This window comes from Salmo salar, chromosome ssa10, assembly GCF_905237065.1.
Source record: "Salmo salar chromosome ssa10, Ssal_v3.1, whole genome shotgun sequence".
In the NCBI taxonomy this organism is placed as follows: domain Eukaryota; kingdom Metazoa; phylum Chordata; class Actinopteri; order Salmoniformes; family Salmonidae; genus Salmo; species Salmo salar.
Window position 1 is genome coordinate 73,553,713 of NC_059451.1, and position 72,089 is coordinate 73,625,801.

General features: G+C 42.5%; 4 protein-coding genes across 5 annotated transcripts; 1 reads left to right on the plus strand and 3 right to left on the minus strand.

Annotated features, from left to right (window-relative positions):
* Positions 1–3,007: 3,007 nt before the first annotated feature.
* isg20 (interferon stimulated exonuclease gene) lies at positions 3,008–7,383 on the minus strand. Of its 2 annotated transcripts, none has more exons than XM_014124075.2 (4): positions 5,867–7,383; positions 4,781–5,538; positions 4,226–4,426; positions 3,008–4,023 (listed from the first exon to the last, which is right to left on the minus strand). In XM_014124075.2, the coding sequence occupies exons 2-4, from the start codon at positions 5,513–5,515 to the stop codon at positions 3,823–3,825; spliced, it is 1,137 nt and encodes a 378-aa protein (XP_013979550.1). In that variant the 5' UTR covers positions 5,516–5,538; positions 5,867–7,383; the 3' UTR covers positions 3,008–3,822.
* Positions 7,384–8,024: 641 nt separating this feature from the next.
* On the minus strand, positions 8,025–16,258 carry pdia3 (protein disulfide isomerase family A, member 3). The gene is given in 13 exon segments (NM_001168519.1): positions 8,025–8,129; positions 8,269–8,326; positions 8,447–8,526; positions 8,623–8,751; positions 8,987–9,095; positions 11,900–12,082; positions 12,377–12,502; positions 12,816–12,932; positions 14,188–14,317; positions 14,451–14,558; positions 14,682–14,799; positions 14,991–15,069; positions 16,104–16,258. Coding segments are annotated over 13 exon segments (1,476 nt in total). The 5' UTR covers positions 16,238–16,258.
* Positions 16,259–16,805: 547 nt separating this feature from the next.
* Positions 16,806–35,294, plus strand: LOC106561095 (cation channel sperm-associated protein 2). The gene is made up of 13 exons (XM_014124719.2): positions 16,806–17,035; positions 17,184–17,367; positions 17,835–18,008; positions 18,384–18,452; positions 20,478–20,650; positions 23,899–24,060; positions 29,794–29,918; positions 30,224–30,402; positions 30,712–30,811; positions 31,306–31,332; positions 31,492–31,577; positions 33,543–33,701; positions 34,136–35,294. Exons 1-13 carry the CDS (start codon positions 17,024–17,026, stop codon positions 34,165–34,167), a joined length of 1,482 nt encoding a protein of 493 aa, XP_013980194.2. The 5' UTR covers positions 16,806–17,023; the 3' UTR covers positions 34,168–35,294.
* Positions 35,295–42,370: 7,076 nt separating this feature from the next.
* LOC106561094 (creatine kinase U-type, mitochondrial) lies at positions 42,371–58,289 on the minus strand. The gene is made up of 9 exons (XM_045688079.1): positions 57,904–58,289; positions 56,686–56,884; positions 55,512–55,607; positions 54,259–54,480; positions 54,022–54,107; positions 50,095–50,218; positions 46,067–46,201; positions 44,571–44,696; positions 42,371–43,152 (listed from the first exon to the last, which is right to left on the minus strand). The coding sequence occupies exons 1-9, from the start codon at positions 58,050–58,052 to the stop codon at positions 43,045–43,047; spliced, it is 1,245 nt and encodes a 414-aa protein (XP_045544035.1). The 5' UTR covers positions 58,053–58,289; the 3' UTR covers positions 42,371–43,044.
* Positions 58,290–72,089: the final 13,800 nt, after the last annotated feature.

A 72,089-nucleotide genomic window follows, 5' to 3' on the forward strand; every position in this document is an offset into this window, starting at 1 on the left:
CCCTGTATATAGTCACGCTATTGTTATTTTACTGCTGCTCTTTAATTACTTGTTACTTTTATTTCTTATTCTTATCCATATTTTTTTTAACTGCATTGTTGGTTAGGGGCACGTGTGTAAGCATTTCACTGTAAGGTGAACACCTGTGACTAATAAAATTCGATTTGTCATCTAAAATATAGGTAACACCAGTGACAAAAAGGTAGCACTTGCACTTTATGTAATTTATAAAAAATATTCAAATTAAGGTGGCATGTTGATTTATAATGGTAAAGGCTAATCTATAATCTAAGTTTTGGTTAAAAAAATATATTTGAATTGTTGGCTCTTCAGAGTCCACCACTGCCGTAGAATTGGAACGCCGACTGCGAGCCAGGCCTAATCGCCCAACATCAGTGCCCAACCTCACTAATGCTCTGGTGGCTGAATGGAAGCAAGTCTCCGCAGCAATGTTCCAACATCTAGTGGAAGGCTTTCCCAGAAGAGTTTAGGCTGTTATAGTAGCAAAGAAGGGACCAAATCCACATTAATGCCCATGATTTTGGAATGAGATGTTTGACGAGCAGGTGTCCACATACACTACATGACCCAAAGTATCTTGTAGTATAAATCATGTATAGAGGTGCCAGAGAAAAGCTGATTATATGGAAGACTAGAGGACTTGCTGTACATTTGACATCACAGACGGCTCTGAAACGAGATCGAAAGCTAAACTGAGTTTGTTCCAAGATTGCACTCCCACCTAGTGGAGAAAACGAACAAGTTGCTCATATTCAAGGCAACAAAAAAAAGATGGATTCAGATCATATTGTAACGACCCTGGGTTTATAAGCGCAGAAATCGACTGCCGCACGAGGATGCTTTTGCGGCACAGTCGATAGCGCGCTGGACCTCGGGCGAGGAGGTCGAGGGTTCGAGACCTGCTCCTTGCTGTTTCATTACAATATTAACACTGCGTTTGATCTGAAACATTTAGAAAAAAAGTGAAATTCCATGTTCGTGCAATGCATCAGCACATCTATTTTGAAGTCCAGTTAAGACTAGAGGTCGACCGATTAATCGGAACAGCCGATTAATTAGGGCCGACATCCAAGTTTTCATAACAATCGGTAATCGGCATTTTTGGACACCGATTGTGGCCCAAAGAAATTTGTTACACCTTTATTTAACTAGGCAAGTCATTTAAGAACACATTCTTATTTTCAATGACGGCCTGGGAACGGTGGGTTAACTGCCTCGTTCAGGAGCAGAACGACAGATTTTTACCTTGTCAGCTCGGGGATTCGATCTTGCAACCTTCTGGTTACTAGTCCAAGAGCTCTAACCACCTGCCTTACATTGCCCTCCACAAGGAGCCTGAGTAAATGTAAATAATTATGTATAATTCTGCCTGCCTGTTATGCGAGTGCAGCAAGAAGCCATGGTAAATTGCTAGCTAGCATTAAACTTATCTTATAAAAAAAACAATCAATCTTAACATAATCACTAGTTAACTACACATGGTTGATGATATTACTAGTTTATCTAGCGTGTCCTGCGTTGCATATAATTGATGTGGTGCCTGTTATAATTTCTCATCGAATCACAACCTACTTCGCCAAACGGGTGATGATTTAACAAACGCATTCGCGAAAAAAGCACTGTCGTTGCACGAATGTACCTAACCATAAACATCAATGCCTTTCTTTAAAATCAATACACAAGTATATATTTTTTAACCTGCATATTTAATTAATACATGAATTTCTTTTAACTAGGGAAATTGTGTCACTTCTCTTGCGTTCCGTGCAAGCAGTCAGGGTATATGCAGCAGTTTTGGCCGCCTGGCTCGTTGTGAACTGTGTGAAGACCATTTATTCCTAACAAAGACCGTAATTAATTTGGCAGAATTATACATAATTTTTTACATTTACATTTAAGTCATTTAGCAGACGCTCTTATCCAGAGCGACTTACAAATTGGTGCATTCACCTTATGATAATTATGACATAACATTGAAGGTTGTGCAATGTAACAGCAATATGTAGACTTAGGGATGCAACCCGTTAGATAAAATACGGAACAGTTCCGTATTTCACTGAAAGAATAAACGTTTTGTTTTCAAAATGATAGGTCATTAGTATGGTCAAATCCGGAAACTAAGGCTCGTATTTCTGTGTGTTATGTTATAATTAAGTCTATGATTTGATATTTGATAGAGCAGTCTGACTGACTGAGCGGCAGCAGCAGGCTCATACGCATTCATTCAAACAGCACTTTTGTGCGTTTGCCAGCAGCTCTTCGCTGTGCTCAACTCCCGAGATTAGGCTGGTGTAACCGATGTGAAATGGCTAGCTAGTTAGCGGGGTGCGCGCTAATAGCGTTTCAATCGGTGACGTCACTCGCTCTGAGACCTTGAAGTAGCTGTTCCCCTTGCTCTGCAAGGGCCGCGGCTTTTGTGGAGCGATGGGTACCGATGCTTCGAGGGTGGCTGTTGTCGATGTGTGCCTTGGGCGAGGAGAGGGACGGAAGCTATACTGTTACACTGGCAATACTAAAGTGCCTATAAGAACATCCAATAGTGAAAGGTATATTAAATACAAATGGTATAGAGAGAGAAATAGTCCTAATAACTACAACCTAAAACTTCTTACCTGGGAATATTGAAGACTCATGTTAAAAGGAACCACCAGCTTTCATATGTTCTCATGTTCTGAGCAAGGAACTTAAACGTTTGCTTTTTTTTTTTTTTACATGTCAGATATTGCAGTTTTACTTTCTTCTCCAACACTTTGTTTTTGCATTATTTAAACCAAATTGAACATGTTTCATTATTTGAGGCTAAATAGATTTTATTGATGTATTAAGTTAAAATAAGTGTTCATTCAGTATTGTTGTAATTGTCATTATTACAAATAAATAAAAGCAGCAGATTAATCGGTATCGGCTTTTTTTGGGGTCCTCCAATAAACGGTATAAAAAAAATTAAAAATCATAATCGGTCGACCTCTAGTTAAGACAGTACATATTTTCGTAAATTATTTTATTCCAACATATTGACATCCAATTAGGGCACAGGCACAGCAGGGTCTTCATAGAACAGCAGCATAAAACATCAAGTTGGCAGTCTGGTTCACTATTAGGTGACTGAAGGGGCAAAGGACCACTCACCGGGAGATACTGGTGTAATTTCGTGCAAGACAGCTTAAATGGTGCGTTAAAGGGATACTTCAGGATTTTGCCGCAGAGGCCCATTATCTACTTCCAGAGTTCGATGAACTCGTGGATAAAAAATTGTGTCTGTCTAGTATGAAGGAAGTTAACATTGGTTTGCAAAACTACCTCTTAACTAGTGTTATCACAAGGGCTGCTAGCAGATGCCCATAGACTTCCTGCCATTGTTCTAATTATCCGAGTAGTAAGTTAAGCATGTGTTTCGTATCCGATTACCACTTTATCTTCATGTTAAGTCAAACATGCTCTACATACAAAGACATACGGCTGAAATGCATTCAAATAAATCCCTCGTCATTGCATTTACCCTCCCCTCCTTTCCCAGTTCACTCCCTTTCTTGACACCATTCTTGACATTGAGCGACTTGACGTGTTGCCATGACCTTATCCCCTGTGGAAACTGTGGCTCCCAGCATGGATGTGTGCAACATCAGCTAATCAGATTCATCTAATATCACCCCTTTTTCCATGAACTTCAGTTAATAGCCAGTCAGAAGAGCAGCTTGATATTGACTAAACCATACTGCCATGCTTGCCAAACTTGGATCACTTGACTTAAAACGCCCCTGGCCTACCTCTACCCCATCAACCCTCCTATACAGGCTTCTCTCAATGGCCATCATCGGTCAAGTCCTCTGGCCAGTACTGGTCCTGCATGTAGTGGTTTGAGGTAGCGGGGTCTGGGAGAGTGCCTGTGTCTCGGTCCGTCATTCTCTCTCGCATGTCCTGTTCCCACTCCCCCTCCACCAGTTTATACAGGTCCAAGGAAGCCAGAGCATCCTCCACTGAACTGTGGCCCCTCCTTCCAACCTGTCAGGGACAAGACAAAGACCACGTGACATCAGACTCAAAATGACAAACGCTAAACGCCAATGACCAACCCAACACAGTCAAAGACTATTAAGATATCCATCGATCTATTCAGATCCCTAACCTCAGACGCTTTTAAAAACATGGTCACCAAAACGCACCTAGCCATCTCTGGTTCGAGATGGCAGAGAGGAGCGCTCACCTGTATTTTCCTGTTTAGGAGGCTGTTGGCCAGGATCTTGAGTGAGACGCAGCGCTTTGTGGGGAAGCCAGCCAGTCGCCTGAGCAGACGCATACCACTTGTGTCCCTGATCATGTGACCTGGGTGGTTGAAATCCAAGGCCTGGAAGTCATTGTACAGAGCGTGGCCGATCACCACTTTCCCATCCAGTATTCCTAGTATCTGGACCAGGAAAGCAGACATAGTATTGGTGGCCATTATCAACAGGAACACACATACAAGACAAATAGGAATAATCAAAGTATTAAACAAATCATAAACAGCTTCAATTGCACATCTACTTTCCTTTGAGACCCTTGCTAAGTCCAGTTGGGCATTTTAGCATATTTCCAGGCAATATGTGATTCTACCGCTTGAATTGTTTTGTTTATTGGTAACTTTTTAGTGTACATGCAAACACATGTCTACATGTGTTTGTAATCTTTGGTCCAGAAGTCACAAACGAAATAATATTATTAAAAAGGCCAAAGAGTACCAGACAATCCTGTGATGATTAGGAGCTAGTTCTCTTCTTACCTCTGTCCTAGCCTTGGGGAAGGGCAGAGCGTTCTGTAAGTGGTGCCTCTGGATGCCACTCCAACGGGTCCTGTAGTCGGTCACAGCCTGGCACGGACGGATGTACTTGTCGTACAGGACATTGCCATGGTAATCTACCAAGCTGCAGCGTGCCAATTCACTAGTGCGCCCGGCGAGCCCTGTACCAACCATCTCGCAGTCCATTGCCACCACCGTGGTCGGGCACATGGTGAGGCAGGGAGAACTGCGTCCGCTAGCAGGAGGGCTGGCCTCAGACGAGAATCCACTGTCCACCTCCCATAGCTCACTCAGAGCGGCCCCAACCAGCTTTTTGCCTGCTGAAGTCTGCTGGTTGGAGACACGGTTGTCCCCAGAAGCAGCTATCGGTAAACCCTCTACTGTAGGGAGCAATGGCGGTCCAAATTTAGCAACATGAGTCCATGAGTCTGTGGTTTTTAGAGTGCCATCAACTTCTAGACACGTGTGTCTCGCAGGTAATTTGATATGTTTCACTCTTTGGAGAGTGTCCCGCGTTTTATTGTTTTCCTCTATCCTTTTTCTCTTATTGGAGATGTTATTCTTCTTTTGATGCTTCTTCCGTTCTCTGGCGTTCTCCACTGCACTGAGGAACATGGCTTTCCGGGATAAATATCTGTAGTTGTTGATAAGTCCCCAAGAATTGCTTTGGGTTTTGCTTCCAATTGAAGTCCATGCTTCAGACATTGCTCTTTCCATGTAGTATCACATCTGCAACATACCTTTTATTTATTTCATTGGCAAAAACGAACGAAAAGACAAAAGACTATAAGTTTAGTTATGTCACAATGGCTAGAACTAGCTACCTCAATTGAGAAAGCTCAACAAATTCATAACCAAAGAGTAGAAATGATGCCAAAGATAATGTGTCTAAATGTCACATCTGTCCGTGTTCCGGACCGCGTGTCACCAACGTGGCAAAAATCAAATGAACAATCAAAATGTCGAAAAAAATAACATACAGTAATTGCTTAGCTGTATGACATTGAGTAACCAAAACATTATGCTAACGAATTAATACATAAATGACCTAAAACATGCATACAGTACCTCTGCTGACACGTCCACCCATCCCGAACACTCGACTGAACAAGCCCAGGCAAGTTTTACTAACTTGGCACTGATTGGCTGGAACGCAAGTAAGCCCCGCCTTCGGCATTCGTTCTCAACTTTGATTGGACCATATAGTTAAACCAATCAGAGAAAAATATCAACTCGTGGCCTGATGTCATTTCACAGAATAACTTCCAGGTTAACAAAATGTGCTGAAAAAGTCCAAAAGATGTTGCCCTCATCTGGAGAGGAAGATCAGTTAATTCCAGCGTTCAAGTCTGATTCAAACCGATTGGAACACAGAGACATAGCCGCAGGAAGTAGGGGTACTGGGGATGCTGCAGCACCCCCCAAAAAAACAAACAAAAAACCCAATATTAATACAAAATATATATTTTAGGGCAAAAATATTGTTTCCCAATAGTAGTGCACTGGGCCTTTACAAGTCCTGTATTTTTATTAACCAGGCAAGTCAGTTATGAACAAATTCTTATTTACAATGACGGCCTAGTTTGCGCGAGTGGGTTAACTGCCTTGTTCAGGTACAGAACGACAGATTTTTACCTTGTCACCTCGGGGATTCGATTTAACAACCTTTCGGTTACTGGCCGAACGCTCTACCCACTTGGCTACCTGCCACCCCAAACTGTATTAGCAGTTCGATATAGCTGTCTGTAGAGGTTGAGTAGTACATTATACACACACACACACCATTCCACAAATCTTTAAAACGAATAACCTAATATTGAGATTATTTGTTTTTGCTGTTCTGCAAATAGGCTCCCGAGTGGCAAGTCAGGGTTTGGCTTGGGTAGGCAGTCATTGTAAAAACGAATTTGTTCTTAACTGACTTGTCTAGTTAAATGAAGATAAAATAAAAAAAATAGCATTTCAAAGTTTTAAAATGGTATATAAGTACAGTAAATGAGCTTCAACTGGTGGGTGTATTTCACCTTGTACTTTTCCATACCCTAAAACCACAGCCCCCCAACTAATTCCTGTGGCTATGCTCAAAGAATATTTCAAAATCTTATTTTTGGGGGTACTTAGTCAGGCCTCAACCCCTGGTACCATATGAACAAGACATGACAAAATGAGTAGAATTACAGGATATGAGCATTAAAACTGCAACATTTTCTCTTTGCTATCAAGAGTAGTGAACAGTCTGAGGTCACGACTTGCGAGATGGGGGTTTGTTACACCAATAAATGACAATATTAATCCAGACCTTTGCCACCTAGGAAATGTGTGACAGGACCTTCTCATATAGTGCTCAAGTACCCCTGCTCTTAACCATTCAGGTGCTCAATTTAGGAATCAGTGGTCACAGCAGAACTTCACACCTCTGCTCGAAAATCAATGACATTGCACTGCAACATCTGCAAAGCACAAACTGTTTTCACAAGAGGAAAATAAACCATTACACTTGACTTTGTTGCAAAAGACTGCACACGTCATCTCTGGAAATTGCCTCTCACAATCAAGGCCGGTTTCCTGGAAACAGAATAAGCCTATTCCTGGACTAAAACACCCTTTCAATAGAGTATCTCCATGGAGCATGCTTTTAGGTCAAGGAGTAAGCTATAAAAACACTCCCATTAAAAGTGCAACATTTTTCTATAGAATGGTCCCCTGTGGTTTTGAAGAATATGTTTTAGATCCTAATTACCATAAAATTCCTCAAGGAATTATATATTTTTTCTATTCTACTACTAGGGTCATACACAGCTTGATAATGTTCTATACACCCGACTCAAAACATATACATTTCTCCATAAATTCAAATAAAAACATGCATTTTGTTTTTGTGGGCCTTTTATTCCCAATCCTTCCAAAATGTAGTTAAAAAAAAATAAAAAATACCATAACCACCCCGCTTTCAGAAAAAACTAAACAATAGACTGGAAATTGGTCTCAAACCAAAGTGCAGAGGTACAGACCAGGGGAAATAATCTCAATTTCAAAACTGTCCCTCTTTCCACACATAAAAAAAAAAAGAAAATCAGGCAGACCCTGGCCACCACCACCTTCCAGTGTTCCCAGAGCAGCAGGACCCAAGGGAGGGTTCAGAGCATTCTGTAGTTCACTAAAGATTGGAATAGAATGTAGTTCTGTCAGTGATTCCCGCCTCGGAATGTTGGCTCCAGTTGAGCTTCTATAGCTCGATCTGAATATTCTTGGACTTCTCTTCTTGAGCCACCAGAGGGTTGGTGGCCTCCCTCTTCAGGTAGGAGATAAAGTCACTGACCTCGCGAGCACCCTGAAAAAAAACACATCATGCCAGGTAAGCTGCTGCATCAACGTGAGACAATGAGGTTTAAGTGGGAGTACCCTTTGAGTCTTACATGAGCCAGATATTATAACCCAAGCCGTATATGTTATGTATACTCGGGACGAACCTCATATTTCTTTGGGCTCATTTTCTGTCCAGCTGGAGCAAAGAAGATGGTGGGGAATCTGAAACAGTGGGGAGGGGGGGGACATGAAGATCAGGGTGTAACACAGACAGGACTTGTTTGACATGTAGGTCCTGTGTGTGTCAAGCACTTTCCAAATAGTTATGGACTTATCACTCACCCCCTGACTTCGTATTGAGATGGGACATCATTAGCTGTGGCATCCATCTTTGCGATGACAATGTTGGGATCACTGGACAGCTGTGAGGTAGGGGAGGGAAAGGGTTAGTTTCACGTGCCAATGTAGAATGGCCATGACATAGTCAAGAAGATTTTAAAAAAATCAGTAGCCCTTACCTTCTCTCCCAGCTCTTTCCACTTGGGCTCCAGGCTCTTGCAGTGGCCGCACCACGGGGCGTAGAACTCAATCAGCACGTCCTTTTCCTCGTTGTTCACAATGGCGTCAAAGTTCTCAGCCACCACAGTCTGGAGAACAACAGAGGAGGATTTTATATATATATATATATTTTTTTTTTTAAAAAGGTTGGCCTTGGTGAGAATGGTTTACACAGACAAACCTTGAGAATACGCCATTTAAAAAAAACCTAGGCCCTCCCCCAACACACTCCTCTCATTGGAAATCATTGAGTTGCTGTGTTTTCCCCCCCGGTTTGGGAGCACCCTTAACCACTTGCAATTTCAGTCTCAAGTGCTGACTCACCTTGACGGGGCCATCGTTGTTCTCAGGGCTGGGCTCAGACTTAAGGTAACGCTTCAGCTTGCCGTCAAAGTAGTCCTGCAGGAAACGCTCCAGGGCCTTGCCGTCACGTCTGTGGAAAACCAAGACAATGGACTGAATCAGTAGGGAATAGCACGTGGGGAAATAAAACCCAGACACAGGACGTTTCTACTTCTACAGAGGTCATCAAGACCCATTAGTGCTTCTATACTGAGTGGAAAGTGTACATGATATCCTTTGCTGCAGAGTTTAAATGTCACAAATTTGGCTCCAAAAGCCCCAAGTGCTTTTTTAACATTCTTCAAGGGACGCTTGAAATGTTAATGAGTTCAATGGCAGGTTGTACCCACTGTTACGTGAAGGTGATGAGTGCATGTAAGTGAATTCCCCAAGTAAATTACAGGTAGCACTTGTATGATCAATAAACTCATAACCACTAAATCATGAACCAGTGTCATTTTAGAGCTGGAACGATAAACCGAAAATTACAGACACTCACATTGTTTTCCTCTTATCAAAGCATTTTGGCTTACATTGGTCATTTTGCTACACAACGTTCCTGTAGATTGTTCTAGAACCATTATTTGGTCAACAGTAATAGCCTATGCATTATGTTGCCTGCTATGAAAGTATCTACCCGTCAGCTGCTGACGCTCACTCCCTCTCCTAACTGTGCACAAAGACGAGGGAGCGATGCATTTTGAGAACCACAAGCATACAGTGACTTCAAAAAGGTATTCACACCCCTTGATTTTTTTCCACATTTTGGTGTTACAAAGTGGGATTAAAAATGGATTTAGTCATTTGTCAACGATCAACACAAAATACTCATGTCAAAGTGGAAGAAAATGAAAAGAAAAGAAAAATACAATTGATTGCATAAATATTCAACCCCTGAATTAATGCATGTTAGAATCATCTTTGACAGTGATTACAGCAGTATGTCTCTAAGAGCTTTCCACACCTGGATTATGCAACATTTGCTCATTATTCTTTTCAAAATTCAATCCCTGTCAAATTGGTTGTTGATCATTGCTAGACAACCATTTCTCAGGTCTTGCCATAGATTGACTTAAATCTGCTTGAAAATCTAACTCAGCCACTCAGGAACATTCATGGTCCTCTTGGTAAGCAACTCCAGTGTAGATTTAGCCTTGTGTTTTAGGTTATTGTCCTGCTGAAAGGTGAATTAATCACCCAGTGTCTGGTGGAAAGCAAACTGAACCAGGTTTTCCTCTAGGATTTTGCCTGTGCTTAGCTCCATTTCATTTGTGTTTTATCCTGAAAAACTCCCCAGTCCTTAATGATTACAGGCACACCAACATGATGCAGCCACCACTATGCTGGGAAATATGGAGGGGTACTCAGTAATGTGCTGTAGCAGATGTTCCCCAAACATAACACTCTGTATTCAGGACAAAAAGTTAATTGTTTGCCACATTTTTTCAGTATTACTTTAGTGCCTTTTTCTGTAAAGGCTTCCTTCTTTTCACTCTGTCATTTAGGTTAGTATTGTGGAGTAACTACAATGTGTATCCATCCACAGTTTTCTCCTATCACAGCCATTAAACTCTAACGGTTTTAAAGTCACCATTGGCCTCATGGTGAAATCTCTGAGCGGTTTCCTTCCGCGTCGGCAACTTAGGAAGGACGCCTGTATCTTTGTAGTGACTGGGTGGGTGTATTGATGCACCATCCAAAGTGTAATTATCAACTTTACCATGCTCAAAGGGATATTTAATATCTGCTTTTCTTATTTTTACACATCTACCAATAGGTCCATTTCTTTGCGAGGCATTGGAAAGCCTCCCAGGTTTTTGTGGTTGAAATTCACTGCTCAACTGAGGGACCTTACAAATAATTATATGTGTAGGGTACAAAGATGAGGTAGTCATTCAAAAATCATGTTAAACACTATTATTGCACACAGAATGAGTTCATTCAACTTAGGTGACTCAAGGAAATGTATAATTCCACTTCGTGGGGTGTTGTGTGTAGGCAAGTGACAAAACGCCCAATTTAATCAACTTAAAAATTCAGGCTGCAACAACAAAACATGGAAAAAGTCAAGGGGGTGTGAATACTTTGAAGGCATTGTATGACCGTTGCTCAAAATGCTATTGCGGGAAAAAGACAGAAAAACTAGTGAGGAGTGTAACAGCTTTCCGAGAGTACATCAGACACGCCTCACCTCATAATACTGATTTCATGGCGCCACTTTACAGCCGGAGTAGGCTGTAGCGTGGTATGGTTTTGATGTGCCGCGGAGCACACCGTTCGCAGTGAATAGCCCTGCATCAAGTAGCCTAGGCCTAGCACTGGACAATTTTTTTGTAAGACATTAGCCAACATTTACTGATAGAGTCATAAATTAAGCAACAATAGCATATTTTAGATTTAGCAATCTAGCTAAGTGTTTTGAGTTCCCACTTCCTCAGGTGGTCAATAAAATACAGCCTTTAGGCCAATGTGCACAGAGGTCAGCAAATTCTCTGAGGAGCGAAAAATACATCTGATAATTCTGGACCCTATTTTGACAGGTTGCACATAAAAATAACAATGATGCATTTCCTGATGAAAGAGTTTACTTTTTTCAATCATAGGCTACCATCTCAGTTGTCTTGGCACTGGGAAAAAAATAATTCTAGAGCCCTGCCACTTGTAATGTAAAGCAACTGTCAGTTAAATGTTTTTATGGTATTTGTTGTTATCGAGCAAAAGTTACATTTATCGCGATATAACTTTGTCCATAACACCCAGCTCTAGCACTTCCCCCTCAAAAAATCATCATAATTTATCGCATTTGTGTCTATAACGTCCAGTTCTACGTCACCCTAACTTAAGGGATACCTTGTCCGAAGTGCCATTTTGAGTTGCATGGTGAGTGACACTTACGAGAACTCCTCGGCCATGACGTATTTGTCTCCCTTGGCAGTGCGGATGCCGACCACGGGCAGCTCTCCGGAGCTGGCGTCCAGGCCCATCTCAGAGATGTCGTGGCTGAAGCTGTTCTTGCTGGCCACAGCAAAGTTCAGCGTTTTCCCCTGGTCCAGGAAGCTCTTGGCCACCTTCATTACCCTATAGACAGCGAGAGTTGGGTTCATACAACAATGCTTTGGAACATTTTGTCATGGATCCCAAAGAGTCCACTTGTATGCAAATCTCCACTGAACATGCTTTTCCCCCCATTAGTGTCCAGGAAACCGGCATTCAGAGTACACAAAATGAGGCACAAGTTTAGTCTTGGGGACTGACAGCTAGAGAAAATACACTAAGGCACACAAAGGAGGTTCCCTCCTGGGAATAATGGAATAATAATGGAATAAATAAATAAATAATAATGGAATAAGTGTTATTTATTAGGGACCCTACCGGTTCCTCCAGTAGTTGGAGCCTTTGGGGTTCTTCTCATAGTCCACATCATAGTAGGCCACCAGCAGGTCCTTGTCCTTCATTTGGTCCTTATTGTCATCAGTCATGTGGGGGCACATTCCAAAGCTAATGGAGAAAAAAAGGAAAAAAATAAGAAAACAAATCCGTGTAAGAGGTACAACTCGTTTCATTAATGTCAGCATCCAAAATGCAGTGTAAAAGAGGTACAACTTGTTAAAAATATGTCACCATCTCATCCATCTTGACTGTGGGATTGAGGATTTTTTTTTAAATAAAAAGGCTGCTCTTCACAGAGAAATTGGTCTTAGCTGGCCCATGCATCTCCCAAGAATTCATTAAACACACCAACAAATCCATTCAAACTGTCAACGCTTTTTTACTGCTGGCAACATAAACATTTTGAGGTGGTAAAACTCACATGTTGTCCTGGATAAACTTCTTGATCATGGCGTTGGTGAACTTGTCCTCACTGAACTTGATAACGCTCTCTTCAAATTTGTTGCTGAGGCGTGCTGGACGAAACAGAATGATTCCCCTGCAATAAAACAGAACACAAGCAGTCAGATCGGGACAACAAGTAAGGACACTCAAACATGGTTTATGAACTGATACACAAAACGACACCGGATTCAGAACTTTGAGTTTTACCAATATGAATTATACATAATTCTTGCAACAAATGGAGAATGAATATATATATATATATATATATATAACACAAGCATCGCAGCTCTGCAGATTTTGCTGTGAAGAGACAGAATCATTAGATCATTTGTTTCGTCCATATGTAGCTTGTTTTTGGTCACAGGTTCAGGAATGGCTGAACAATTACAACAATTACCTGGAGCAAACTCTACAAATAGCACTGCTGGATGATTTGGAAAGTCATAGTCAATCGATCAATTATACTCATAGCAAAAATTGTTCCATTTAATTTACAATCTGTAGAAACTATGCGACTAGAAAGGTTCAGAACTTTAGTGAAACATCACAGCTGATTAATATATAGCAAATAATCTGGATGGTATTCAGAGATAGGAGGGGTTGAGGGTAGCTGAAGGATGAGACTAAAAACAAACAAAATAACTAATGTTGGATTCTGAGAATATGATATATACTTATTCATGTCACTGAGGGAGAGAGGGTAATGTATAACGTTTACATGATATCAGGTATCCTATTGAAATATTGAGTGCAGGGAAGCGATCACGTGGCAGGCATTGATAAGGGGAGAGAGCCATGGATTAGTGATGGGGGGGTGGGGGGTGAGGGGGGGGGTTTGAGATCAGGTCAGGTCACGTTAAGGGAGAAATAAAAGTTAATGGCCCATACCACTTAGTGTCCTGCCTAGCAGTAAAGACAATGTTTGTACAGATGTGTAAGTGGACACTCAGCCTAGGAGGAAGGGTTAAATATCAGTGCTTGTGTGAAAAGGTTTTTGTCTAATACAGCTGTATTGATCCTCTGGGAAGAATAAACTTGGTTGAGCTTTCAAAGTGTCCGTTGAGTTTTTACTCTGGAAATTAGAACCTAACACTGTAAAATATAGTGTTTGTAAAATGAATATAGTATGTATGAGCTGGAAGTAGAAGCCTAAGTGTTGTTGTTCATTAGTTTACTCCAACTAGGGGAGGGGTGGTAGGGTTAGGGAAATATAATAAACACAAATATGGGGAATTGGAAATTATACAGACAATTACATTGATAGAAGCCACAATCTATCTGCAATATTAAAGCTGGTCTACCCTTGAGGCAAGTGGAGAAAACGCAATGTTAAGAGGAGCACTCACTCTCCCTCCACACCATTTTTCTGGAGAAGCTCCCCAGAGTTGGTGTGTGCAAAGCGGAAGGACTCTCGGAGGGCACTGGCCGACTTAAGGAACTCTGCTTGGGCTGGGCTTCCACCGTCAGCAAAGAAACCTGGACAGGACAGACAGGAAATAAGCCATACAGTCAAATATGATTGACAACAAAGGTAAAAGTAGAAAAACTTAACTCTGTCATTTAGTTTTGTTTATTTATGCAGAGGTCAACTTCCAAAGGCCATACCTACCCACAACACTTGCGTCACGGTCTCCGACATACTTCGTAAAATCTGCCTCAGTCTTGAGCTCTATGGAAGATGGGCCAGCCTGCTTCTTTAGATGGCTCACAATCCCATCTGACAGAGAGAGAGACCATTGAAATACCTGGTCAAAACATGCAATAGGTGGATGACAGGCAGTTATTATGCTTTTGTATCTAAGCGCATCAGGTCAAGACACGGCATGTTCAGTCCAAATACCTGCAGTTCTGGGCCCATCGTAGGCACCGGCATCCTCTCCATCTTTGAAGATCTTCAGTGTTGGGTAACCGCTAACTCCGTACTTCTGGCACACATTGTTTTGGACCGTGCAGTCGACCTAAAGCACAATGACAGGTGGCCATTACTTTGTGAACGTGACAAAGAGCACAAACTAGGTGACTAACTCAGTTTATAAACCTTGTAGACATGGCTGCCTTTACAGGAGTATGGGGATTTCACACAACCGGTTGTAATCCAAAGGTAACATTTTAATGTACAAACGGTAGGTGCATTAAGTGACTAAAGTACCTTGGCCAATGCGACAATGCCTTTCAGACGTGTTGCTGCCACCTCAAACTCCGGAGCTAGTCGTTTACAATGGCCACACCTAAGGGACACACAAGTGAGGTAAACTGAGATCAGTAAAACAATAAAAGCTTGACCCTTATGTTGCCGTTAATAATCCATTCAGACCTTAGTTTGAAATCTAGAGAGGTGGGCTTTAAATGCAGGTGGAATTTGATACCACCGTGATGGATGGGTGTAAATTGAAGTTTAAATAAATGGAGCCGCAATGTTGAGGAAAAAGGAAAACCACTATTGCTGGAAAATACAAATCTGTGAATTACGTTATCAAAATCTTAACTATGGTTCTGATCATCCGAGGAAGTCTTGCTCAAGTTTGACAGCATTGAACTACCTGCTAACTGTTCTGGGGACCAATCAGGAGTAGCCACCAAAACTTCACTGGCCAATCATAAGGTTACAAAAGTGGTATCCCAAGCCTGCAGTTAGGTGATTTTAAACCCATTTTAGCTCGCTTATAGCCTCCAAGTTAAGTTTGAGAGGTAAACAAGTTAAATTTGAGGAAACTCATGATCAACCTGAAACTCGACGAAATAAAATTCAATTTTCTATTATATGAAACATTGTGGCTTGCCAGGCCAAATCCAAAGTAGCCAACTTAGTTACATACTAGCCATGTCCATTCTGAGACACCCAGCTAGCTAGTATAACGTGATATTTGATAACGAGCAACGCTATGTAGCTAGCAAAGTGTATGTAAGAAATAAGCAGAAATGGGTCACTATGGCTAGGCTGTGGCCAATTTGACATTCACTTCTTAACTTGCTAACAAATGTTGTGAGCTAACAATTAAGTAGGTAACGTTAGAAAAGTGTTTGTTTCCTCAACTAGCTAACGTTAATACATATAGTTAGCTAGTAGCTAGTTAACAGTTAGTTGACAGACAGAAAGTCAACTATTCAATTCTATAGAGTATTAACTTTTTTTTAACGTATTGCTCTTGCGCGAGTTACTGGACAGTAGAGCTAGCTAGCTAACAGTGTCTGTTCACTGGAGACAAACTTGTAACAATTTAGCCTCAGAATGTAGTTAGCTATGCGTTTCTGTAGACCTTACCACGGCGCAAAGAATTCCACTAGAATCATCCCGTGATCTCCAATTTTACTGTCGAAATCATCATCAGAGAACTCTATCACATCACTCGCCCGGGCAGCCCCGGCGAGAACAATGAAGAAAAACAACTTCAACATTGCAAAACGTGCCGAAAGAGGAGCAAATTAAAAAAAGTCAAGCCGGTTTTTCCGAAACCCTCCTAATGTGATAATGTGCTAGGTCCAATGTTGGAGGCACTGTTCGGAAAAAGAAAGAGAAAGGGAAAGGGCTATTAGTGGAGACGGTAAGGATGTGAGTTACTGGGCTTCTGAACAAAGTGTGGCGTCTCACCATTGGATTTTGAACAGCGTCATACTGTCTGAATCAGCCAATAAGAGCCAGGCACACATGATTTCCTTGTTCACTACCAATCCCCTTTCATTTCTTTATCATACTTAAATCGCAAAAAAATGATACTGATGATATTGATCACAAGAGTTCAATTCATCTAAATACACAGCACAACAAACGTTATTTGTTGTGGGAAAAATATAAAATCACAGATATTAAAATAGTATGTGTTATAATGTTCATTGCTTATTCATTACTATTGGTAAATTGGGTTTTTCTTTCCAAACAAAAATGTTCTGTGTCAGATGATACAGTACTTTTACATGTATTAATCACTAAGAGCCGGATAGAGTTGATTGATTTATGAAGTACAGACAACATCAAACACGTTTTGATGAACGATGTAATAACAGGTGAGAGATTACGCTCTAGAACGATTATACTGTTGTGACGTCACACATAGTAAAATACCATTTCGATTTATGACAAATTTGTGTTCTGTTGAAGGGAACATTTCAGTCATGTCAAACTGCTTAGGTGAAATCATGTCAAACTGCTTTCGTTTTGCTTAGCTGAACGATATTCATAGACAAATGGGGACACAGGTAAGTAATAATTTAACAAGACTGTTTCATGTTGTGAATTTATGGCTATCCAAATTGTCATATTAATGGCATTCTTTAAAAACTTTACTGCAAATTCAGGGTCTAATCACTGACAACAATTGCCGTAATTTGCATGGTCATTTTCCAGGAGCCCCCCTCCATGGATCTTCCCTCCTACAACAGCCATAATGAAAGGGGCAAGTCAACCACTGAGAAGTTCCTTCCCAGAGCAGAGGTGGTCAGGTCCAAACTCATCCAGAGCTTCTATCTGCTGGACCAGTTACAGGAGGAGCAGAGAGGAAGCCCCAAATACTGCACCAATGATGTTTTAGGTAGCCCACAGTAATGACAAAGCTTCCTATTTGGTCTGAATGAAATCGGCCTCAGTTGTTTTGAGATTAGAGGTGTTTGTCTGTGAAGAGATTTGTAGAAGTATGTTTACTTCAGATGATTACACACTTTGGTCCTGCTTGGCCTACACTTTACAATACAGGAAAACTGTGATTGTATTGTGTGTATTGTTTTTAAGAAGGCATTGCTAAATAACAAGGATGCTTATCTCGTGTCTCTGTCTGTCTGTCTGTCTGTCTGTCTGTCTGTCTGTCTGTCTGTCTGTCTGTCTGTCTGTCTGTCTGTCTGTCTGTCTGTCTGTCTGTCTGTCTGTCTGTCTGTCTGTCTGTCTGTCTGTCTGTCTGTCTGTGTGTGTCTGTGTGTGTGTGTGTGTGTGTGTGTGTGTGTGTGTGTGTGTGTGTGTGTGTGTGTGTGTGTGTGTGTGTGTATTTGTGTGTGTATTTGACAGACGAGGAGAACTACACCAGTCTGATGGGGAAGGACACACACCAGCTGGTGCGCTTCGAGATCTCCCCCCAGAGGGACAGCACCATCACCATGGACCGCCGTCGCCAGGGACGACTGGAGAACCTCCATGCCAACTATCCGCCCTTGAACATGTTTGCCCACTGGATTCTAGAGAGTATCCTTACACCCAGTCCTGAATGGAAAACCAAAGCCTTGGGTTTTAGTTGTACCTGTAAATGTAATGGAACTGCAGTGACGTAAAGTGATTAACCCTATAGATGCAAGCCATTTCAAAACAAACCCTAAACAAACTCTACATATATATATATATATATATATATATATATATAACACTTTGGGGGGGTGGTTTCTACTACAGTGATGTACTTAAGACTCATGTATGTCTTTTTTGTTGTTATTTGGGCTCAAGAGGTTTTCAATGTTTTTCATGATTATTCATAGGAACATTAAAGTGAACAACTGTTGTCTCAGGAAATAGCTTTGCACATATTCCTTTCAAGTGTGCTGTTTACTTGACAGAATTCTCAAGGTAAAATATTTATGAATATCATTGTCATCCTCATCATTCTGAACACCATTGTATTGGAGATACAAGCAGGTAAAAAAAATCTAAGTCTCTCATCATATCAATTCAATATCAAATAATCATTCTCATTTGTAATGCATTTTATCCCCATATTTCCACAGCCGGGTCTATGAGCATTGACTGGAATTTTCAATGACATAAGATGTTTCACTACGTAGATTGAATGCCTACTATATTTCAAAGTGTACGGTCCGGGTCTGTTAGTGCTCCAGTCCCCCCTGTCATAGTTAGCAACAGAGGACATGGAAAGCATGTTATTTCCCGTAGAAATGGTTGTGTGGTCAATGTAAGTAACCTAATTTATGTTCCTCTAACTCCCCTGAATACCACTGTCATCCCAGCGATAACTCTGTCAGCAGATAGCGGTTAGCTCGACCAGTGCAATTAGTTCCTATGTGAATTCCACAAATGGATACCCCCTCGGTTTTCAAATCAATTAGAGGGCTTGGGCTGTTGCATATGAACGTCATGTCAAAGATGGACCTTCTTGATTTCTGGGTGCATGACACCTACCCTGATATTCTGTTCCTCACAAAGACCTGGCTCAGTGGTCTGATTATGAATACGGACATTGGAATTGGGGATTACAACATCTTCAGGTGTGATATCCTGAAAAAAAGACTGAGGGGTGGCTACACGTGAAATCAATGCATGTTCTCTAAGTGTCACTATCCACAAAAAGTGTGAGTGTTTGGTTATAGATGTGGCTTTATGCCAAAATACTAACTTGTTTGTAGCAGGGATTTACTGCCGTCCTGCTGCATTGGCGGATGCTGTTGGTACTATTTCTGAGTATTTATAACATTTTATGTAATCTGAATTAGTTATGTTAGAAGATTTGAACCTGGATTGGCTTAACATGGCCTCTGATCATTTGAAGAATATTTGTCTGGACTATAACCTGACTCAACTAATCTCCAAACCTACACTGATTCATGTAAGAAACCCAGCAAAGTCCTCGCTGATTAACCTAATTTTGACAAATAGCTCCCACAAGTTCTTAATAAGTGACGATTTGCTAATGACATCAGTGATCATTGCACGTATTAGAGATACGAAACAAAACACTTTGATCTTCATATAATTATGAAGATGAATTTAAAAAACTTAACTCCCCAAGTATCTCTTCAAGATACTACTGTATGTTTTGCTCTGAGCTTTCCTCTATCGGCTGCATGCCTGACCCTAAACTGGCTCTATAACTTTTTTCATCAATTTTTATACTGTGTCTCTGGCAGACAAACTGACTCGGTAGCTGATTGCCAGCATTTCAGGCAATTGAAAAATAGATACACTTCCTTAATTAAGAAAGCTAAATCAAGCTACTTTCTAAGTTCTATCTCAGACTCTGCTGGTGAGCCGTACAATTTTGGGAAAACAGTTAATGCGCTGAAACGTGGAAATTCCTCTCCTTCCCTGCCTAAGCAAATCGCGTCAGACTGGCGTCATTACTGAGAAAAATGAGATAAGTGATGCTTTTACTCAGCCTTTTATCTCGGCAGGCTTTTTATTTGAAATAAATGGTGGTTTAACTGACCCTTGGTCAGTTAGTTGACTGCTCTTCCCTCTCCCAACCTCCAGTAGGCGCAATGAGAGATCAGTCAACTTCTAGTGAATCTTTGTTTTAATTTCAACAATTTTCTACTGAGATGTGCATGATGTGTACATTTTTTTATTTTTTTTAATCCACTGGGGCTGATTTGCTTAATCCTTTCTTGCTGCATCTTTCTTCTACCCTGATTGCGGAATCATTGAAATATTTTATCTTGGGTGCTGTTCCTAGGGTTTGGAAGGCTGCCCATGCGCACCATCTCAAAGGTGGTAACCCTTCCGACATTAATAACTATCACCCAATCTCAAAACTATTTTTCCTGGCAATTATTTTTTTTTTTTATCAACACTCAGCTTAGATCTTTCTTCACTTCAAAATGTATTCTAAGGTTTGCAGATGATTTATCTTTGCTTTAGCCAACTCATTGATTGTTGTTGGCTGGACAAGAAGCAGACCTGGCAACCTGACTATTCTTTCTGCCCAAGAGGTGTTTGACAACATGGACCCCAATCTGGAGATTGTGAAATTGGTTCTGGAAATGTTGGACTGGAGCATCCTGGCCATCTTCTTCCTGGAGATCGTATTGAAGTGGTTGGACAACTTCTGGAACTTCTGGAAAAGCACCTGGAATATCTTTGATTTTGCTGTTACCATGCTGGTAAGAGTCAAACCAGCAAAGAATTGAATAATGAGTTATCTCCATGTGAATGTACTGTAGATGCAATGTAGATAGATGCACATAAATAAATACAAACCTATATATAGGCCTATTCATTATGTATTATACATACAGTGCCTTCAGAAAGTATTCAAACCCCTTGACATTTTCCACATTTTGTTGTGTTACAGCCAGAATTTAAAATAGATTAAATTGAGATTTTGTGCCTACACACACAATACCCCATCATGTCAAAGTGGAATTATGTTTGTAGACATTTTTACCAATGCAGCCTAAAACCCCAAACAGCAAGCAATGCAGATGTAGAAGCACGGTGGCTAGAAAAAACTCCCTAGAAAGGCAGGAACCTAGGAAGAAACCTAGAGAGGAACCATGCTCTGAGGGGTGGCCAGTTGTCACGACTCCCGCCGAAGTCGACCCCTCTCCTTGTTCGGGCGGCGTTCGGCGGTCGACGTCACCGGCTTACTAGTTGCCACCGATCCATGTTTCACAGTTCGTTTGGTTTTGTCTTTATTGTGTACACCTGTTTTGATTTTCCCTAATTATGTTCATTATTTAAACCTCTGCATTTCCTGTTTGTCTTGTCGGTGATTGTTTGTCTGTTTTGTGTAGTTGGAGGTGTTTCTCCAAACTATGTATTTTGATGAGAAGATTGATTGAATATTTTAGTAAACACGTTTGTTTACCTTTATCCCTGTGTCCTGCACTTGACTCCTCCACTTCTCTAAGAAAATCATTACACCAGTCCTATTCTGGCTGTGCCGGGTGGAGATAACAGTACATGACCAAGATGTTCAAACGTTCATAGATGACCAGCAGGGTCAAATAATAATAATCACAGTGGTTGTAGAGGGTGCAACAGGTCAGCATCTCAGGAGTAAATGTCAATTGGCTTTTCATAGCCGATCATTTAGAGTTAGAGACAGTAGGTGCGGCAGAGAGAGTCGAAAACAGCAGGTCCGGAACAAGGTAGCACGTTCGGTGAACAGGTCAGGGTTCCATAGCCGCAGGCAGAACAGTTGAGACTGAGGCAGCAGCACGACCAGGTGGACTGGGGACAGCAAGGAGTCATCAGGCCAGGTAGTCCTGAGGCATGGTCCTAGGGCTCAGGTCCTCCGAGAGAAGAGAAAGAGAGAGAGAATTAGAGGGAGCCTACTTAAATTCACACAGGACACCGGATAAGACAGGAGAAATACTCCAGATATAACAGACTGACCCTAGCCCCCCGACACAACCTATTGCAGCATAATTACTGGAGGCTGAGACAGGAGGGGTCAGGAGACCCCGTGGCCCCGTCCGACTACACCCCCCGGACAGGGCCAACCAGGTAGGATATAACCCCACCCACTTTGCCAAACCACAGCCCCCACACCACTAGAGGGAACTTCAACCACCAACTTACTACCCTGAGACAAGGCCGAGTATAGCCCACGAAGATCTCCCCCACGGCACAAACCCGAGGGGGGCACCAACCCGGACAGGAAGATCACATCAGAGACTCAACCCACTCAAGTGACGCCCCCCTCCTAGGGACGGCATGGAATTGCACCAGTAAGCAAGTGACTCAGCCCCCGTAATAGGGTTAGAGGCAGAGAATCCCAGTGGAGAGAGGGGAACCGGCCAGGCAGAGACAGCAAGGGTGGTTCTTCGCTCCAGTGCCTTTCCGTTCACCTTCACACCCCTGGGCCAGGCTACACTCAATCATAGGACCTACTGAAGAGATGAGTTTCCAATAAAGACTTAAAGGTCGAGAGAGTCTGCGTCTCTACACTCCACCCTGCTGCCTGACCTGCACCCTCCCTGCTGCCTGGCCTGCACCCTCTCTCATTGTGGAGCTAGAGGAGTTAGAAACCATACTAAGTTGCATGGACTCACTGTGTGTAACAGTGTTTAACATGATGTTGGAATGAACACCTCATTTCCTTACCCCACACATATAATTATCTGTAAGGTCCCTCAGTCGAGCAGTGAATTCTAAACCCAGATTCAGCCACAAACATCAGGGAGGTTTTCCAATGACGAATCAAAGATCAGGAAGGTTTTCCAATGCTTCGCAAAGAAGGGGGTCTATTGGTAAAAATAAAGAAAGCAGACGTTGCATATCGTTTTGAGCATGTTGAAGTTATGGTTTATCAATACACCCAGTAAGTACAAAGATACAGGCATCCTTCCTAACTCAGTTGCCAGAGAGGAAGGAAACCGCTCTGGGATTTCACCATGACACCAATGGTGACTTTAAAACAGTAACTGAGTTTAATGGCTGTGATAGGAGAAAGCTGAGGATGGATCAACAACATTGTAGTTAATCCACAATACTAACCTAATTGACAGAGTGAAAAGAAGGAAGTCTGTACAGAATACAAATATTCAGAAATATCCTGTTTGCAACAAGGCACTAAAGTAATACTGCAAAAATTGTGTCAAAGCAATTAACTTTTTGTCCTGAATACAAAGCATTATGTTTGGGGCAAATCCAATACAACACATTACTGAGTACCACTCTCCATATTTTCAAGCACAGTGGTGGCTGCATCATGTTATGGGTACGCGTGTAATAGTTAAGGAATGGGGAGTTTTTCAGAATATAAAATAAGGCTGAATGGAGCTAAGCACAGGCAAAATCCTAGAGGAACACCTGGTTCAGTCTGCTTTCCACCAGACACTGGGAGATTAATTCATCTTTCACCAGGACAATTCAGCGGGACAATAACGTAAAACACAAGGCCAAATCTACACTGGAGTTGCAGTGAAAGTTCCTGCGTGGCCAAGTTACAGTTTTGACTTAAAATCATCTTGAAAATCTATGGAAAGACTTGAAAATGGCTGTCTAGCAATGATCAACAACCAACTTGACTTAGCTTATATAATTTTATATTGTACAATCCAGGCACGCAAAGCTCTTAGAGACTTACCCAGAAAGACTAATTTCTGCCAAAGGTGATTCTATGTATTAACTCAGGGGTGTGGATACTTATAAAAATGAGATATTTCTGTATTTCATTGTAGATAAATGTGCAGCAATTTCTAAAAACATGTTTTCACTTTGTCATGATGGGATATTTTGTGTAGATGGGTGAGAAAAAAATAGATATTTCATCAATTTTGAATTCAGGCTGTAACACAACAAATGGAATCCGTGAATGGATGTGAATACTTTCTGAAGGCACTGTACATACAAGTCCAAATCCCAGTTACAGTACTCAGGTTACCTCTCTCTCCTCCCCCAGTCTGTTATACCAGAGATCGTGAAGGTCTTCAAAGGGGTGGACACTGACGACTTGGAGATTGTGGCACTCCTAAAGAAGTTCCGTATCCTCCGCTCCCTGAAAATTATCTCTAAATTCAGGCAGATCCGCCTTATCGTGTTGGCCATCTCCAAAGCTTTCAAGGTAGGGAACCAACCATAGAATAATAATTATACTGTAATTCTATGTCTATGGATCCAACAGTTTTACACTCCCTCTGTATTGGTGTCAGCATTTATTGTGCAGTTAGAGACTGAGTGATACAGACTTTGGGAGTCGGACAAACATGAGTGACAAATTTTTCAAAGGTACGTGTGTACGAAAAGGACTCAACCTTGCTTGTCAGTTTTCACGCAAAGGTTGGCATTTATCAATTTCAACTTGACAGGAAAGTGTAAGTATTAGGGTAGCCTAGTGGTTAGAGCGTTGGGCTAGTAACCGAAAGGTTGCATAGTTCAAATCCCTGAGCTGAAAAAGTACAAATCTGTCGTTCTGAACAAGGCAGTTAACCCACTGTTTCTAGGCCGTCATTGAAAATAAGAACTTGTTCTTAACTGACTTGCCTAGTTAAATAAAGGTAAAAAAATCTCCACGTTCAGCTCATGCATACACTCAACATCTAATGGTTGATCAGTTGTATTGCAAGCAAATATAGTTATTTTTTGGGAAATGGAAGTGTTTGATGCATGGGAAATATAGAAATAGTAGACTAATAAAAACATTAAAAGGTAAGCCTAATGATAAAACATGCATTTGCTGTAAGTAGATCGCATTGCAGCAATTAGCCTAATATGTTTCTTTTACTTGTATTATATAGGCCTAAATCATAATCATATTGCAGGGCATCTCTCCTTTCTGACATGACTTGCTTATTTCCGCTACACAACAAATTAGGCTAACATTTATCCATCGCTCAATAGCCAAGCATGCTTGAAAGTAATTAGTAGCCTACTTAAAATAATTGTGTGATAAGAGAGTGACATCATGGCCTGTAATCTCAGAGTTTATCCCAAGGCTGGAGATTATACCAAGACTGTATCATTTATTTTTAAATTGTTCAAAATGGCAATCAACCCTCCAGAATGCGCAGCCAGTATTTGGCACTTGCTATAGATGGCATGCATTTTTAGTTTGAAAAAGTCACTGCAAAGGATTTAAACACTCTGCTCATGGCCCAGTTCCAACATGTCCAAATTATACAGCAAATGAGAGCGTTTTTGTCAACATAAAAGGTGAATGGATGACGTTTTTCAGGCGGGTATGTGTCTGATTTATCAATGAAAACATGCATATATGTTGTGTGTGACAGTTTGATGAATCCCAATAATTTGTTGTGCACTTAAATCCTAGAATCTCTATGTACGCCAGATTTTAGTGAGACATTTACACAGGGTTGATAAATGAGGCCCCAGGCAGGTAACATGGTCAACTTCTAGCCATCCTATTATCACATATGACTGCCAAGCACTTCTGGATATCAGATTGACAGTTACTAACCTCGATTTCAACTTCAAATACGACTTCAACTCAGACTCAGCTGTTCCACTGCTCATACTGGACCATATTTCTTTGTTCCATGGGCTACCAAAACGTGGGAGACGAGGTGGAGTCCTGGTGAAATTGAGGCGAAGAGAAAAACTGAAAGGCTTTCCGGTCTGTTCTATTGGCAAATGTCTAGTCACTCGAGAATAAGATGGATGAGCTTCGTTCCAGAGTCTCCTATTATAGAGACTTTAAAAGCTGCAATATATGTCTTACTGAAATATCACATTTACATAAGTATTCAGACCCTTTATTCAGTACTTTGTTGAAGCACCTTTTGGCAGCGATTACAATCTTCTTGGGTATGACGCTACAAGCGTGGCACTGTATTTGGGGAGTTTCTCCCACTCTTCTCTGCAGATCCTCTCAAGTTCTGTCAGGTTGGACTGCTCAGTTATTTTCAGGGATGTTCGATCTGGTTCAAGTCCGGGCTCTGGCTGGGACACTCAAGGACTTTCAGAGAATTGTCCCTAAAGCCACTCCTGCATTGTCTTGGCTGTGTGCTTACGGTTGTTGTCCTGTTGGAAGGTGAACCTTCGCCCCAGTCTGAGGTCTTGAGTGCTCTGGAGCAGGTTTTCATCAAGGATATCTCTGAAATTTCCTCCATTTAACTTTCCCTCGATCCTGACTAGTCTCCCAGTCCCTGCCACTAAAAAACATCCCAACGTAGGGATGGTGCCAGGTTTCCTCCAGACGTGAGGCTTGGAATTCAGGCCAAAGAGTTCAATCTTGGTTTCATTAGACCAGAGAATCTTGTTTCTCATGGTCTGAAAGTTTTTCAAGTGCCTTTTGGAAAACTCCAAGTGGGCTGTCATGTGCCTTTTACTGACAGGTGTGTGCCTTTCCAAATTAATTGATGACAGGTGGACTCCAATCAAGTTGTAGAAACATCTCAAGGATGATCAATGGAAACAGGATGCACCTGAGCTAAATTGAGTCTCATAGCAAAGGGTCTGAATACTTATTTAAATAAGGTATCTGTTTTTATTTGTAATAAATTTGCAAAAAAATTCTAAAAACCTATTTTTTCTTTGTCATTATGGGGTATTGTGTGTAGATTGATGAGCAATAAAATTATTTTAAAATTAGAATAAAGCTGTAACATAACAAAATGTGGAAAAAGTCAAGGGGGTTGAATAGTTTCCGGATGCACTGTACATACCATATACACACTCTATAACAAGTGCGTTGAGAGTCGGGAAGCAAGTTCATGAAGTGAGTGTTTCAATAAATAAACGCAACTAAATACAAAACAAGAAACACAAACAACATACCGACATGACACTGGAACAGAAACTATAACGCCTGGGGAAGGAACCAAATGTAGTGACATATATAGGGAAGGTAATCAGGGAAGTGATGGAGTCCAGGTGAGTCTGATGACGCGCAGGTGCGCGTAACGATGGTAACAAGTGTGCGCCATAACGAGCAGCCTGGTGACCTAGAGGCCGGAGAGGGAGCACACACTACATGGTCACTCCCACACATTCACATACACTACACACGGATACCGACACAACACAAACACACATGCATACTCACAGACTCTTTATTTTACTCATATGATTATCTATCTGGATGCCTAGTCGCGTTACCCTGCCTTTATGTACATACACTATATATACAAAATGTGGACACCCCTTGAAATTTGTGAATTTGGCTATTTCAGTCACACCCGTTGCTAACAGGAGTATAAAATCGAGCACACAACCATGCAATTTCCATAGACAATCATTGGCAGTAGAATGGCCTCACTGAAAAGCTCAATGACTTTAAACGTGGCACCATCATAGGATGCCACCTTTCCAACAAGTCAGTTCATCAAATTTCTTCCCTGCTAGAGCTGTCCCGGTCAACTGTAAGTGCTGTTATTGTGAAGTGGAAATGTCTAGGAGCAACAACGGCTCAGAAGCAAAGTGGTAGGCCACAGAACAGAACCCCGAATGCTGAAACACGTAACGCGTAAAACTTGTCTGTCCTCAGTTGCAGCACTCACTACCAAGGTCCAAACTGCTTCTGGAAGCTTCTGGAAGCAATGTCAGCACAAGAACTGTTCGTCGGGAGCTTCATGAAATGGGTTTCCATGGCCGAGTAGCCGCACTAGCCTAAGATCACCATGCTCAATGCCAAACGTCGGCTGGAGTGATATAAAGCTTGCCGCCATTGGACTCTGGAGCAGTGAAAATGCATTCTGTGGAGTGATGAATCACGCTTCACCATCTGGCAGTCAGACGGACAAATCCGTGTTTGGCAGATTCCAGGAGAACGCTACCTGCCCCAATGCATAGTGCCAACTGTACAGTTTGGTGGAGGTGGAATAATGGTCTGGGGCTGTTTTTCATGGTTTGGGCTAGGTCCCTTAGTTCCACTGAAGGGAATCTTAAACACTACAGTATACAATGACGTTCTAGACAATTCTGTACTCCCAACTTTGTGGCAACAGTTTGGGGAAGGCCCTTTCCTGTTTCAGCATGACAATGCCCTGTATACAAAGCGAGGACCATACAGAAATGGTTTGTCGAGATCGGTGGGGAAGAACTTGACTGGCCTGCACAGAGCCCTGACTTCAACCCCATCGAACACCTTTGGGATGAATTAGAACACCGACTGCGAGCCAGGCCTAATCGGCCAACATCAGTGCCCGACCTAAGTAATGCTCTTGTGGCTGAATGGAAGCAAGTCCCCGCAGCAATGTTCCAACATCTAGTGGAAAGCATCCCAGAAGAGTGGAGGCTGTTATAGCAGAAAAGGGGGGATTAACTCCATATTAATGCCCATGATTTTGGAATGAGATGTTTGACGAGCAAGTATCCACATACTTTTGGTCATGTAGTGTATTTACCTGAAATACATCATACCTCTTCACATTGATCTGGTACTGGTACTCCCTGTATATAGCTCCACATTGATCTGGTACTGGTACTCCCTGTATATAGCTCCACATAGATCTGGTACTGGTACTCCCTGTATATAGCTCCACATTGATCTGGTACTGGTACTCCCTGTATATAGCTCCACATTGATCTGGTACTGGTACTTCCTGTATATAGCTCCACATTGATCTGGTACTGGAACTCCCTGTATATAGCTCCAAATTGATCTGGTACTGGTACTCCCTGTATATAGATCCACATTGATCTGGTACTGGTACTCCCTGTATATAGCTCCACATTGATCTGGTACTGGTACTCCCTGTATATAGCTCCACATTGATTTGGTACTGGTACTCCCTGTATATAGCTCCACATTGATCTGGTGCTGGTACTTCCTGTATATAGCTCCACATTGATCTGGTGCTGGTACTTCCTGTATATAGATCCACATTGATCTGGTGCTGGTACTTCCTGTATATAGCTCCACATTGATCTGGTACTTCCTGTATATAGCTCCACATTGATTTGGTGCTGGTACTCTCTGTATATAGCTCCACATTGATCCGGTGCTGGTACTTCCTGTATATAGCTCCACATTGATCTGGTGCTGGTACTTCCTGTATATAGCTCCACATTGATCTGGTACTGGTACTTCCTGTATATAGCTCCACATTGATCTGGTACTGGTACTTCCTGTATATAGCTCCACATTGATCTGGTACTGGTACTTCCTGTATATAGATCCACATTGATCTGGTACTGGTACTTCCTGTATATAGCTCCACATTGATCTGGTACTGGTACTCCCTGTATATAGCTCCACATTGATCTGGTACTGGTACTTCCTGTATATAGCTCCACATTGATCTGGTGCTGGTACTCTCTGTATATAGCTCCACATTGATCCGGTGCTGGTACTTCCTGTATATAGCTCCACATTGATCCGGTACTGGTACTTCCTGTATATAGCTCCACATTGATCTGGTACTGGTACTTCCTGTATATAGCTCCACATTGATCTGGTACTGGTACTTCCTGTATATAGCTCCACATTGATCTGGTACTGGTACTTCCTGTATATAGCTCCACATTGATCTGGTGCTGGTACTCTCTGTATATAGCTCCACATTGATCCGGTGCTGGTACTTCCTGTATATAGCTCCACATTGATCTGGTGCTGGTACTTCCTGTACGTAGCTCCATTCTTGTGTATTTTATTTGATTCCTTGTGTTAGTTACTATTTTATTTTGTATTATTATTTTTAAAGGTTCGTAAGCAAGCATTTCACTGTAAAGTCTATACCAGTCGAATGTAATACATATGATTTGATTAGTCCTACCTGTATACATGTGTGGTCCTTTTGTGACCAGATGGAACATAGAAATGGTCCCACTGTTATGAAGTGCCTCTATTCTATACTATTCTACAGAAGGACGACAAAATATCTCTGTGTGTTTACAGGCTATGACCTTCATCTTCTTACTGCTGCTGGTGTTTGCTTATATCTTCGCTGTGGTTGGAGTCATCCTGTTCGAGAGTTACACTCGCTCCAACGTCGAGGGCCTGGTCTACAATATGAACTTTAAGTGTGTGACATTTGCTCTTACTATGAAAGCTTGATTTCTTTGGAAGTATTTAACAGTAGTATTTCTCTCATTCTCAGTTATGATAAGATAATATGATATTAATGTGAACAGTGGTCATTGAGAAACATTACATTTTCCTAAATCTCAGGCCTTCAAGAGTAGAATGCAAACACTTGATATTACATTACAGATAAGGTTAGAGTCCAACCAGTCAGAATCCATTTCTGTTAAGGAACAAAACCTACAGCCATGTTACATCTTTGAAGATTTTTGACACATTTTCATGAACTTTCATCATCTCCCAGAGATATCTACAACTCCTTCATCACCCTCTTCATCCTCTTCACCATGGATCACTGGTACGCTCTGCTCGCCGACACCCGCAAAGTTCCAGAACTGGACAAAGCCATATGTGGCCTATACATCATCCTCTGGCTCCTCATAGGCTCCTTCGTATTCCGCAATATCTTTGTGGGTATTATGGGTAGGTACTTCCCCGTAATGCTTTGATAAAGAGCATCCATTTAGCTATTTCATTTTCTTTTTTTATATTCTCAGACTTGACTGTTTGTGGGTCTTTATCTTTTATCTAGATATTTCACATTAAAATGGAAATTAAAAACGTTCTCTAACTTTGTGGGCCAGTTTGATATAAAACGGTTTTATATCATACTGTTCCAATGTCCATACTACTTGCATAAATACTACTGAGCATGCAGTCTAAGTGGTATGCTAATGTGATAATGCTCAGATATTTTTTAACTAATTGTCTGTTTCCTTTTTGTCCATCCAGTGAATAACTTCCAGGCCATCCGGAGTGACCTCTCTAAAGAGGTACAGCAGATTGAGATCCAGGCCAAAGCTGATCTCTTTAAAGCTGAGATCATAAACAGGTGAGGGTGATGTTCTATTGGATTCTACAAACCGGTGTGATTGGCGAATAAGACGTAGCATTACAGTAAAGAAATGAAAGTATTATCTTTTTCAAGATAGAATGTCTTTGATGTTCACCATTACTTTCTGGGCCAATATGTGAGAAACTAACCTGTATATTACAGTGAGGGAAAAAGGTATTTGATCCCCTGCTGATTTTGTACGTTTGCCCACTGACAAAGAAATGATCAGTCTATGCAAATCGATTTATTTAACATTTTTGACATGCGTTTTTCTGGATTTTTTTGTTGTTATTCTGTCTCTCACTGTTCAAATAAACCTACCATTAAAATTATAGACTGATCATTTCTTTGTCAGTGGGCAAACGTACAAAATCAGCAGGGGATCAAATACTTTTTTCCCTCACTGTACCTTTGTTTAGATAAAATATGTTCATGTCATGTCTTTTGACAAATATCTTGAAAAATTTATGTTTTTGCTTTTCTTTTTGTAGGAGGATAAGTAATTTGAAATTTGCCAGGTAAGACAGTTTCTTTTAACGTTTCATGTACGTTCTCGTCCCTGTCATATCGTAAAATGTATAAAACAATTTGATGTCGACACAATTGAATTCATTTAATTTAAATTCACAATTGAAAAAAGTTCAAGTTAGGTCTAATATATTCAAATATACATTTAGGCTGAGCAAAGTGGCAGAGGGTGATGAAGAGTCATTTTCCACTGAGGATCTACTAAAGTTTACAAGATGTAATATTCCAGAAAAAGGTGGGTTCTTTTCAAACCTAACCACCATTGGGACACCATAATATACTCATCATACTTTGAATAGAGACCATTTCTTTGCGATCTTAGAATGAGACAAAATAGCAATTTATTTTGTCACAGAACAAAGAACATTCCAAGAACCCTATGTTTCTTAGAGCTGAGAGGTTAGAGGTTGTCCTATGGTTATTTTGCATACAACCTTCCCACAGCTTTTTATGAATGGTACAGGATAGTTGCTTTGCTTTGGAACATTCTTAGCACATTTAAGGAACTTGTCACGACTGTCGTAGCGAGGGGACCAAAGTGCAGCGTGGTTGTAGTTCCACATTTATTTAATCCGTGAAACTTTGCAAAACATAAATAACTGAATTGACAAAACAACAAACCGTGACACAGAGAGAAACAAACACTACTCAAAATATAATAACCCAGGAAGAAAAACCCCTACTTAAATATGATCTCCAATTAGAGACAACGAGGACCAGCTGCCTCCAATTGGAGATCAACCCCAAAAAAACAACATAGAAATAGAAAACTAGAACTAAACATAGATATAGAAAACATAGGAAAAAAATACAAAACACCCCCTGTCACGCCCTGACCTACTCTACCATAGAAAATAACATTTTACTATGGTCAGGACGTGACAGAACTTGACAAAAAAACTTTATTTCATTACTTTAACAGAACGTTTCCTAAAAGTTCACACATGGTTACATTTAATTACATTTTGATAATATTCTAAGAATGTTCTCTAAATGGTTTGACATTGGGAATGTTCTCAAATTGTTTAATGTTAAGAAACAATGGTCTTCTGTGGGAATTTCAGTACTTCAGCATAACGTTTCTTACAGGTTTCCTCATGGTTCTATTTAAAGTAATGTCCTTAAATTGTTCAGAGAACTTTAAGAAACAACGATCTTTTGTGGGAATTTCAGTACAGAACATTCTGCACAAGTTCCCATGTGGTTCTATTTAATGTTATATTTTGACTACATTCTGGGAACATTCTCAAAAACGGTGTAACTTAAGCAATGTTCTCAGAACTTTCGGAGAATGTATTTTATGTCTCTTTTATGTCCGTTCTTGGTAATATTCTGGGAATGTTGTAAAGAAAATGGAATTCTAAATGTTACCAAAAACATTACCATCAATAAGCTAAATTCTGTTCTCAGAACATGGAGAAAACTTTCCATAAAAACCACAGAAACTTTCAGAGAACGCTCTAAGAATGTTATTTACATTTACATTCCATTCTCAGCGTCAACAAAACTCTCTAATCCTCCATCTTGTTAAGTGTGTGCAAGATCACACCTACTGTAATTGTAAGCAAACTTTCACTAATAACTAAACAAAACTTTCATAGCATTTAGAGAATGTTCTCAGAATGTTATTTAATTACCTTCAAATAAACTATAATTTCTGTTCTCAGAGAGTTAATAAAATCTCCCAGAAACTCAAGTGAAATGTTTTCAGAATCTCCCTGCAACCAAAAAAATAAACATTCCCATAACAGTCTGAAATGTTTGGTTTTGTTCTAAGAACGTAAAAAAAAAAAAGTTCAGTTTTACCCGTCAGGAAACTTAGGGCTCCGTTCCTGGAAACCAATCTGAAACCAAAAACACACGTTCCCACAACTTCCAAGGAACCAAATTTGTGTCAAAATGTTGGTGATACCCAATAAATCATAGAGAGTACATTTGGAGTGTGTGATGATATTTGGTACAGTACATCAATTCTGTTAAGAATTTTTGTGAACATACCAACATGCCCCGGACACTGAGATCTCATTACTACGATGCACTCTAAAAGAGTAGTCTGGGTCATCATAAAGGCACCAAGCTTAAAACAAACTGAAACAGAGAGGTTATCCCTGGATTCGTTTTCTGCTGCAAACAGTTTTACAGCATTTTTCTGTTTCATGCCCTAATGAACTGGTTTCCTCGTATTACCCCCCTCTGTTAGACTGGGAGTCGTACGTGGAGGAGAACATGAAGGTGATGCAGGAGCAGGAGGAGAACGAGAAGGTCACCTGGCCCCGGGATTCCCTTTTCAGGTACTTTGAGCTGCTGGAGATGCTCCAGCACAACCTGGACGAGAGGAAGAGGCTGCAGAACTTAGCAGGTAAGGAATCACACGGAGGAGGAGGAGTAGTAGTAGTCGTAGTCGTCCCCTCCCGGACTGTATTTAGATGGCGAAGAGACTAAAAGGTTTTGCACGTGGGGTGGGGGCCCCCCAACCAAATCTCTCATAGGGCCCCCAAAAGGCTAGAGATGGCACTGAGTGCAGATGAAGGAGATGAGATAGGGAGAGGAAACTACTTGAGACTATGCACTTTGCAATAGTCTTGATAGCCGAGACTAGTAGAAATGAGTCTGAACTATTGTAACAACAGCTCCCTTCTGAATAGGTTTCTTGTGTTTTTGTTAGATGCCTTAATCATGTAATAAGTATGCCTCATTTTAGAACCTCATATAAAGTACATAATAGACACAGTAGACCTACAAAATGTTTTCTCTCTGTCACTCTCCCTACTCTCTCTGTCTTCTCTGACACAGTTCAGGCTTTGCTAAACCTGCACGACTCATAGGACCCCACATCGACATCTATTCAGAAGAAGAAGAGCCACCATATTTTGAAGAAAATGAAACATGTTTTTTCTCTTCCCAGTATTGTCAGTGTCCATGTTCAATTAGTCATCTAGTTTACCCTGATGTGGAGGGCAGAGAGAGCCAACGATAGCCTGGTTAAACCATACTGAATGCTGCGCTCACCGTTGTTTTACTTCACCTCAGTTTGGATGCCAGGCTAAGGCAATGAGGTCAAATATATTTATTCCTAGTAGTAGTCAACTTGAATGGTCTCACAGTTCCACCCAATATGTAATAGGGGGTACTCTTACACAGTGTCACTGAGCCCCCTGGGAGGTCATGCACCGTGTCCACCACAGTTCCCCTTAAGATTATTCCCTGCCATCTTAGACTGACATGTGACATCTTAGACACATCAAGGTTACATTGGTACTGTCCTATGCAATAGCTGGTGGACAATAACAATTGTTGTTTTTTTAAAAAGAAGGCTACATTAAGTTCTCAGCGCAGAGGTTAATCTCAAAGTAGTTAAGAAATGGCTGCCAGACCTTAGAAAACTTTTGAGAGGAGCCACGGGTGGAATATTTTACCTTCACAAGTTTGAGATGTGCCATAACATCCCTAACTCAGTGAGCATGCGATGGCGGGGTATCGCGCGGGCCAGAAGGGACGAGAAGGCTATGGCCTCTGCTTGGGTAATGCAGAAAGTAATGTCTTCGGGGGCGCCCCAATAATAGGGACAAAAGGGAGTTGGGGCAATTTTTTTATTGCATATATATGAGAAAGTCTCAAAGATAGAGCACCAGAATGGACCTAGTGTCGGGCATGACCAGTACATGTGATACAGAGTGGTGGTTGGCTGATGGCATCTAGAGCAGGTTGGGTCTATTTCTGTTTACAATCTGGTAGGTCTACTCCTGCAAACGTGTAGGCGATGAAATACTTTATAACTGTAGTAACTCATGTCTAATGCAGATAGAGGATGAGTGTATCCTGTCAATTGCAGAATGCCAGGTGATTTCGGAGATCTCGATTCCAAACCCTTCCTCCCATGAACGATTTACATGGTCTGGCAGCCATTTCTCGACTACTTTGAGAGTAACCTCTGCTCTGAGAACTTAATGTAGCCTTGTTTTATAAAAACGTTCTATTGTCCACCAGCTATTGCATAGGATAGTACCAATGTAACCTTGATTGACGCACATGTCTATCTAAGATTGGGACACGCAATATTCTGAATAATGTCATATGGCATAGAAATGTGTCCCTTTATTTAGGGATCCAGGATCAGACCAACTGGTGGGTGGGAGAGATGGGAGGGGAGGCACAGACTAAAGAGACCGGGATGATGTTTGACATGAGTGCTTTTCCATAAGTGGCCACACCAGTTGGTGCTTCCCCCTCTAAGAACGTAGAGACCCAAAAGGTTATCTTGTGAATATTGACAGGCCGGTAGTAATGGAGGAAACTGGGTAGAGCAAGACCCCCCCCCCCTCCTTTATGTCTTTCCAAAAATGCTTTACGCAACCATGGGATCGTTTTATTCCAAATGAAAGTACATATACACTCAGTGTTCAAAACATCAAGGACACCTGCTCTTTCCATGACACAGACTGACCAGGTGAATCCAGGTGAAAGCTATGATCCCTTATTGATGTCATTTGTTAACTCCACTTCAATCAGTGTAGGTGAAGGGGAGAAGACAGGTTAAAGAAGGATGTTTAAGCCTTGAGACATGGATTGTGTATGTATGTCACTCAGAGGGTGAATGTGCAAGACAAAAAATTGAACGGGGTATGTAGTAGGTACCAGGCACACTGGTTTAAGTGTGTCAAAAACTGCAATGCTTCTAGGTTTTTCAAGCTCAACAGTTTCCCGTGTGTATCAAGATTGGTTCATCATCTAAAGGACATCCAGCCAACTTGACACAACCGCGGGAAGCATTGGAGTCCACGTGGGCCAGCATCCCTGTGGAACGCTTTCAACACCTTGTGGAGTCTATGCCCCGACACAAGGCGGTATTGAATGTCACTGTCTGTCCATGTGTCACTGTCTGTCACATCAAATGTGTCTCTTGACCTGTGTGCACCTACGTTGTAAACCTTCATTCATAGGCTAGGTTGTAGCAACCTCATGATGGGTATAGGGAAAATGTTAGTATCATGTAGTAGCCTAAACCTATCGATGTTACATTTAACTGGGTGAATGGAATATGAATGAGCCTTTCAATCCGCTGTAATAAAAATAAGGCCATGCTCATGAAAAAAAAATGTGTCCTCCATCATCTGAAACGGCACTGACCGCAACTGCAGTGTATGTGATATGAGGAGTGTCGACCAGCGACTGAGGTCCTGCTTAGATTTCTCCAAGGCTGGCTTGAAATTAAAATTGAACAGGTCTTTGAATGTCCGAGTCACATAGATCCCTACATAGGTGAAAGTAATGGGGGCGACCGTGAAAGGAAATGAATCAAAAGATACACAGAGTATACAAAACAAGAACACCTGCTCTTTCCGTGACTTTAGCCTTATTCAGACGGGATACCTTTTACTGGGGGAGCTCAGGTAATGTAATTATGTGTACGAGCACAAATCACCACATCCGTAATTTTAGTCCCGTCTGATTCAGTAGGTTAAATTATTTACTTGTCTGGAAGGTTATTATACCATCCCTTAAAACCTACTGTTTTTCGACAAACGCTTTCGACACGTTGAGGTGTCCATGCCCCAACGAATTGAGGCAGTTCTGAGGGCAAAAGGGTGGGGGGGTGCCGACACATTGCAACTCAATATTAGGAAGGTGTTCCTAATGTTTGGTGTACTCAGCGTATATCTATTGCTTCGTTATTGATCGGAAAGAGTATGCTTTTTGTCAAATTGATTTTGTAACCTCAAACATTGACAAAACACGAGATTATATCGAGAACGATTTAAGAATTGAGATAGACGTGATTGGGTCTGAGACACAGAGAGTTTGTGGACCTGTCCTTGATCTATACGTGTTGTCCCCGCGCTGCCTTTTAGGGAGATGCTTAGGGGTTCCATGACTATCTCAAATAGGAGAGCCCTAACAATTTCCTCTATGCAGGGAGAAATATAGTGAGAGGGTGCTGTTAGTACGAACATACAATATGCTTGAGGAGCTGAATACAGGGCCTTTTGTCCAAGAGACAAAAGTAGGGACAAATCTTTCAAGAGCAGTAAAAAGGTATTAAAATGCAATACGGTCAAATGCCATCCAGAGAGATTAGGGCTTCTGGAGTGGGGGAATAATTTGGTGAGTAAATAATATTGAATAAGCGCCGTAGGTTACTGAATGATTAAAGCCTGTCTGGTCGGCGGGGTATTATTGCAGGCATAACCGCTTCTAGTCGGATAGCCAGAGCCTTAGTAAGTATATCTTATAGTCACAGCAAAGCAGACTAACAGGGCAGTAGGCCCCACATTTCAGCAGGTCTTTTTCAGACTGATATTATGGCCTGTGACATGGTTGGGGGGAGTGACCCCTGCTTAAGTTTATTTCTGCGTAGATGTCGCATAATACGGGTGTCTGTTTAGAAGGTCCTCGTCAAAATGTTTGAATTGACCATTGATGCACTTTTGGTCTGAGGTGGTCACACCTGCTGAGGTTGTGATTTCAGGTATTAGGTCAGAGGCTGATGATTGCCTCAGTTGATGGCAAAGAAGTTTACTGGCCAGTTCCTCATGCTCATAGTGGTTTTGTCTGGATTTTAAGTGGAGGTCCTCTGATAAAATTCCATCTGTAATGTGATTCTCTCCTTATAGAGGTCTGCAGATGGCATGGTTGAGTGCCTCTGATCAATGTCGTTTATAAGGTTAGCAAGTTCTGTAAGATGCCCTGACCTGTTATTCATGCCGGCGTTATATGATATGATCTGGCCACTTAGGTACGCTTTCAGCGCTTCCCATAGGGTGCACATTAATGTCTCTGAAAGCCGATTGACCTCAAGGTAAAAATCATTTTGGGCAGATATATACGTATGTGTCCAATTCTTCATCTGAGAAGAGACGTGGATTGAGTCACTAGTGCGTTGTGGGAGAACGTTATCAGGAAAACACAATACCATTACCACTGCGCTGTGGTCTGAGATGACAATACCCTCATAATCAGTGGACCTTAGTATTGGAAGCAACTTGTTGTCTAGAAGGAAACTATCAATTCTGGAATACGTCTGATGGACTGGGGAAAAGAAAGAATATTGTTAAGATGTAGGATTTTTAAATCTCCAAGGGTCTGTTGCACAATATTCCTGGTTAAAATCATGAACAAAACATGCTGATTTAGAAAGGGACCCGGATACCGCTTTAGAGCGATCTAATGTGACACAGTTCAAATCCCCCGCTAGTATAAATCGGTGAGTGTTCATTCAGATCAGGGAGGAGTGGAAAAAAAAACTCCCATAAAAACTGGTCATTGGCCCAATTAGGAGCATAAATACTGGCTAATACAACTGGCATGTTGAATAGTTTGCCCTGCACAATGACAACACATTTGACCTGGTGGTTCAAACTGCACATGTTCCAACTGACAAATTTAGTTGCTGCCCTGCCTAGCCTATTTGGCAATGCCAGAGTAAGGCTATTCAAAACCTTTGAAAACCTCTGCAAGGGGGACTGGGAGGTGAGGAGGTGAGTGGAAGAAAACAACAAAATAGAAAAAAAATGTAACAGAAAAGTAACACATTCACATTGAGAACTAACATGCACAATAACAGCCCAAGTGCTAGCCTCATCTTTACTAGTCCTGTATTAGCGGAGCCGTTTCATTTTTTCAGCATTGCCAGCATGGTCTAGCTGGTTCTGCTGGCCGACCAGCATGGTCTAGCTGGTTCTGCTGGCCAACCAGCATGGTCTAGCTGGTTCTGCTGGCCGACCAGCATGGTCTAGCTGGTTCTGCTGGCCGACCAGCATGGTCTAGCTGGTTCTGCTGACCGACCAGCATGGTCTAGCTGGTTCAGTTGACCGACCAGCATGGTCTAGCTGGTTCAGTTGACCGACCAGCATGGTCTAGGTGGTTATGCTGGCCGACCAGCATGGTCTAGGTGGTTACGCTGGCAGACCAGCATGGTCTAGGTGGTTACGCTGGCAGACCAGCATGGTCTAGGTGGTTACGATGGCAGAGCAGCATGGTCTAGGTGGTTACGCTGGCAGAGCAGCATGGTCTAGGTGGTTACGCTGGCAGACCAGCATGGTCTAGGTGGTTATGCTGGCAGACCAGCATGGTCTAGGTGGTTATGCTGGCCGACCAGCATGGTCTAGGTGGTTATACTGGCAGACCAGCATGGTCTAGCTGGTTATACTGGCAGACCAGCATGGTCTAGCTGGTTATGCTGGCAGACCAGCCTCTGTTGTGTTTTCACTGGTGACCAGCCTTTCACAGTTTCTTTTCCTGGTGATCAGACGTCGGTTGTGTTTTTTCAAGTGAGCAGTAGTGACGGGCAGTTTTGCGAACGATTCGTTATTTTTGAACAACTATTTTCACTGACTCGAGAGCCATGATTTGTTTTTTTTCTGAGTGACACGTACATTTTCGTGGTTCACTTGACCTTCTGGCCGCAATAAATCCTACAGCAGGATTAATACGCAGTCCTCCTCCGGTAACACTGGAGACGTGCTCCGGCCAACAACTGTATGTCATATATGTGCGCAGAGAAGAAGAAAAAAAGAGTTTAGAACTGATAATTGATTGCATGGTGCGAGAATGAATGCAATGCATTTTGACTACTGAATGCTATGATGGACTCAGCTTTGTACACCGAACAAAAATAGAAACTCTCAGGATGGAACAATTGAGTTACAGTTCATGTAAGGAACTCAGTCAACTGAAATAAAGTCATTAGGCCCTAATCTATGGATTCCACATGACTGGGAATACAGAGATGCATCTGTTGGTCGCAGATACCGTGAAAACAAAATGGAGGGGCGTGGATCAGAAAACCAGTCAGTATCTGGTGTGACCACCATTTTGCCTCATGCAACGCGACACATCTCCTTTTGCGTAGAGTTGATCAGGCTGTTGATTGTGGCCAGTGGAATGCTTTCCCACTCCTTTTCAATGGCTGTGCCAATTCTCTATTGTATATTGTCATTGTATATTGTCATTAACTGGAACACGTTGTTGTACACGTCGATCCAGAGCATCCCAAACATGCTCAGTGTGTGACATGTCTGCTATGGAACATTTCTGGTATCTTTTATTTCAGCTCGTGAAACATGGGACCAACACTTTACATGCTGTGTAATGCTCAGTGGACTACTTTTGTGTGTGTGTGTGTGTGTGTGTGTGTGTGGGTGGGTGGGTTACTAGTTCCCGTGGCTATGACTGAGTGTACAAAACATTAAGAACACCTTCCTAATATTTAGTTGCTCCCACCCGTTTGCCCTCAGAACAGCCTCAATTTGTCTGGGCATGGACTTTACAAGGTGTCGAAAGCATTCTACAGGGATGCTGGCCCATGTTGACTCCAATGCTTCCCACAGTTGTCTCAAGATGGCTGGATGTTCTTTGGGTGGTGGACCATTCTTGATACACACGGGAAACTGTTAAGTGCGAAAAACCCAGCAACGTTGTAGTTCTTGACACAAACTGGTGTGCCTGGCACCTACTACCATACCCCTTTCAAAGCCACTTGCATTTTTCTTGCCCATTCACCCTCTAAATGGCACACATACACAATTCATGTCCCAATGGTCTCAATGCTTAAAAATCCTTCTTTAACCTGTCTCCTCCCCTTTATCTACACTGATTGAAGTGGATTTAACAAGTGACATCAATAAGAGATCATAGCTTCCACCTAGATTTACCTGGTCAGTCTGTCATGGAAAGAGCAGGTGTTCTTAATGTTTTGTATACTCAGTGTATGTGACAAGTGGTGGCATCCCCCTACAGGCCCTGGTTACATGTGGTTTTTGTGATCTAATCAAGATGATCCAGCTACAGAAAGTCCCTGTCTACCTCAGTAAGTGGTCAGGAAGATCATCAAAATCAGTCATTTTCATTTTCTACACCGGTCTAAAAATGTGGGCACAATTTTAACACCAGGCATAAAACAGGGCTTCTGTGTGCTATGATGAGTCTGTGCTTTCTGGCTTGTCATTGTTCCCGTGCGTCCTGCAGCTCCACTGAAGGCTTGAGGATTACTTGGCTGTGCACAGACAAAGCCCCCCTTGGAGTTCCTAGTTCCCGTTCCTCCATAAGACAGTCGCCATGGCAACGCACCATTTTTTCCCTGTGAGATTTGGGAGGAGGACCAAGATCTGCAGACTGCAATGCAAAGCTGGCGGGGGGCGCTTCAAGTAGCTTGGCTGTATTGTACAGGGTTCAGTAGGCACCAAACGGAAAAAAAGACCGGGAGGAACTGCTCATTTCTGTTTTCCGTTGCAAAACGTTTTGCAACGGAACCAATCACTGGTTGGATGGAGAGAGGGATTCTTAAAACCTTGTAATACAAACACTTCAGGGTTTATTTGCAGCTCTGAATAACACGGATGCTGTTGCAATGTCAATGTTCAGCATTAAGGAACAAGACAAATTGTTCCCTAAGTTTTCTAGCACATATTATGTTACGATGTCAAATAGCCTGGCTGGCAGATCTGAAGTCAGTCGTACGAGACAGTGCTCTTGTTAGAACATCTCATATCAAAACATGTTATCACTCCTGTACCAGTCTTTAATGAGCAAGTATTAACGATTGTAGTAGTTGTGCAACGTTGTGAATGCTACTCAGATTTATGACCATAAACTGCACGACAGATTGGTGTATTGGCTACACATTATCAGAGTTTGTTCACACTAATCAGTGATTTACAGTAATTCAATCAAATGCATAGAAAACCAATCAACGCTAACTCCCTTTGGCCATAAGTCTTGGCACAGTACAGCGGTTGGTTATAGCACAGTGCACTGTTAAGAAGAGGATCAGTATTGTCACATGACCCCAAACCCTACCAAGCTGATCACAATCAAGCACTGAGAGTTTGGTTACTATGGCGCCCATCCACTGTAATAAGTCACTCAAAGCATTGCTTTCATGATGGGATGAAATCACGCACACACACACACGCTTTAAACAGTTACAGGTTGCAATGTGATCAAGTTCGACACAATTCTATAAGCCCGTGGGTCAACAACGCACGGGCACGTAAACAGGTTTATAATATTAATGACGAATGAGAGAGGAAATGTATTAAATACATGGTTCCTTTAATAAAATCTGTCCGAGAATGACATTCAATGGTGGGTTGAAATGATATTGCTGCTTGATACATACAGTACATCACGGAGCACAGTAGTTTAGCATGAGTTATTATTAGCACGACTTAGTTTAACCCGTGTCTTACTTAAACTTCGGCATACAAACCTCTAAGAAGTCTTTTCAGTCCAACATGGTCGTTGTGCTGCATTCAAGTCGTCATCTATCACTACATGGTTACACTCTGGCTGTAGACTACCACAAATGGATGGATTACACTACCGTAGCAGTATAGCATATAGCCGTGTTCCTCCACATCCCGATACAGAGGGAAGACGAGGAAGTAGCAGTATCGGACACATAGAGTATAGGACATGCTGTAGTCTAGGTGTAACAGGCCTAGGTGTCAGGTTGAGGGCTATTAAGTAGAAGGAGTCCCATTGCATATAGTTGCATTGGGATTAGCGCTATAGGTATGCACTAGAACATTCTAAATGTGCATTCCTACCGGGAGTGTAACGTTCTCGGAACATCTGGTGCCATTTAAATTCGACATCTCAAACGGAGTTGGACTAAATCTGGACATTACCTACGGCTCTGAATGGGGATGAGACAGACGGGTCGGTAAGAAGAGGTATTTCTGGGCCGGAGGGGGTTGGGTGGTCTACTTCTTGAACGGCGGGGGAATCTTGATGTCCTGTCCCTTCTCCAGCTTCTTCTCACAGTCGATCAGGTAGTTGACGCCGTCCACCACCGTCTGCACTAGCTGGACCTGATCACACAGAGAGAGTCAGTGGGCGCGTTGAGAGAGAGAGAGAGAGAGAGAGACGCCAGATCTCACGACATCCAGTTAGGTGTTTAACATATCAACTAAGCGCATCGAATGACATAGGCCGAGCAATGTGATGCCCGGCTGCGCAGTCGATGACGTGGCACAGGACCAATGGCTGCTGCAACATCTGCAATGAGGTCTGCCTGGAACGCAGCCACGGTGTGAGTGTTTGAGGTCGACCGCCTTGCAGCCAGAGTGTGCAGAATCACTGATCGACGGTTGATCTTGCATCCCGAACAACTGCCCGTTATGTCGTCAAGATCAGTGATTCGGATTCTGAGCCCTGCTTAAACCGATCACCTCAATCACGCGGACAGAGACTGTGGACGGTCGAGAGTTGTCGCTCTCTCTTGCTCGCTCTCTGTTTCTCACCCTCTTACGCTTTTGTTCTCTCAGTCCCCCGTTCTTTCACTCCCAGACCTTGCATTCCTCACCGATTGGTTCTGGAGAGCCCCCCCCCCACCTTATTGAAATAATCAACCACATCATGATTGGTGTGTGCGTCTAAATGCATGGTTAGCAGAGGATCTACAGGTAAGTGCCAAAATGAAAGGAAACACCGACATAAAGCGTCTTAATAGGGCGTTCGGGCCACTACGAGCGGCCAGAACAGCTTTCAATGCGCCTTGGCATAGATTGTACAAGTGTCTGGTACTCTGCACACATTGTGGCTCTCCAGGACCCACACCAGCAACACACAATACAGAATAGTCCCATTGTCTTCTTTTATCCATGTCACCATCTCGCATGCAGACACAGGCATGACAGCATGACTGGGTACACAAGGGGGTACACAACACACAAACAGAGGCAAGACGGTCTCTCTCCTCAAGACACTGTTCAAGCCTTCCAGTACAACCCATGGCCACATCTCAGTAGTCTAAAATGGCTTCCTCGCTTGTGTCCTCTCATTTACTATACAGGGCTGTAAAAGCAAATGCATTTGGTACTCTTCACCGTATTGTTTTGACCTACCTTCTCAGATTCTGAATAACAGCGTTTGACTTGCCTTCTTAAGCCCTCGGCTCCTAAGGAGCTGAGGCTATTGATGAACGTCCACCATCTCAGTCGGTTCCTGGCAAGTTTTTCCAGGTCGTACCTTAGTTGTAATATCCTCATTTGGGATAATAACAGTTATTGCATTGCCTTGTATTGTAGGCGCAGGTAAAGGAGAGGAGCGGAGACTATGCCATTTTAGACTATTTGAGATGCACCCCGGGCGTGTGTGTGTGTGTGTGTGTGTGTGTGTGTGTGTGTGGGGGGGTGAAGTTTCCCCTAGTACAGATCTTCCCAATCCAAACTGACTCAAGATTAGTGTCTAAGAGAAACTTCACCCTACACTATCTATTCCTTATTACCTCTGACTGTCCCAGTCTGTCCAGGTTGGAGATGTCAAAGGTGCTGCCCACGGCTGCAGTGTCCACTCCTCCGGTACCTCTCTTCTGCAGACGCAGGTTGTCCAGAATCTTTGCGAAGCGGGGGTCCTGCAGGGGGGGGGGTTACAGACACAAGCTTTTGCAGATGCACCATTGAGAGCATCCTGTTGGGCTGTATCACCGCCTGGTATAGAAACTACACCGCCCGCAACCGCAGGGCTCTCCAGAGGGTGGTGCGGTCAGCCCAACGCATCACCGGGGGCACACTGTCTTCCCTCCAGGACACCTACAACACCCGATGTCACAGGAAGGCCAAAAAGATCATCAAGGACATCAACCAGCCGAGCCACGGCCTGTTCACCCCGCTACCATCCAGAAGGCGAGGTCAGTACAGGTGCATCAAAACTGGGACAGAGAGTCTGAAAAACAGCTTCTATTTCAAGGCCATCAGACTGTTAAATAGCCATCACTAGCCAGCCTCCACCCAGTACCCTGCCCTGAACTTAAGTCACTAGCCGGCCTCCACCCAGTACCCTGCCCTGAACTTAAGTCACTAGCCGGCCTCCACCCAGTACCCTGCCCTGAACTTAAGTCACTAGCCGGCTACCACCCAGTTACTCAACCCTGCACCTTAGAGGCTGCTGCCCAATGTACATAGACATGGAATCACCGGTCACTTAAATAATGTAACACTAGTCACTTTAATAATGTTTACATACTGTGTTCTACTGTATTTTAGTCAATGCCACTCCGACATTGCTCATCCTAATATTATATATTTCTTAATTCTTAATAATTCATTTAATAATTCTTAATACTTGTGTGTATTGTTGTGAATTGTTAGATATAACTGCACTGTTGGAGCTAGGAACACAGTCATTTCGCTACACCCGCAATAACATCTGCTAAATATGTGTATGTGACCAATACCATTTGATTTGATTTGATTTTGATGGGGCACAAAATGTAGGAAATGAAGAGATACTATCTGAACTTGTCCAACAGGAAACACTCATTTCCGATGTAAAAACGTTTTGCTAGGGTGTGCCCTCACAAGCACGGCCCTGGTTAGCGAGGGGAGAGGAATGTTCAGAAGACAAATGGGCCTTGAATGACTGGCAAGTGGGGATCTTGTTGGTCGCTGGTGTGAGGGTATAAAGGTTTGTGTGTTTGTGAGTGTGTGAATCTGTATAGGGGCAAGACAAAGATGTATTATCTTAGTAAGAGGTCTTATTAAGAAAAAATGATCTTGAAACAAGATGAATTATCTTACCCCACTTGTGTCAAGCTTTTTTTTTAGGTCAAAATAAGCAACATTATCTGCCAATGTAGTCAGATAATGTATCTTGGTAAGAAAAAAAGTCATTTTAAAATGTATTATCACTCAATACAAGATTGAAAAAAAATCTAGGTAAGACCGTTTTTGCCGTGTATTCTTTTTGAGGCTCCGAGTAGATATTGCAGTGTGTGTGTGTTACCTTGCTGAGCTTGGGCAGGTTGACGTGTACTCCAGCGCGGAGCCCAGTGCCCAGGTTGGAGGGGCAGGTGAGGATGTAGCCCAGTCTCTCATTCCACATGAACTCCCAGCCTTTCTCCTGGATCAGCCTCTCCACCTGACCAAACATTACATGAGAACTTGAGATTAGATGGAAAACTAGATTGCCATTTTATTTCCCCTTGAAATGAAATTTTTCTTGCAAACATAGACTGTCGATCAGCAGCCATACAGTGATCGGGGGTGTGGGGGTGTGAACCTTTGTCTTGTCCAGACATGTATGATCTTCGAAAAACCAAGGTTCTTGTACGCTACCATGTTTTATTGTGGGTCCTTCACATGGACTGTCAACTGTGGGACCTTATATATACACTGCTCAAAAAAATAAAGGGAACACTAAAATAACACATCCTAGATATGAATGAATGAAATAATCTTATTAAATACATCTTATTTACATAGTTGAATGTGCTGACAACAAAATCACACAAAAATAATCAATGGAAATCCAATTTATCAACCCATGGAGGTCTGGATTTGTAGTCACACTCAAAATTAAAGTGGAAAATCACACTACAGGCTGATCCAACTTTGATGTAATGTCCTTAAAACAAGTCAAAATGAGGCTCAGTAGTGTGTGTGGCCTCCACGTGCCTGTATGACCTCCCTACAACGCCTGGGCATGCTCCTGATGAGGTGGCGGATGGTCTCCTGAGGGATCTCCTCCCAGACTTGGACTAAAGCATCCGCCAACTCCTGGACAGTCTGTGGTGCAACGTGGCGTTGGTGGATGGAGCGAGACATGATGTCCCAGATGTGCTCAATTGGATTCAGGTCTGGGGAATGGGCGGGCCAGTCCATAGCATCAATGCCTTCCTCTTGCAGGAACTGCTGACACACTCCAGCCACATTAGGTCTAGCATTGTCTTGCATTAGGAGGAACCCAGGGCCAACCACACCAGCATATGGTCTCACAAGGGGTCTGAGGATCTCATCTCGGTACCTAATGGCAGTCAGTCTACCTCTGGCGAGCACATGGAGGGCTGTGCGGCCCCACCACAGAAATGCCACCCCACACCATGACTGACCCACCGCCAAACCGGTCATGCTGGAGGATGTTGCAGGCAGCAGAACATTCTCCACGGCGTCTCCAGACTCTGTCACGTCTGTCACGTGCTCAGTGTGAACCTGCTTTCATCTGTGAAGAGCACAGGGCACCAGTGGCGAATTTGCCAATCTTGGTGTTCTCTGGCAAATGCCAAACGTCCTGCACGGTGTTGGGCTGTAAGCACAACCCCCACCTGTGGACGTCGGGCCCTCATACCACCCTCATGGAGTCTGTTTCTGACCGTTTGAGCAGACACATGCACATTTGTGGCCTGCTGGAGGTCATTTTGCAGGGCTCTGGCAGTGCTCCTCCTGCTCCTCCTTGCACAAAGGCGGAGGTAGCGGTCCTGCAGCTGGGTTGTTGCCCTCCTACGGCCTCCTCCACGTCTCCTGATGTACTGGCCTGTCTCCTGGTAGCGCCTCCATGCTCTGGACACTACGCTGACAGACACAGCAAACCTTCTTGCCACAGCTCGCATTGATGTGCCATCCTGGATGAGCTGCACTACCTGAGCCACTTGTGTGGGTTGTAGACTCCGTCTCATGCTACCACTAGAGTGAAAGCACCGCCAGCATTCAAAAGTGACCAAAACATCAGCCAGGAAGCTGAGGAACTGAGAAGTGGTCTGTGGTCACCACCTGCAGAACCACTCCTTTATTGGGGGTGTCTTGTTAATTGCCTATAACTTCCACCTGTTGTCTATTCCATTTGCACAACAGCATGTGAAATGTATTGTCAATCAGTGCTGCTTCCTAAGTGGACAGTTTGATTTCACAGAAGTGTGATTGACTTGGAGTTACATTGTGTTGTTTAAGTGTTCCCTTTATTTTTTTGAGCAGTGTATATATATGGTATGTACTTCAGGAAAGTATTCAGACCCCTTGACTTTTTCCACATGTCGTTACGTTACAGCCTTATTCTAAAATGGATGAAAACAATTTATAATCCTCAGCAATCTACACACCATACCCCGTAATGACAAAGCGAAAACAGGTTTTTAGACATTTTTGCAGACGTATAAAACATTGAAGTATTTTTTTTATATATATATATATATATATATATATATATATATATATATATATATATATAGACCCTTTGCTATAAGACACAAAATTGACGTCAGGTGCATCCTGTTTCCATTGATCATCCTTGAGATGTTTCTACAACTTGATTGGAGTCTGATTGGAAAAGCACACACACCTGTCTATATAAGGTCCCACAGTTGGCAGTGCATGTCAGAGCAAAAAACCAAGCCACGAGGTCGAAGGAATTGTCCTTAGAGCTCAGAGACAGGATTGTGTCACGGCACAGATCTGGGGAAGGGTAACCAAAACATTTATGCAGCATTGAAGGTCCCCAAGAACGCAGTGGCCTCCATCATTCTTAAATGGATGAAGTTTGGAACCGCCAAGACTCTTCCTAGAGCTGGCCGCCCGGCCAAACTGAGCAATCGGGGGAGAAGGGCCTTTGTCAGGGAGGTGACCAAGAGCCCGATGGTCACTCTGACAGAGCTCTAGAGTTCCTCTGTAGAGATGGGAGAACCTTCCAGAAGGACAACCGTCTCTGCAGCACTCCACCAATCAGGCCTTTATGGTAGAGTGGCCAGACGGAAGCCGTTCCTCAGTAAAAGGCACATGACAGCCCCCTTGGAGTTTACCAAAAGGTACCTAAAGACTCTCAGACCATGAGAAAGAAGATTCTCTGGTCTGATGAAACCAAGATTGGACTCTTTGGCCTGAATGCCAAGTGTCATGTCTGGAGGAAACCTGGCACCATCCCTACGGTGAAGTAGGGAGGTGGCAGCATCATGCTGTGGGATGTTTTTCAGCGGCAGGGAGTGGGAGACTAGTCAGGATCAAGGCAAAGATGAACGGCGCAGAGTACAGAGAGAACCTTGATGAAAACCTGCTCCAGAGCGCTCTGGACCGCAGGAGTGGCTTTGGGACAAGTCTCTGAATGTCCTTGAGTGGCCCAGCCAGAGCCCGGACTTGAACCCGATCAAACATCTCTGGAGAGACCTGAAAATAGCTGTGAAGCAATGCTCCCCATCCAACCTGACAGAGCTTGAGAGGATCTGCAGAGAAGAATGGGAGAAACTCCCCAAATACAGGTGTGCGAAGCTTGTAGCGTCATACCCAGGAAGACTCCAGGCTTTAGTCGCTGCCAAAGGTGCTTCAACAAAGTACTGAGTAAAAGGTCTGAATACTTATGTAAATGTTATTTTTCAGTTTTTATTTTTAATAAATGAGCAAAACAATCTAAAAACCTGTTTTTGCTTTGTCATTATGGGATATTCTGTGTAGATTGATGAAGGAAAAAAACGAATTTGATACATTTCAGAATAAGGCTGTAACATAACAAATTTGGAAAAAGTCAAGGGGTCTGAATACTTTCCGATGGCACTGTAGACAGGTGTGTGCCTTTCCAAATCATGTCCAATCAATTGAATTTACCACCGGTGGACTCCAATCAAGTTGTAGAAACATCTCAAGGATGATCAATGGAAACAGGATGCACCTGAGCTGAATTTAGAGTCTCATAGCAAAGGATCTGAATACTTATGCAAATAAGGTATTTCTGTTTTTTATTTGTCATAAATTTGCAAACATTTCTAAAAAACAGTTTTTGCTTTGTCATTATCGGGTATTGTGTGCAGATTGATGAGGAAAATGTTTTATTTAATTCATTTTAGAATTAGGCTGGGGGTCTGAATGCTTTCCCAAAGTACTGTGGTAATATCTGTGTGTATTTCTGAGTGTGTGTAGTGTAGTCATTGCTTCTGTTTGGCCATTACTACTGTTCAATAACAGTCCTTGCTTTAACAAATTGGCGTCTCCTGCATCTAATGAGGAACTTGGAACAATTAGATAAATAACTAAAGTGTGTGAGTGTGTGTGCACCTCTTTCAGGCCTGTGCAGAAGCGGTCAAACACTCTCTTCATGTTGCCTCCCTTCTCCATAGAGATGACCCTGGTGTGATCCTCTTCATTGATCCAGATGAGGAAGGTCTTCGTGTTGTTGTGCCTGGGTTTGGTACAAATGAGTGGAGACGGTTTAAAAATCACAAAAACACTCTCTTAAATCAATACTTCAATTGATATTGAAATCAACGGATCCCACCACTGCCACCAGCATACGTAGACTATTTTGGAGGAGCTGATCTCAACCATTGATATCGATGCTTTTCCTTAATGTTGGTGAAAAGAAACACAGTGCTTGGATAATGGATTGAGTTAGACAATATCAATACGACTAAGAGATCATTTTCCTATTCTCCATTGCACCAGCTAGAGTTGATGTTCCGGGTTCCATTTACCATACATGTACCTACTTTATAACTTCATGCACAAAACACTGAGGTGATGGTCGCCGTATACAGTATTGCCATATGCGCAATAATCTCACAGTAATGCATTGTTATGCATGCAGTATTGCCATATACACAATAATCTCATAGTAATGCATACAGTATTGTCATATACGCAATAATCTCACAGTAATGCATTGTTATGCATGCAGTATTGCCATATATGCAATAATCTCATAGTAATGCATACAGTATTGTCATATACGCAATAATCTCACAGTAATGCATTGTTATGCATACAGTAATGCCATACAATTAATAATCTCATTGTAATGCATTGTTTTGAATTGCATTCGGTAAAAACGGACTTCCTAAAAACAATTAGAGAAAGTAATGGATAGGTCTGGAGCCAGGAGAGCGGAGGGCAGGATGAAAGGAGGAGAGCTGTCAAACGGAGAGAGAGAGAGGGTGAATTATAAAGAAAGCTGGTGATCGATGCTGGAGCAGCACCAGGCTATTTCTGGGCACCGGCTGAAACTCAATGTGGAGAGGGCATTGTTTGCAGGGCCATAGCCAGGTTCTGAGTTTTAGCGAGGTCTTGAGGGGGGAGAGGGGGGGGTTAACTTTCTTATAAACGTAAAGAAAGTTGAAGCTCATTTCCTGCATTTCTATACAATTTACAAACTCTAAAATGTCATTTGGAGAAAACAAGCAAAAATGACTCCAGCCCCACATTGGTTGCTGTACTTCATTTACCTCAGTCAATCTACAAACACATTGCCAATTGACTTTTCCCACATGTTGTTATGTTGTAGCCTGAATTTAAAATGAATTAAATTGACATTTTTTTTTTGTCACTGGCCTATAAACAATACCCCATAATGTCAAAGTGGAGTTATGTTTTCAGAAATTTGTACAAATGAATTCAAAAATAAAGATGAAATGTCTTGAATCAATAAGTATTCAACCCATTTGTTATGGTAAGCCTAAATAAGTTCAGGAATACAAATGTGCTTAACAAGTCACATAATTAGTTGCATGGACTATGTGTGCAATAATAGTGTTTAACATGATTTTTGAATGACTCTCTCATCTCTTTACGCCACACATACAACGATCTGCAAGGTCCCTCAGTCGGGCAGGTAGCCTAAGGGTAAGCGCATTGGGCCAGTGACCGAAAGGTTGCTTGGATCGAATCCTGAGCTGACAAGGTAAAAAAAAAAAAATTGTTGTTCTGCACCTGAACAAGTTACCCCGGGAGGCCGTCATTGTAAATAAGAATTTGTTCTTAACTGACTTGCCTAGTTAAATAAAGGTTAAATAAAAAATACATTTAAAAAAAGCTGTGAATTTCAAACAGATTCAACCATAAAGACCAGGGAGGTTTTACAACGCAGCCCGCTATCTAAACTTCTAGTTATCATGGCCGAATTACTGACTCGTAAAGAAGTTCAGATATTGCATATACCTTTGAGCATGGTGAAGTTATTAACACTTCGGATGGTATATAAATACACCCAGTCACTACAAAGATAATAGCGTCCTTCCTAATTAAGTTGCCGGAGAGGCCAATGGTGACTAAAACAGTTACAGAGTTTAATGGCTGAGATAGGAGAAAACTGAGAATGGGTCAATGACATTGTAGTTACTCCACAATACTAACTTAATTGACATAGTGAAAAGAAGGAAGCCTGTACAGAATAAACGTTTTACAAAACATGCATCCTGTTTGCAACAAGGCACTAAAGTAATACTGCAAAAAAAACGTGGCAAAGAAATGAACGTTGTGTTCTGAATACAGTCTTATGTTTGGGGCAAATCCAATACAACACATTACTGAGTACTACTCTCCATATTTTCAAGCACAGTGGTGGCTGCATCATGTTATGGGTATGCTTGTAATCATTAAGGACTGGGGAGTTTCAGGATAAAAAAAATTATGGACCAGACACTGGGAAATTAATTTATCTTTCAGCAGGCCAATAACATAAAACACAAGACCAAATCTACACTGGAGTTGCTTACCAAAAAGATTAGACTTAAATCTACTTTAAAATCTATGGCAAGACCTGAAAAGACTTACCCAGAAAGACGCACAGCTGTAGTCGCTGACAAAGGTGCTTCTATAAAGTACAGACTCAGGGGTGTGAATACTTATGTAAATTAGATATTTCTGTATTTCATTTTCAATAAATACATTTGCTTTACAGATTCTATTTTTTGTTGTTGCAGTTTTACAGCTAATTTCCTGCAATTCTACACATTTTGCCATGCCTTATGCCACGTTCATATGATACCTGAGCAAGAGTGACTAGCTAAAGCAATGGGGGCCCCCTGGAGGTCAGGGCCCCAGGGCATGTGCCCTGCGTGCCCGGTCAGTAATTCACCCATGATAACTAGAAGTTTAGATAGCTGGCTAGACTAACTAGACTCATTTACCAATTTAAAACATTTGAACTGACATGGGCTAATTGAGTGACTTCCTATTAGGTTTCCATCCAATTGGCAACAGATTGTAATGTGAATATTCTCAAATCCGCATTAAAAACAATAAGCGTGTTTTCTCCTCCAAAGATGTTTCCATCAAATTGGCTCGTTGCAGATTAAAGGCTGTGTGTGATGAGGTAGTGCACATAAAATACCTTTTGCATTTTCAACTCTACTGATGGTTTTTGTCACAGAAAAAAATGTCATTATATAGCAAGTGTGCCCACTCTGGTATTAGCAAGTGAGCGCACTGCTACCTGCACACTGTTGGCTAGAGTGCACCTGTAGCCTACCGGATGAGATTATTATTATTATCATGGACAAAAGAGCAAGATTACTTCTATTTGACGGGCAGCCAAGCATCGATTATCATGTCACCAGAATAAGACCCTCAATATTTATTGGAAAGGAGCATCAAGCTCATCACCTTGCACTTTCACCACCCTGTGAAGTTCATCGTCATTTATTGAATCTATTGCCTAATAAACGGCATTCTTTCCCAACAAATCAGTGGGAGGACTCCAAGTTAACTTTGATAGGATGGTTATTATATAAATATTTGCGCATAAAAGCGTTTCCGCTGATATTTCCCGCATAATTCATTTCACTGATACTAAACAAATCCCACCTTGTCTAGCGTATTTTGTTTTGTCGACATTTTGTCAGAATATATGCGCGAACAGTATCAACTGGGAAGCATACAGTAAGCTATAGTAGTACGGTGGCCCTAGAGCAAATTAGGGTTAAGTGCCTTGCTCAAGGACACGTCGACAAGGTGAAAACTCTGTTGACTCGGTATTCGACCTTTCGGTTACCCGACCAACACTAACTGCTGAACTACATGCCACTAATGCACGTTTAAGGCTCAATCTAGAGGAGCTACAAGCTAGTGGGCATTATTTTGCTAGAAGGGTCATGGTGATGTGTAGCATGAACTGTATGCAAATAACTGTGCAACAATGAAAATCACCTCTCACTGTTATGACTGTTAATGACCACTAAGGGTCCGTATCTATAACTAACAGGTGCTTACCAGATACCGCGTGCGTCTGGCCAATCACGAGCCATCCCCGAACAGGTCAGCAGAGGAGACACGGGTTTGTCAAACAGGAAGTGGTCCTGTGTCAACATAGTAGAGACAGGAGATGCTGTATTAATGAAAGTGGAGCAATATCAATGTCCCCTAAAAAAAATCCTTGCTATTATTTCCCTTTTCTCACTCTCCTTTATGTCCTTACAACACGTAAAATGGATTGGCCTCTTGACTCACGTCAATGAGCTGCTGCTGCTCCTGGTCTGTCATGTGGGTGAGGCTGTAGTAGGTCCCTGCCAGGTCCCCCTTCAGGCCAGCCAGGGCGTCAACCACCACCCTCTCCACCTCGCGGCGTTCTGCCCGGGTACACGCCGGGGGCAGGCTCAGCCCCCTGATGCTACGGCCAGTCCTGACCCGCGACGACAGCACGTAGCGCTCGTCAAAGTTGCCAGACGTGAGCTGCAAACGGAGAGAAATAGAGCAATAATGAATGCCGTTTCGTAAACAGTATCACAACACCAACATTGATGGAGGAAATTTGTGAATGATCTATGATCCCCAAAGAGCAAAAGGGTTTAAGCCAAGTTAAGACATGATTGTTTCGATATTTTGTTCCCTTAACAAATGAGTTGTATGCCATATAATTAATTGTAGCTAACAATATATTCACTTAACATAACATTCCAGTATGCGCAATGGATGTACTGCATAATTGTATAATATTAGCTGGTATAACTGATTAGTGTAGTGCATTGACTGTATATGAATGGACAAAGACAGCGTCACACCATTCATTGCTATGTGACGACTCAATGGCGCAATTGAAGCTCAGGAAGTCTGTTTTATCTGGGTAAGAGTTCTCACGGGTGGGATTCTCAAGACATAACATTTGCAGCTTGAGCTACTCCAGGAAGTGATGTTGCAAGCTGTGACCAGGGGAGAACGACTGCCCCATCTCATGGAGCATCACAAGTTGAAGCCCAACCGGGTTACTGCAGGCTGCAACTAAGCTATCCTTATAACTTATCCTGTGTGCGATTTTAAAATAAATCGGTTCAAGGACATACATCTGGTGTAATAGAAGCAATTATTGATACCATGATTGTCTTCGAATTTGGTCTTTATTTGCATGAAGATCGACCACGAAGATTGCCATTTCCCCATTGACTATAATGGGGGACCCTGCTTTATTAAAACAACAGCCTCGGTCGGCCTTCATGGCTTCACTGAAAGGAGGCAGTCGTTCTCCTCTGGTGTAGTGTCCAGCGAGTAAATCTGTCCACCTTCTAAATGTTAGATAACTTCACTATCACATCTAGGCGGCATCCCAAATGGCATCCTACTCCCTGTGTAGTGCACTACTTTTGACCAGGGCCTGCACCCTATTCCCTATGGGGTCTGGTCAAAAGTAGAGCACGATCCAAGGAATAGGGCGCCATTTGGGACGCAATCCCCACACTGTTGTTTTCAGTGAGGTTGCATCTCTATACCTTGCTGGAGTCCAAGTCGGTGGGATGGGTCATAATCTGAGGGTCGTAGCCATTGTGCCGCTCCTTGATGACTGGGTCAAGGAGGTCTGCAAACACCTGAAACCCCAACATCCACATCAGAAGTCTGACCATATAACATCATCATATAGCCTACAACAGTTGTCACACCTAAGCTGAAAGGATGGGAGTTCTTTAAATGATCATTGTCACTTTATAAACTACTAGACGGGCTTACGGTATAGTATTGTAATACAGTTTAGTTAAGCAATAAGGCCAGAGGGGGTGTGGTATATGGGCAATTTTAATTGTATTTAACTAGGCAAGTCAGTTAAGAACAAATTCTTATTTTCAATGATGGCCTTGTTCAGGGCAGAACGACAGATTTGTACCTTGTCAGCTCAGGGATTTGAGCTTGCAACCTTTCGGTTACTAGCCCAACGCTCTAACCACTAGGCTACCCTGCCGCCAATGTCCACTCACTGGGCGGGGAAATAATGCAGACCACAGTCATAGCCACATGATGAGACAGAACATCATCTGCATACGAGTGAGGAAAATAATAATGATATCACTTTTTATTTTGAGAACTTTTCAAGTTCATAGCAAGCAATGAGATCCCAAATGACGGTCTCCTTTATCGCAAAACCAGCACCCCACTGGTGCTTTGGAAGTGGGTCTCAGTCTAAAACAGAACTTGAGGCTTGGATGTGCCTGTTCTCCATTGTCAGATTAAGAAGTGGATGGGATTGTAATAGAATGTGGTCCATGAACCATTGCGCTCGCTACTGATCATTTTAGATGCCAAAAGTGTTATATAGGCCACAGGGTAGTCATTCATTCTCAATGCCTCTGAGATAAATGTAGACCATTGACTAAATTGGCTATTTATGGCTAAAGCGATTGCTTTTCTTTGTCGTTAAATATGCTCCACAACTTGACCTTCAACCATAAATTCAGGGGGTGTCTGAAAATGTTACTAGCTGTCAAATCCTTTCTTCCTCCCCGTGCTCATTTCCCAAAATCCTCATCTTCCTCTCAAAGCTCATTGGAGGATGAGGTCCAAAGGAGGGACTTCAGATCCACTCCTCCTACTCTTTGAGAGAACAAACAAAGCCTATGGTTTCACTACACTGACCTTGAACTACTGCCTCCAACTAATTCCCCTTGCTCTGACCTCGTATGACTCCTCGTCCCCTGCCACCATGCCCACAGTCTTGATGAAGGGGTGCCCGGGGTTGTCCACGCCAGTCTGGATGGCCTGGTCCAGGGAGTACCCGTTGGGCGTGGTCTTGTCCACCAGCTTGGCATAGATGGCTGGGGTCAGGTGGCTGGCCATGCAGTTGTTGTGCTTGCGTAGGTCCGGGTACTCCGCACTGTCAGGACACAGTCAGTCACTCACCAAAAAATTGCTATATCACTGTAACTGAGAAACAACAACAAGGACAGTTTAAAATTCTACATGAAATTGGAAATGTGCACGACTATTTAGCGTTCATTATTATGATGCTCCTGAGAATTATAACCTAAGACTCACTGCAAGTCAACACCTACACAGATTTCCATCTATGTCTCTGATTGTTAAGAGCTAGCTATAATTATCGGTTGGTTACCTGTGATTTTCTTTGACATAGCCTTACCACTAGGCTTTTGGCATGTACTGCGTGTCTTCACCGACGACATAACAGTGTATAGTAGCCAAACATGATACAATCTGGTCACACCAGAAGTTGAGCATTCTTTGGAAATCGACTATCCAATCATTCTTAATACACATGCATGCAATCCGATTTTCCAGTTGAGCATTTTGCCTACAGCAGTGTTGGGTTTGCGCTCGATTCTGCCTATCATTAGGCTATCATTAGGCCTATAAAGTCACAAAAGCTGATTTTTCCCTGACCCCATGCAGGTCATACAAGGTCACATCTAGACAATTCCACCATGGTTCTGGAAAAAAAAAACTCTCATCAACAACTCAATTAGAACATATCAATGTGGCCTAGTATTTGTTGGCATTGGCATTGTTGGCATTCAGAGAATGATTTAGAAAATATGCATATTTAATTCTTTATATCTATATTAATTATTCATCATTAGGCATAAAGAACATGTGGTACAATATAAGTTAAATATATATCGAGAATAAACAGGCCTAGGTCGGTTATAATGTTCACACATAGGTTCGTTTATGATCGAAAGACTCGAAATACCACATTCGTCTCCCAGTCGCTGGCATTGCTTTGATAGTGAAATGATTTCACCGAGGTCAGCATAATATTCACGTATTAGGCTACTCTATCTAAATCCTTAATGACAGTATGGCAATACGCTCTCGCACCTGACATGGCTGAACTGAAAATGTCCATATACAGCAGGAAAGGGCGTCGTGGTTTACCTGGCGGGGTACACTCTCCGTGATTGCGCTCCGGCGGTGACACGTTCACGATTGAGCAGAAAGCCCGCTGTCAAAGACCCGGCTCCAATTAATGACAGAATCCTCACATTTCGTTTGGAGGACAACATCCTGGCGAAGTTGTTTGCCATTCTTTAATTTCCACAGTTCAAGAGGCAGGGATGGATGAAAGGGAGCCTTGCTGATGCCGAGCGTCTAAAAAGAAGGGATGCAATCAGAGAGAATGGATGAGTGAGACTGGAATAGAGGAAGACTGCGTGGTGTGAATGCTAAGGGGTCCAAGAGAATACAGCAATAGACGAAGCCACCTACACTACACTAAAGGAGCTGTAGGCTACGCTGGATTCTGTCTGTATTTCCCCCCTCCCATAGGCCTACACACTGGACACATAATTACTTCATTTAGTTGTGGCTAGACCGTGAAAGCAGGGTGCAAAGTGCATCTGTGTATTTTTGAATATACTCACGGACAAACGTCCCACAACTACAAGTAACCATGCAATGCGTCATGGATGGGTGTAGTAGGCTATAGCAAGCGCTATAGTTGAATCATTCATGTGAAATTCGAGCAAATCGATAACTCTTGACATTTCCTTAATTGGATTATCAATCAATGTATTGGGGGTTTGGGTTCGCGTAATTACCGACCAGGCAGCATGTATTGCAGGAACCAAGAGTTTAGAAAGGGGCTGATTTTTTTTTTACCAGGGATTAAGGACAAGTATAGTGACTAAATACCTTCCTTTTGAGATACACAACTTTTAAAGAGGCGTAGAAAAGCATACAGCCCTATTCAGCTACAGCCTAATTCAACTGAATATATAGGCTAGGCTATGAAAGGGAATATTATTACAGTACTGTATTGCCTTAAGATATCATTTTATGGTATTTAAACAGGCTTTATTGAGTGGAAATCCCTCTTAAAACGATCTGCATGGTTACCTACTTTATTCCATCATGTGGAGAAAAAAAACAAGAGCATTACTGTAGAAAACCAAAGGCATTATTCTGAGGGAGACTTGTAGGAAAGGCTATTTAGTAGGGGATAATTCAGTGATCAAGACATGAAATGAGGAAATAGCAAGTTTACATGGGTTATCTGATCAAAGTTCACAGGAGGAAATTATGCAAGAGGTGTTTTATATACAGGCCTATGGCAATTCCATTGCAGGATAGATGATTGCATAACATATGCTTTTGCAATATAAGTTAGCTCATATTATTAAAAGACAAAACGCATATGCTACATGACCAAAAATATGTGGACACCTGCTCGTCGAACATCTCATTCCAAAATCATGTGCATTAATATGTAGTTGGTCCCCCCTTTGCTGCGATAACAACCTCCACTCTTCTGGGAAGGCTTTCCGCTAGATGTTGGAACATTGCTGTGGAGACTTACTTCCATTCTGCCACAAGAGCATTAGTGAAGTCGGGCACTGATATTGGGCGATTAGGTAAGGCTCGCAGTCGGCGTTCCAATTCATCCCAAAGGTGCTCGATGGGGTTGAGGTCAGGGCTCTGTGCAGGCTTGTCAAGTTCTTCCACACCGATCTTGACAAACTATTTCTGTATGAACCTCGCTTTGTGCACGGGGGCATTGTCATGCTAAAACAGGAAAGGTTCTTCCCCAAACTGTTGCCACAAAGTTGGAAGCACAAAATCGTCTAGAATGTCATTGTATGCTGTAGCGTTAAGATTTCCTTTCACTGGCACTAAGGGGACTAGCCCGAACCATGAAAAACAGCCCCAGACCATTATTCCACCTGCACCAAACTTTACAGTTGGCACTATGCATTGGGGCACCAAGCATTCTGCTGGCATCCGCCAAACCCAGATTCATCCGTCAGACTGCCAGATGGTGGAGCGTGATTCATCACTCCAGAGAACGTGTTTCCACTGCTCCAGAGTACAATGGCTGCAAGCTTTACACCACTCAGGTCGACTCTTGGCATTGCACATGGTAACCTTAGGCTTGTTCAGCCACGGAAACCCATTTCATGAAGCTTCCGACGAACAGTAACAGTTCTTGTGCTGACGTTGCTTCCAGAGGCAGTTTGGAACTCGGTAGTGAGCATGGCAACCGAGGACAGACGATTTTTACGCCCTACACGCTTCAGCATTCGTTGGTCCTATTCTGTGAGCTTGTGTGGCTTACCATTTTGCGGCTGAACTGTTGTTGCTCCTAGACATTTTCACTTCACAATAACAGCTCTAGCAGGGCACAAATTTGACAAACTGACTTGTTGGAAAGGTGGCATCCTATGATGGTGCCACGTTGAGTCACTGATCTCTTCAGAAAGGCAATTCTACTGCCAATGTTTGTCTATGGAGATTGCATGGCTACGTGCTCAATTTTATACACCTGTTAGCGACGGGTGTGGCTGAAATAGCCAAATCTACTAAATCATTGACAAGATCCTCCCGTGTAGTTCTGGGCTGATTCCTCACCGTTCTCGTGATCATTGCAACTCCACGAGGTGAGATCTTGCAAGGAGCCCCAGGCCGAGGGAGATTGGCAGTTCTTTTGTGTTTCTTCCATTTGCGAATAATCGCACCAACTGTTGTCACCTTCTCACCAAGCTGCTTGTTGATGGTCTTGTAGCCCATTCCAGCCTTGTGTAGGTCTACAATCTTGTCCCTGACATCCTTGGAGAGCTCTTTGGTCTTGGCCATGGTGGAGAGTTTGGAATCTGATTGATTGATTGCTTCTGTGGACAGGTGTCTTTTATACAGGTAACAAACTGAGATTAGGAGCACAAACTGAGATTAGGAGCACTCCCTCTCAGCTCATTACCTGTATAAAAGACATCTGGGAGCCATAAATCTTTCTGATTGAGAGGGGGTCAAATACTTATTTCCCTCATTAAAATGCAAATCAATTTATAACATTTTTGACATGCGTTTTCTTCTGGATATTTTTGTTGGTATTCTGTCTCTCACTGTTCAAATAAACCTACCATTAAAATGATAGACTGATCATTTCTTTGTCAGTGGGCAAACATACAAAATCAGCAGGGGATCAAATACTTTTTTCCCTCACTATATATATATATATGGCCTTTTTAACTCCCAATAACCTAATAGTTATCTTATCTTGAATGATTATCCTATTATGCAGATTATTTGGGTTTCAGATAAGGGTAGATATTATGGTATTGTATGCATAGTGTGTATACATACACTGCTCAAAAAAATAAAGGGAACACTTAAACAACACAATGTAACTCCAAGTCAATCACACTTCTGTGAAATCAAACTGTCCACTTAGGAAGCAACACTGATTGACAATACATTTCACATGCTGTTGTGCAAATGGAATAGACAACAGGTGGAAATTATAGGCAATTAGCAAGACACCCCCAATAAAGGAGTGGTTCTGCAGGTGGTGACCACAGACCACTTCTCAGTTCCTATGCTTCCTGGCTGATGTTTGAATGCTGGCGGTGCTTTCATTCTAGTGGTAGCATGAGACGGAGTCTACAACCCACACAAGTGGCTCAGGAAGTGCAGCTCATCCAGGATGGCACATCAATGCGAGCTGTGGCAAGAAGGTTTGCTGTGTCTGTCAGCGTAGTGTCCAGAGCATGGAGGCGCTACCAGGAGACAGGCCAGTACATCAGGAGACGTGGAGGAGGCCGTAGGAGGGCAACAACCCAGCAGCAGGACCGCTACCTCCGCCTTTGTGCAAGGAGGAGCAGGAGGAGCACTGCCAGAGCCCTGCAAAATGACCTCCAGCAGGCCACAAATGTGCATGTGTCTGCTCAAACGGTCAGAAACAGACTCCATGAGGGTGGTATGAGGGCCCGACGTCCACAGGTGGGGGTTGTGCTTACAGCCCAACACCGTGCAGGACGTTTGGCATTTGCCAGAGAACACCAAGATTGGCAAATTCGCCACTGGTGCCCTGTGCTCTTCACAGATGAAAGCAGGTTCACACTGAGCACATGTGACAGACGTGACAGAGTCTGGAGACGCCGTGGAGAACGTTTGGCGGTGGGTCAGTCATGGTGTGGGGTGGCATTTCTTTGGGGGGGCCGCACAGCCCTCCATGTGCTCGCCAGACTGCCTGACTGCCATTAGGTACCGAGATGAGATCCTCAGACCCCTTGTGAGACCATATGCTGGTGCGGTTGGCCCTGGGTTCCTCCTAATGCAAGACAATGCTAGACCTCATGTGGCTGGAGTGTGTCAGCAGTTCCTGCAAGAGGAAGGCATTGATGCTATGGACTGGCCCGCCCGTTCCCCAGACCTGAATCCAATTGAGCACATCTGGGACGTCATGTCTCACTCCATCCACCAACGCCACGTTGCACCACAGACTGTCCAGGAGTTGGCGGATGCTTTAGTCCAGGTCTGGGAGGAGATCCCTTAGGAGACTATCCGCCACCTCATCAGGAGCATGCCCAGGCGTTGTAGGGAGGTCAAAACAGGCACGTGGAGGCCACACACACTACTGAGCCTCATTTTGACTTGTTTTAAGGACATTACATCAAAGTTGGATCAGCCTGTAGTGTGGTTTTCCACTTTAATTTTGAGTGTGACTCCAAATCCAGACCTCCATGGGTTGATAAATTGGATTTCCATTGATTATTTTTGTGTGATTTTGTTGTCAGCACATTCAGCTATGTAAAGAAAAACGTATTTAATAAGGGTATTTCATTCATTCAGATCTAGGATGTGTTATTTTAGTGTTCCCTTTATTTTTTTGAGCAGTGTATATATACACACTGACTGTGCAAAACATAAAGAACACCTGCTCTTTCCATGACATACTGACCAGGTGAATACAGGTGAAAGCTATGATCCTTTAATGATGTGGCTTGTTAAATCTACTTCAATCAGTGTAGATGAAAGGGGGAAGACCATTTAAATAAGGATTTTTAAGCCTTGAGACAATTGAGACATGGATTGTGTATGTGTGCCATTCTGAGGGTGAATGGGAAAGATCAAATATTTAATTGCCTTTGAACGGGGTATGGTAGTAGGTGCCAAGCGCACCAGTTTGTGTCAAGAATGCAACGCTGCTGGGTTTTCCACACTCAACAGTTTCCAGCGTGAATCAAGAATGGTCCATCACACAAAGGACATCCAGCCAACTTGACACTGTGGGAAGCATTGGAGTCAACATGGTCCAGCATCACTATGAAACACGACACCTTGTAGAGTCCATTAAAAATGAATTAACAACAAAAAAATGCTCTCTCTCTCTTTCTCGGCCATCTACACACAATACCCCATAATGACAAAGTGAAAACATGTTTTTAGAAATGGTTGAAAATTATTTAAAATGAAAAACAGAAATATCTAATTGACATAAGTATTGACACCCCTGAGTCAATACTTTGTAGAAACATCTTTGGGAGCGATCACAGTTGTAAGTCTTTCTGGGTAAGTTTCTAACATCTTTCCATACCTGGATTGTGCCATATTTCCCTATTACTATTTTCACACTTCTTCAAGCTCTATCCAATTGGTTGTTGATCATTACTAGATAACCATTTTCAGGTCTTGCCATAGATTTTGAGGTAGATTTAAGTCAAAACTGCAACTCGGCTACTCATGAACATTCACTGTCTTCTTGTAAGCAATTCCAATCTAGACTTGGCATTCTGCTGAAAGGTGAATTCATCTCATCTCCCAGTGTCTGGTCGAAAGCAGACTGAACCAGGTTTTCCTCTAGGATTTTGCCTGTGCTTAGCTCCATTTAGTTTATTTTTTACCCTGAAAACCTCCCCAGTCCTTAACGATTACAAGCGTACCATAACATGATGCAGCCACAACTATGCTTGAAAATATGGAGAGTGGTACTCAGTAATGTGTTGTATTGGATTTTCCCTAAAACATAACACTTTGCATTCAGGACATAAGGTTAATTGCTTTGCCACATTTTCTGCAGTATTACACTTGTTGCAAACAGGATGCATGTTTAGGAATATTCTGTACATGCTTCCTTCTTTTCACTCTGTCAATTAGGTTGGTATTGTGGAGTAACTACAATGTTGTTTGTCCATCCTCAGTTTTCTCCTATCACAGCCATTAAACTCTGTAACTGTTTTAAAGTCACCATTTGCCTCATGGTGAAATCCCTGAGTGGTTTCCTTCCTCTCCGGCAACTGAGTTAGGAATCAGCACCTGTATCTTTATAGTTACCGGGTGTATTGATACAGCATCCTAAGTGTAATTAATAACTTCACCATGCTCAAAAGGGATATTCAATATCAGATTTTTTATTAATACTAATCTACCAATAGGTGATCTTCTTTGTGAGGCATTAGAAAACCTCCCTGGTCTTTGTGGTTGAATCTGTGTTTGAAATTCACTGCTCGACTGAGGGACCTTACAGATAATTGTATGTGTGGGTTACAGAGTCCATGCAATTATGCGACTTGTTAAGCAAATGTTTACTCCTTAACTTATTTAGGCTTGCCATAACAAAGGGGCTGAATAACTGCAACTCGGCCTGACACCCTAGACCCACTTCAATTTGCTTACTGCCCCAATAGATGCAATCGCCATCGCACTGCCCTATCCCATTTGGACAAGAGGAATACCTATGTAAGAATGCTGTTCATTGACTATATCTCAGCATTCAACACTATAGTACCCTCCAAGCTCATCATTAAGCTAGAGGCCCTGGGTCTTGACCCTGCCCTGTGCAACTGGGTCCTGGACTTCCTGACGGGTCGCCCCCAGGTGGTGAAGATGGGAAACAACACCTCCACTTCGTTGATCCTCAACACTGGGGCCCTGCAAGGGTGCGTGCTCAGCCCCCTCCTGTACTCCCTGTTCACCCATGACTGTGTGGCTACGCACACCTCCAACTCAATCATCAAGTTTGCAGACGACACAACAGTAGTAGGCCTGATTACCAACAATGATGAAACAGCCTACAGGGAGGAGTTGAGAGCCCTGGGAGTGTGGTGCTAGGAAAATAACCTCTCACCCAACATCAACAAAACAAAGGATCATGGACTTCAGGAAACAGCAGAGGGAGCACCCCTCTTTCCACATCGATGGGACCGCGGCAGAGAAGGTGGAAAGCTTCAAGTTCCTCAGCGTACACATCACTGACAAACTGAAATGGTCCACCCACACAGACAGTGTGGTGAAGAAGGCGCAAAAGCGCCTCTTCAACCTCAGGAGGCTGAAGAAATTTGCCTTGGCACCTAAAACCCTCACACACTTTTACAGACACACGATTGAGAGCATCCTGTCGGGCTGTATCACCACCTGGTACGGAAACTGCACTGCCCGCAACCGCAGGGCTCTCCTGAGGGTGGTGCGGTCTGCCCAACTGATCAGCGGGGGCAAACTACCTGCCCTCCAGGACACCTACAGCACCCGATGTCACAGGAAGGCCAAAAAGATCATCAAGGACAACAACCACCCGAGCCACTGCCTGTTCACCCCGCTATCATGCAGAAGGCGAGGTCAGTACAGGTGCATCAAAGCTGGGACCAAGAGACTGAAAAACAGTTTCTATCTCAAGTCCATCAGACTGTTAAATAGCCATCACCAGCACATTAGAGGCTGCTGCCCTATATACATAGACTTGAAATTACTGGCCACTTTAATAATGAAACACCAGCCACTTTTAATAATGTTTACATATTTTGCATTACTCATCTCATATGTATTTACTGTATTCTATACTATTCTACTGTATCTTAGTCTATGCCGCTCTGATATTGCTCGTCAAAATATTTATATATTCTTAATTCCATTCCTTTTCTTTAGATTGTGTGTATTGTTAGATATTACTGCCCTGTTAGAGCTAGAAACACAAGCATTTTGCTACACCCGCGATAACATCTGCTAAACACGTGTTTGTGACAAATACAATTAGATTTTATTTGAATAGTTATTGACTCAAGACATTTCAGATAATTCATTTATAAAAATGTTTTAAAAAACATAATTTCATTGATATTATGTGGTAAGTGACAAACACATCTCAATTTAATCAATTTAAATTAATCTGTAACAACAAAATGTGCAAAAAGTCAGTGGGTGTGTACTTTCTGTAGGCACTGTATCACTGATTGTCTGCCGTGTAGGATAATGTGCTTTACAGCTCTGACCTTTGAACAGGATCGGGTGATTTCTGATTTAGACTATCAGGTGCCTTTTTATCACATATACTTGCTGATAAGCGAAGGACAATAGAGTTGGCCAGGAAAAACCTAGACACTTTTAAAGCAGTTAGATTTATTGCCCGTTCACTGTGTCCAGTCATGAACCAAAACTGTGATAAATAATAACTAGTTGCTTGTTTAAAAAAATTGTGACAGGTACAGAAATTTAAACTGGAAATGAACAAAAGAGGTTTATGACATAACAAAACTGATTTGCATGATCAAGCCTTGCCTGAGAACTAAATTATAATGTTATCTCCCAAACCAGGGATCACGACTCCATGTGGGGTCAACTGATAAAAAGGGGTTCACGGGAGAATTTCCAAAATCCTGAAGAAATGTTTTTATGTGTGTGCTTGATTCAGGTAGCGTCGGAGCTTCTCAAAGTCAGGGGGTGTGGTCAACAGTTCACACCTCTTATACAGTACCAGTCAAAAGTTTGGACACACCTACTCATTCCAGTGTTTTTCTTTATTTTTACTCATTTCTACATTTTAGAATAATAGTGGAGACATCAAAACTTTGAAATAACACATATGGAATCATGTAGTAAGAAAAAAAGTGTTAATGAAATCAAAATATATTTTATATTTGAGATTCTTGAAAGTAGCCACCCTTTACCTTGATAACAACTTTGCATACTCTTGGCATTCTCTCAACCAGCTTCATGAGGAATGGTTTTCCAACCAAAGGCTTTGATTGGTTCTGAGTTCTAAACTTGAAAATATGAAGTATCATTATTCATGTCACTAAGGGAGAGAGGGGAATGTAGAACATTTACATTCCGTCAGAATATTTTATTGTTAGACATCAGGGATCCTATGGGGAGGAGTGAGGAATTTGGGGCCGAGGTCAGGTCAGATGAAGTGAGGAAGAACAGATATCACAAAGGTTATGTCTAGCAACAGAGATGTATTGGCTGTTCAGATGTGTTGGAGACTCAGCAAGGGAGAAAGGGTTAAATGCCAGTACTTGTGTTAATATGTTCTTTGTCTTATGCAGCTGTATGTGGGTGAATAAACCTGGTTTGAGCTTTACTAAGCGTCCGTGAGACTTTTCCTCTGTTTATTGAGAACCTAACAGCTTCTCTCTATGTAATTGTCTGCATCATTTCCAATCCCTCATATATTATATAGCTCATCTCAATACTTCACCTCTTCGGGCAAATAGTACCCTAGAGTGTCCTGATCATCTAGTTGAGCATTCCAGATATTTCCTCCATCCCAGCAGAAATGTCCCATCCACATAGTAGGATTGTATATGTGCAGATAGACCAGTTTATTTTACCATTGCTATAGTCAAGTCTGTGGGTTATGGAATTTCAATATAGATGTTTCCATTTTAGTAATCAACTTAGTTAGCTAGTAAAAGTAGCTTGTTTTTTGTCTTTGTGATGGGCGGAGAGAAAACCCAGTGACAACACTCGGGTCTGCAGCTGCCATTTTCCAGTGGGGAAATTTACCAGGAAAGGTAATTCATCTACCATGGCAGAGAGGAAGATCCAGACTGTTGATTGGGAAACAAGAACAAACAATGAGGCATGAGGATTGGTTGTTGAGGGACCATTTGTCACATTGTCCAAGGTGGGTTTGTGTTATGACAAACAGTACATTTTCTGTCCAGATAAAGATGTTGATACAGCACTGACCAAATGTCTCTTTGTTTTCCAGTCCAACATGAGTGCATCCCTCAGACCATCCGGTGAATGGAAATCCTGAGTCAGTCTGATCCAGTTGTGGAGACTACAGCACATCAAGCCTGTGGATGAACAGGTCAGCAACTCAAAATATGATCCAATATTGTGTAAAACATTGATTTGTAAATGCATAGGTATTTTTGATTTTTCAGACATGAGGCGTGACATGCCTAACATCAGGCTCACCCCACGAGAAGCAGTGCATGATCAACGTCACCTTCAGCAAGGAGCTGTGATGGATGTGATGTCTCTCCCATCCTTAAGCCGGGTGTACACTACACGATTTTGGCCCCGATTTAGCTGTCCCAGACAAGTTTGAGGTTGGAGACAAAATCCCCATGTCGTTGCCTACAAAGGGGCGAGAGGCCATCGCCGACATTCGTTTAATGTGAGAGGGTCAGAGACGCAATTTGAGGGCTAACGATCTCATCTTTGAGCAGTCCCAGACGTCCCGATATTTTACAAACATGTCGGCACAAAATCTGCAATGCTCTTGTAGTGTGTAATGTGCAACGACAAGTTTTGAGAACGGTGATCAGCAATAGCCAATGAGAGCTCACCAAGTGATTAATTTTGTAGTGTGTGACCCAAGTCTGTGCCACATCATTTAGTGTGCACAACACTACATTGGCAAGACAAAGAAACTACGGGAAAGACAGTCCTTTAATGTGAGAGGCTCAGCGATATTAGGATTTTGAAAGTTGTGTAGTGTACACCTGGCTTTAGATGTATATTCTCTCTTGTTAAGCAGTCCAGATGATTTGTGTAGGTTGTGTCCTATCCAATTCTACTTGGTAGAGTAAGATGGCACCGACAGACATGGCAGCTCTGCTTCTAGCTCCTATGCAACTTTGCAATATATATATGTTTTTGTGTTATTTCTTTCATTATTAGTCCAGAACGTTTTTTTTGTGTTATTACAGCTTTCCAATCAGGAATACAACTTTCCTGAATTGGATCCAAGACACCGCAGTGGAGAAGAGGTATTCGGAGTGGACTTCTAGTCAGACTCAGGAGGTGTGCACACCATCCACCGCTTCCGAGTATATTACTCGCTAATGTTCAGACCCTGGACAATAAAGTAGACGAGCTCAGGGCGAGGATCTCCTTCCAGAGAGAAGGAGAATACAGTGGGGGGAAAAAGTATTTGATCTCCTGCTGATTTTGTACGTTTGCCCACTTACAAAGAAATGATCAGTCTATAATTTTAATAGAAGGTTTATTTGAACAGTGAGAGACAGAATAACAACAAAAAAATCCTGAAAAAAACGCATGTCAAAAATGTTATAAAATGATTTGCATTTTAATGAGGGAAATAAATATTTGACCCCCTCTCAATCAGAAAGATTTCTGGCTCCCAGGTGTCTTTTATACAGGTAACGAGCTGAGATTAGGAGCACACTCTTAAAGGGAGTGCTCCTAACCGCAGCTTGTTACCTGTAAAAGAGACACCTGTCCACGGAAGCAATCAATCAATCAGGTTCCAAACTCTCCACCATGGCCAAGACCAAAGAGCTCTCCAAGGATGTCAGGGACAAGATTGTAGACCTACACAAGGCTGGAATGGGCTACAAGACCATCGCCAAGCAGCTTGGTGAGAAGGTGACAACAGTTGGTGCGATTATTCGCAAATGGAAGAAACACAAAAGAACTGTCAATATCCCTCGGCCTGGGGCTCCATGCAAGATCTCACCTCGTGGAGTTGCAATGATCATGAGAATGGTGAGGAGTCAGCCGAGAACTACACAGGAGGATCTTGTCAATGATCTCAAGGCAGCTGGGACCATAGTCACCAAGAAAACAATTGGTAACACACTACACCGTGAAGGACTGAAATCCTGCAGCGCCCGCAAGGTCCCCCTGCTCAAGAATACATATACAGGCCCGTCTGAAGTCTGCCAATGAACATCTGAATGATTCAGAGGACAACTGGTGAAAGTGTTGTGGTCAGATGAGACCAAAATGGAGCTCTTTGACATCAACACAACTCGCCGTGTTTGGAGGCGGAGGAATGCTGCCTATGACCCCAAGGACACACTCTCCACCGTCAAACATGGAGGTAGAAACATTATGCTTTGGGGGTGTTTTTCTGCTAAGGGGACGGGACAACTTCACCGCATCAAAGGGACGATGGACGGGGCCATGTACCGTCAAATCTTGGGTGAAAACCTCCTTCCCTTAGCCAGGGCATTGAAAATGGGTCATGGATGGGTATTCCAGCATGACAATGACCCAAAACACACGGCCAAGGCAACAAAGAAGAAGGCAACAAGAAGAAGCACATTAAGGTCCTGGAGTGGCCTAGCCAAGTACAAGAAACGTCTGACCTCTGTGATTGCCAACAAGGGTTTTGCCACCAAGTACTAAGTCATGTTTTGCAGAGGGGTCAAATACTTATTTCCCTCATTAAAATGCAAATCATTTTATAACATTTTTGACATGCGTTTTTCTGGATGTTTTTGTTGTTATTCTGTCTCTCACTGTTCAAATAAACCTACTATTAAAATTATAGACTGATCATTTCTTTTTAAGTGGGAAAACGTACAAAATCAGCAGGGGATCAAATACTTTTTTCCCCCACTGTATAACCTTTATTTAACTTGGCGAGTCAGTTAAGAACAAATTCTTATTTACAATGACGGCCTACCAGGGTACAGTGGGTTAGCTGCCTTGTTCAGGGGCAAAACGACAGATTTTTTTACCTTGTCAGCTCGGGATTCGTTACAGCAACCTTTCGGTTACTGGCACAACGCTCTAACCACTAGGCTACCTGCCGCCCCAGAACATACTCTGTTTCACGGAATCATGGCTCTCTCCGCACATACCGTCCCCGTCCATACAGCCAGCTGGGTTCTCAATACATCGCGCTAACAGGAATAAAGAACTCTCCGGGAAGAAGAAAGGCGGAGGTGTATGTTTCATGATTAACTACTCATGGGGTGATTGTGATAATGTACAGGAACTCAAGTCCTTTTATTCACCCGACCTAGAATACCGCAATCAAATGCCGACCATATTACCTCCCATATTACCTCCCAGTTATAGTCACAGCCGTGTATATTCCCCCTGAAGCCGATATCATGACGGCCCTCAAGGAATAACACTTGATTTTGTGCAAACTGGAAACCACATATCCCGAGGCTGTAATTATTGTAGCTGGGGACTTTAACAAAGTAAATTTTAGGAAAACGCTACCGATGTTCTATCAACACATTATCTGTAGTTCTCACACTTCAAAATCTCTCAACCATTGTTACTCTCTCTTCCGGGATGGCTACAGGGCCCTCCCCCCGCCTTCCTTTCGGCAAATCTGATCACGACTCCATTTTGCTCCTCCCTTCCTATAGGCAGAAACTCAAACAGGAAGTACCTGTGCTAAGGTCTATTCAACGCTGGTCTGACCAATCGGGAATCCATGCTTCAAGATTGTTTTGATCACGTGGACTGGGATATGTTCCAGGTAGCCTTTGAGTATAACATTGACGAATACACGGATATGATGACTGAGTTCATCAGAAGTGTATAGGAAATGTTATACCCACTGTGGCTATTAAAACCTACCCAAACCAGAAACCGTGGAGAGATGGCAGCATTCGTGCAAAACGGAAAGCGCGAACTACCGCACTTAACCATGGCAAGGTGACTGGGAATATGTCAGAATACAAACAGTGTAGTTATTCCCTCCGTAAGGCAATCAAACAGGCAAAATATCAGTACAGAGCCAAAGTGGAGTCGCAGTTCATCGGCTCAAACACAAGACGTATGTGGCAGGGTTTCCAGACAATTACGGACTACAAAGAGAAAACCAGCCACGTCGTGGACACCGACGTCTTGCTTCCAAACAAGCAGTGATGTGCAGACTCAGGACAACTGAGCTTTGGAGAAATACGCAGATTTAAAGAGGAGTCCGTAATTTGCTTTCTAATGATCATGATCTTTTCATCAAAGAAGTTCAGGAATTTATCATTGCTGAGGTGAAAGCCATCCTCTCTTGAGGAATGCTGCTTTTTAGTTAGCTTTGTGACAGTATCAAAAATAAATTTGGGATTGTTCTTATTCTCCTCAATTAAGTTGAAAAAAATAGGATGATCGAGCAGCAGTGAGGGCTTTCGATACTGCATGGTACTGTCTTTCCAAGCTAGTCAGAAGACTTCCAGTTTGGTGAGGCACCATTTCCATTCCAATTTTCTGGAAGCTTGCTTCAGGGCATGGGTATTTTCTGTACACCAGGGAGCTAGTTACTTATGACAAATGTTTAAATTTTTTAGGGGTGCGACTGCAATTAGGGTATGGTAAAATTACGCAATGTTAAATTTAGTTCCTCAGTTAGGTGG

Bases quoted from the DNA above. Each gene is read 5' to 3' on its own strand.
- isg20 (XM_014124075.2), bottom strand. From the start codon at position 5,515: ATGGAAAGAGCAATGTCTGAAGCATGGACTTCAATTGGAAGCAAAACC. The intron at 4,427-4,780 runs GTAAGAAGAGAA...TTCCTGGTCCAG, and splicing joins TCCCCAAGGCTAGGACAGAG to ATACTAGGAATACTGGATGG. The intron at 4,024-4,225 runs GTGAGCGCTCCT...TGTCCCTGACAG, and splicing joins TCCTAAACAGGAAAATACAG to GTTGGAAGGAGGGGCCACAG.
- LOC106561095 (XM_014124719.2), top strand. The intron at 30,812-31,305 runs GTGAGGGTGATG...TTCTTTTTGTAG, and splicing joins AAAGCTGAGATCATAAACAG to GAGGATAAGTAATTTGAAAT. The intron at 33,702-34,135 runs GTAAGGAATCAC...TCTCTGACACAG, and splicing joins GAGGCTGCAGAACTTAGCAG to TTCAGGCTTTGCTAAACCTG.
- LOC106561094 (XM_045688079.1), bottom strand. From the start codon at position 58,052: ATGGCAAACAACTTCGCCAGGATGTTGTCCTCCAAACGAAATGTGAGG. The intron at 50,219-54,021 runs GTAAGCACCTGT...TACCAAACCCAG, and splicing joins CCAGACGCACGCGGTATCTG to GCACAACAACACGAAGACCT. The intron at 46,202-50,094 runs GTGCACACACAC...ATGTTTGGTCAG, and splicing joins TCTGCACAGGCCTGAAAGAG to GTGGAGAGGCTGATCCAGGA.